The following is a 72,089-nucleotide window of genomic DNA, read 5'->3' on the forward strand; positions in this document are numbered from 1 at the left end:
AACATCATTTTACAAAAAAAACCTTCATCTTATAACATTGTTGTAAAATGTGTTTTGTGTATATCATTACTCAGTAAGGAATACTCATTATTTTTTAATTATAAAAATTTTATAAAAGTAAATTTTTTTAGATATTATAAAAGTAATTTTATATGAGTGGTGCTATTCTACTGCTCATATTCTGCTGCAAGTTACTGCTAGGTCAAAATCAACCTTTTATTTTTTTTAATTTTTTATTCATATTTTTTTATCATTTTAAAATATTTTTAAAAATATAAAAAAAAATCAATACACTAATAGTCACTTCTTTAACTATTAAATAAAGAAAAAAATTAAAATATATGAGTTGTGTAGCATTATTCATTTTATATATTGATGTATCAGTCAATTTTCTTTTTGAGTTTATTTTGAATTAACTTTTGTTTGAATTAAGATTTAAGAAATCATCACGTAACTCATCTTCTATGAAATGCTTATGCGGGCATAGTATTTCTCTTAGAAATATACTTGTAAATGCCACGCAGCTTATTGTAAGAATTAAATTAGTCATAAATTTTTTTAAAATATTAATATTTATTTATGCTAATTGATCTAGTAGATCTTCACATTAGTAGTAGTGTGATTAGTCTTAAAAAATAAAATTAGATCTTCATATTTATTTTTACAAAGGTTTGTATGGAGTTTGTCTACTTGGAAATTGTACAAATCATTTCTCTTTTCAAAACGAGTAGAAATATAACTTTTTTTTTTTTTTTGTCCCATAGAAAAACAATTTCATTTTAACCATAAACAGCTTACAAAAATTGTTTATTGTACAAATATAACTTTAAATGTACTTTTGAAAACACTTCATATGTAACTTTTTTTACTCTTTTTAAAATGGAGGATTTTATTTCTAATATTTAAAATTAAATACAAGATTTTTAATTTTCTTGATGAAATGATATTATTATATTAGTTGGTTGTAAAATAAGCTATAAAAAATATTATAAATATCATTTTTCTCTTTTTTAAATTGGTGATCTTAATCCCTAGTCCATTTATTTTTTATTTTTCCTGCCAAAATGAGAAATATATTACTCATGGAGTTAGAAATTAATTACTCTAAAAATTGATGTGGCTTTAGGTCGATCATTAAATATAGATTATAATAAAAATAATTTTATAATTAGATTTATCACATAAAATAACGTTAATTTATGACAGTCTTTTGTACAATAATTTTCCACAGGCCTAATGGTACTATTAATTACTCCTTGTGATTTTTTTTAAGTAAGTTAATTTCATTAAACTAGAAAATTGATACATGAGAAGGGGTGGATTCCCCAACAGTCGTCCTAAAAAGTAATAGAAAACAATATTGAAAAGTTGTGAATGGGTTTAATTGTGATCAATTTCTTGGTCTCTACCCTGTTCTACGAAAGGACGCCGTCTTATAAAAAGATCAAAATATTTTTACAAAAAAGTGAACGTTAAAACCACTGCTAGAGATGGTGGAACCTTTGCTGGAAGTGGTGAAAGTGGCAGGTGCATTGTCACATACTGTTTGGAGATGATTTTTGGAGAGGTCTACGATCCCTCTTACAAGGGTTAAAGAAAGCGGTAATATAGGGTAGTAGCTGGAATCTAAGTCGAGTCGTTAGCGACAGACGAGCAGATCTGAAGGATTTGAGGCCTTTGAAGCCAATGGGGCCGTGCGTGACCACCAATGCCGCTCTAAGACGTGGCTGCGATTGGAAAACCCGTACGGTAAGGGCCATGCATGCATCGAATGCGCAAGCAGAAACGTGTTTTTCTTCTGTGAAAATGAAGATTGACAACTAGAGAGGTTGAACCAGCGTCGCGTGTTGGTAGGGGGTTGCCGGAAAGCAATAGATCGGCGATGATCGATGCTAAGGAGAGAAAACTAAGAAAAAACTTAGGAAAAAAAGTCAAACAAAAAAAGCATAAAAATTAAAAAACCTCTAGATTGGCCAGGGAGGAGGTGGTCGGAGCTTAAATCCCTCTAACCAATGAAAACGAAAGAAAACTCGGTCTGGAATTACTCCTTGTGATTTAACACATCATTGAATTGAATTTTCTATTATATAATCATTTAAAATTGAGTAGTACTGCACTTACCGAAAAAACATCCCGAATTTACTTCCCGAACAGCATATTTTCTTTTCTTTTATTTTCTTTTTTTTTTCATATATATTTTTAATCACCATAAACATTTTTAAAAAAATAAAAAAATTCACAATATCATTAAAAAATACTTTCTTAATCATTAAAAAAAAAAAAAAAAAAAAAAAACAACCTCATTCGAGAGGTTTAGCATTTCTCTTTAAAATTTAAAAGTAATAAAGTTACTGCTCTTACGTCTCAACTTTTATACAACTATATAATATATATATATATATATATTTTAATTTCTTTGACTTTTACTGTGTTTAATATAAAATATTATTATTTTATAATTATGAAATTGTAAATAAGTTATAAGTGTATCACTTTCTAAATTTTACCAAGGGCCTCCGCCACATGAACATAAACTAACTAAAACTTGTTTAAAGAAAAAAAAAACTAACGTAAAACTCTATATTTTTGTCATGGGTATGTTTTTATGCCAGCACCTCGTTTCTCATAGCCAAAAGTCCATAAATTGATTTTAGAATGGAAAATGCTAAATAAACGATACTTTATAAAATGATTTTTTTTTAATTTTTTTAATGTTCAAAGAAGTGACTATTAGTAAATTTGTATATTTAAAAAAAAAACTTCAAAGATGTTTAAAAAATATTTAAAATAAAATAAAATAAATTACAAATATAGTGATCGATCTATTCTAGGACTGTAAATGAGCCAAGTCTGTTTGATAGCCCGCACAGTACTCGCTCGGTTAAACTTGAATCGAACTCTTGACTCCTGAAAAATAAAACTCACTCGTGAAAACAGATACTCGCTCGATTAGTAAATGACATATACCTGACAAAACTCAACTCGACTCAATTAAGGCTCGTTAAGGCCTACTCGTTTATGCCCGAGTCGACTCGTAACTCAACTCGATTAATGCTTATTCATATATTGATAAATATATACATACACCTATATATATGTATTAGCTAATAATATATGCATCACACTTTTATAATTAAAAATATAATATGTAACCTAATTAATTACTTATGTCTCTATAGATTGAATATACTTCATAGCTATATTTTATAATTTGTACAATAATTAGTTGATAAGATTTAATAATTTCATATACTAATATATAACCATATATGAAATAGATATATGCTATCATATTATGTGTGTGTGTTAATAATTTTTGTAAGCATATAATATATTGTTATTATAGATAAATATCAACTAGTTAGATATTAATTATTTATAAAGTTTTAAAATCTTATAATTCAATAGAGGTTCTACTTGTTAGTTGTACAAATTCAATATTAGATTTTTTATTTATCTAATTTATTAATTATTAAATCTTATTAAAAAATAAAAAAATAAAAAATTCAAACCGAGCTCGAGCTCAAGTTAGAAATTTAACTTACCAAGTTGAGCTCAAACAAAGAATAAATAAAAATCTCGAACTCAGATTTAAGATTGAATTCGAGTATTTTGAATTGAGCCGAACTCAATAAATCAAAGACTAGCTCGACTCGGTTGAATTATGGCCCTAATCTATTCCATGGGTTGGAACCATCGGTCCAGTTGCATGATCCTTCTAGAATTATTACAACTTTTATGTGACTGGCAAAGCTGAAATTTCAACAATTTTTGTCTCTTGGCAAACTGAAATTTCAACTTGATTGGAATATGGATTGATAAACTTGAATAAAAGAAAAAGCAGTACAGAAAGTTGAATAATCTAACTTGGTGTCTTGTCTCGACTAGTGTCATTTGAAAGTTTTTACACCATACACCATCTATATAATTCAATTTGTAAAATTCAGATTTTAAAATTTATCTATAATTAAATTATGTCACGTGAATATTGTGTAGTATAAAAACTTTCAAATAAAATTATTCTTCTCTCAAAAAGTAAAATTTCATGAGAGAAAAAGTTGGGCTAGTTCAAAATAATTTGTCAAACAAAAGAGCTATTTGCACTCGGGCGGCGTACCCCCGCATACATGTCTAACCACGTGTAAAAATAAAATGGTGCATTTCGTTTAAATTCAACTACCTCTCATGTTCTTCTTTGCATCTTCTTCGCATTTTCTTCTCATGGAATGCAACACTTCCTTTCGTATATTCACAGAACAGATTCAGCTTTGGGAGCAAGCTTCCCCACAGAAGACGACGAAGACGAAACACGAAGACAGGTTCTTCATGGGTACTGGTTCTCATCTTCTTCGCCTTCGCTATTTTCTGACCAAGCCATTCCCCATTGGTAGTACTTCTTCAACCAACGATTGGTAGGAAGGTTCTTCAATGAGATTAGGAGATTGAGATGTGGTATTACTAGATCTAGAGGTACTGTTTTGTGGAGGAGAAGAAAAGTTATCAACTTGCTGTTGTGTGGATGAATTGTCGGGGAAGAAGCTTGAGAAAATAGAAGAGAATTGAGATCTGTGAGAGTCACTTGCTGAAACCCGTACTACTATTGGTACTACTACCATCGAAAATATTGATGAACTAAGGAGAGATAGAGTTGGATGAGGGACTGAAGGCTAAAAAAAAGTGAAAGCAACAAAAGCAAACACGAACGTGTTGTAAAAATGAAAGAATAAGGCAACCGATTTGGGTTTTATCTGGGATGGGTTTTAGATTTGCTTTTGAGAGACTGAGACAGATTTGGGTGCTGGCTGGGATGGGGTTTAATTTCCTTTGAAATCTTTTTTGGTTTTTTTTAATTAATTTATTTAAATAATATCGGCTGCTGATTTTGCAACAGACACCCAACACTGGGTACCTGTAACAGAATTGTTTGTCAAAATACCATGAAGATAAATCTTAATCTTGAAATGTCATTAGTCCATATCTTAGAGGATATAACCAGGAAGGTTATAAGAGTTATTTTTTCAATTATTAATAGAGTGATGATGGTAAGTGCAATTCATGAACAGTATGCATGAACAATAATTCGTTTCGTTTTGCCTGTTCGTGGCCTTGTGTTTGTAAAAACTGCCATGTCTCGAGCATCTTCCTTATTAATAATGTACGTACCTAGTAGATTACTACCAAGATGTAACTAGTTTAGTGCATGTTATGAACGTGTTTTACCGCCATCACTTTACGGTCACCTGCAACCAAAGTATAGAGAGCACGGGGGTTTGAGAAAATGTCTCCGATGCTTAAGTCAATAATTTGAGGATAATAATAATAACAATAATTCGATCACTTTACTTACTTGAGTTTTCCCTTTATATAGAGCTCCATGATTTATTTTTGTTATCTCGTTGGATAGTGGTTATCCTTTATTTGAATTCAAATTTAGAGATGAAGATTCATCTTTTAGCAAATTTGAATAATAACCTTCTTTATCTTTTGTCATTGACTGGATAGTTATCTAGTCAGTATTGACTTATCTAGTCGGCATTGGCCATGGGCTTGATTCCCTTTGTACTAGGTTGGACCTCTCGGTTATTATATGGGCTTTAGTCATTAATAAGGGCCCAGGTCCATCTTAGGGGCTAACCGGTCGGGATGTCCCCTCCAGTGCAAAATGAAAGAGACAGGGATTCTCTTAATTTCAAGCTAAATAGATCATATTCTGTTAGTGTAAAATATTAGGAAAATTCTATTTATACTTGAAATTTTTATCCGCGTAACAATACATGTTGGCATGTCAGTTATTAATGTACTGAAGATGATGAAATTTGAAATTCAAAATTGGAATTAAGAAAGAAAAAGCTGATAAAATTAGTCTATTACTCAATATGTATAATATTGTGCTTAAAATTATAAATACATATACAACTACTCAAAATATTATATATCTTAGCCACTCCTCATAAAGTCAATCATTAACATTAATAAAAAAATCTATTTGCAATACCGAACATACAACCAAAAATACTTCCACAATGATAATTAAAATCAATAAAAAGAGAAAAAAAAAAAGGACCAACAAACAAAATGCACATTTTGAATTGATGACCATTGCTAAAAAAAAATAGCAATTGAAGAATTCTTCTTTCAAAAATGATATTGCAAATCTACAAATTGACACAATTTTATATGATTGGTTAGATGTACTTTACAATAAAAATAGTTTTATAATTTAATATATCACATTAAGTTACGTTAATTTGTAGATTTACTTTTACAGAATCTTTTTATAACTAAAGTATTTATATTTTTCTTTTGTTCACCATATTAGCAAAACTTAAGGTTAGTGGAAAAAATAAATTAGATACTAGAAATGGACCTGTCATATTAAAAAAAGTATATCCTTTAAAAGAAAATCAAAGGGAGGCATATGCGGGCATTGTGCTTGCCATCCTTTAACCAGTAGTATTTTTACACGGCTATATACCTATAGATGGTTCAAAAAGGAAAAAGAAAAAGAAAATTAATTTTTCTTTAAAGCCATTGCATAATTCCTAAGACCATGTAGACACATGGATAGTTAATGTGGCTAGTAATTTTTAATTATTGTTAATTGGGCACAAACTTGATTGTCTATATGAGTAGGTAATATTAATTCATTACAATACTATCTCCTATTATCTTTTTTAACAATAAATTATTTAAAATATTAAAATATCTATAAAATGTGACGGTAATGTAATGTCTAACATTGTTATATACATGTTTTTGCTGCCCCGATTTGCATATATCTCTCTCTCTTTAAACCTCTAAAACCTTCAGATCGAACGAAATGGGGTGGGAGCTTCGGCTCCTCCCCCCTCTTTCTCCTTCCCCTCCCCCCTTTTCGTCTGTCCTTGGTATTTTCTGTGTAGTATTTTTTTTTTTTGTTTTTCAGGCCGAAGAAGGGAGGATCGCCGTTCGGGTCTTTGCAGGCGTCGCTATCCTACATGCGCCCCACCGGGATGAAGCCCAGCCGCCGATCTTCAAGACCATCAAATATGGCGTTCATTAGAGTGGAGTGTAGCCCGCACGCGCGGGACAAAGCTCCGAATCTCGTCGACACGTGCCCATCATGCGCCACCTCGGAGCCCTTTACCGATGCCACGCTCGGCTTCTCTAGACTCCTTGACTCTGGAGCTTCCAAGATCGACCGTCAGTTTTTCCTCCTCGAGTGACTAGGACCCTGCACGCGCCACTGCCGTCGCGTCGTGCACTGTTCATTCGCTTTGGTTTTCTGTTTCTTTGTTGTTCTCTTCCAGTATTTTGTTGCATTTGTTTTTGTGTTCTTCTGTTCTTTTGTTGACCCAAGTGAGGTGTTATGCCTTTGGATCGTACGCAATCTGGGGCAAGAGCTATTCGAGAGTGGGGGCAATGTTATGGTCGGTGATATGTACGACCAGTGCTCGAGCGTAGGTGCTTCCTGCGTAGTGGAGGTTGTTGTGTCTGTGCGTGAGCTGGGTGCTCGTGCCGTCAGGGTTCGAGATGCCGATGCTTGCAGTGGGCGTGACGTCCGGGTCACACCGAGGCTTGTGGTTATGCAGTTTAGTTGTTAGTTAGTAGTTGTTAGGTAGTAGTTGTTATTTTAGTTTTTAATAAAATAGAAATAGGCTATTGGATTTAGTGTCCATAGCAGTGTCCCGTACTCTTCCTCCCTAGGAGGATAGAGGAGCCTTCAAGTTCTGTCTACATAACGCTTTTTCTGTTAGGAGAGAGTTTATTGAGAAGTTAAGACAATCTCCACCATAAAAATTTGTGTGTAGGGAAGTCCCAGAGCTTATGCGTAGTTGGCTTATAGTCTGGATTTTTCTATGTATTGATAAGTCACAGTTGTAACTTCAGTTCTTTAATGAAATGAGACTATTTTCATAAAAAAAAAAAAAAAAAACATTGTTATATACATTATTATGGACATTTAAGAGATATATTTTATTAGCATTTTTTCTAAACTAAAGACAGCATAAAATATCTAAAAAAATTAATTACAATGATGTCTTATATTCAATCCTATAATATGTTTAAATATAACAAGACTAAGGTTTCCTTTGGAACTTAAACTCATCTTAACTTATTATTATAATTTTTTTAAATTTCAACATAAAATATAATAAATAATTCAACTTTTTCAAATTTTAAAATAATAATAATATTAAAAAAATAATATTCTAACAATATTTTATCATCTCAATTCAACTCAACTCAACTTAACTTAGTTCAACATCTAAACGCAGCCTAAGAGAAATGTTTGATTTATAAAAGTAAATTTATAGTTGACGTAACTTTACGTAATACATTGAGTTATAAAAATATTTTTATTGTAAAGTAAATCTAATATATCGAATAATATCACATTAGTATGTGAGTTTGTTTTTATGAAATCTATTTAAAATTATAACAGTTCTTTTAAATAGATTTTATATATCAGTTTAAGTGAATGTGTAACCTTTTCCTTTTATGATCTATCACTCTCTAACATTAATATAAACTTTACTTATATTTATTTTTCGATAGATCATATAAAGTGATATGCCATGGTCTTAAAAGACGCTTTTGGGGAAAGAGATGGCAACAATACGGAGGCACATTGGCTACTTGAAAACAACTTATGGTCTTCCTAGACCACGTCTTTTATATCGTAGAGGTTTAAGACTAGCAGTCTCCTCACTAAGATCTTCGGAAAATCCGAAAGCGACTTCGCCACCATCCAGAAGCCACAACCAACTCGTCGCCTCGGGCGTGTCCTGTGTCCGCCAGACTTTTCCATCTCAGTCATTAACACAAACACTACGTCTGCGACTAAAAGCACACTCGCATTCAACAGCAGACACCCAGGGTAAGAGAGCGGAAATGAAGTACGTATTGGTGACCGGAGGAGTGGTGAGTGGGCTGGGCAAAGGCGTCACGGCCAGCAGCATAGGCGTCGTCCTCAAAGCCTGTGGCCTTCGCGTCACCTCCATCAAAATTGGTACTTTAAATTCACCCATATCTGATACAAAGTTGATTAATTTTAGGTATGCTTTCCAGGCTTGTATGATTTATTCTTCTTATTTATCATTATCCATAATAGCCAAGGAATGAATTAAACTGTTTGGCAGTGTAGTTCTGAATTTTGGAGTGGTTGGTTTTATGACTTTTTATATGTTCTGTTGACTGGGATATGATTGGATTAAACTTAATTAAGGGTCTCTTCGTTACTTATTGCAACTTCATAGTTAGTTTACTTTGGTTCATTGCCTTTTAATTATTTCAAATGGTTGGCTTTTAGGCTGTGACTTATTTTTTCTTTATGTGTCTGCATGTGTATAACTTTTCTGTTTATAAACGAACTCATAGAAGCATATGTGTGTTGGTATTCTCTCTCTCTCTCTCTCTCTCTCTCTCTCTCTCTATATATATATATATATATACACACACACTTATAAATATATATATATATATATATATATATATTCATTTGTTGTTTCGAATTTTATGGAACGTAATGGAAAAAAAATGTTAGAAATTTTTGGAGCAATTTTAAAATCTCTTTTGCATCTAAATTTCGATAATTGTTTGGTTGCAGATCCATACTTGAACACTGATGCTGGTACCATGTCTCCCTTTGAACATGGGGAGGTTTTTGTTCTTGACGATGGTGGAGAGGTCGACTTTTTTTCTTTAAAATCTTTATGCCTATTAGTTCATAAAGTATATAAAGTACGAGATAGAATGATTGAATAATATAGGTGGCAGAAAATTAATTTAGTCATGGAATAATAAGTTCGTTATTTGGTCATCTCTTAAAAGGTTGATTTGGACCTGGGTAACTATGAGCGATTCCTAGATTTGACACTTACAAGAGACAACAACATTACCACGGGAAAGATATACCAGGTCTTAATTTAATACTAGATCTTTTAACTTTATAAAGTCTGTGTGCATCTTACAATAACCGTGTTTGTCCATTTCCAATCAGTCTGTCCTTGAGAAGGAACGGAGAGGTGATTATCTTGGGAAGACTGTCCAGGTGGGCTATGTTGAGTTAATGAAGTAGGCCTCTTAATTTACTAGCATGGAGAGATCACAATGGGCTAAACGTTTCCGTGTTTTTGAGTGGATTCCAGGTGGTCCCACACATCACAGATGCCATTAAGAATTGGATTGAAGCGGTTGCTGTCATTCCTGTTGATGGAAAAGAAGGTCCAGCAGATGTTTGTGTGATAGAGTTGGGAGGGACAGTAGGTATGAGCTATTCAAAACCAAGAGCATCTATTGTGCTGAATCTGAACTCTCTGTTGTTTAATTTACCTGCAATAGATAATTTTATATCTTTTGAATAGGTGACATCGAATCAATGCCATTCATTGAGGCTCTGCGACAACTGTCCTTTTCAGTTGGTAAGGCCGATTTTGTTTACGGGTTCAACTAATGAAAAATCTGCCCTGATACATTATGAGCACAACAGTAATAGGTCAAATACAATCAGCTTTTATCTAGTGTGCAATGCTGTTCATTATGTCCATTCAATTGGCGCTCACAATTTGTTATGACAATTGGCTTAACAAATTGTTCCCAGTATTCACCTCATTGTCCACTCATGTTGTGAGTTTTCCTCATGTTCAGAAGGAGTCGTGCTAATTTGATTTGCATGCTCAGGTCAAGATAACTTCTGCCTCATTCATGTGAGCCTGATACCAGTACTGGGCGTTGTTGGAGAGCAAGTAATACTCCATAGCCTGTATATGAGATTTGCAAAGTTTTAGTTGTTTCACATATTTGATTGTAAATGTGGAGATCATAGTTGATTATATTCCCCGAACATAGGATTTTGTGTTCTCTTGCATCCTTCCCCCTTTCCCTCTCCCTTTCTCTTCCCCTGAAGTTAAATGTGATGTGTTTTGTGGTGCAGAAAACGAAACCTACACAACATAGTGTTCGTGAACTGAGAGCGCTAGGCTTGACTCCTCATCTGTTAGCATGTCGCTCTGCTCAGGTATGTCTTTTCATCTCTCTTGAAATTTCATGCAGATGAGGGCATGCATTATTGGAACATATATAGCCCCAGAATCATCTAATAGGAGAGAAGGAAAACGGGACTTTAGCTTGAAAATCTTTTTAGTCAACCTATTTAAAAATTACTTGCACACTTCATCCTAGTCGGGTGGGTGCAGGCAGCTGACTCGCTTATCATTATAGTTTGGGAAGGCTTAGTGTGAGAATGAGTTGTGAATTTCATTTTTGGGATATGACTTTCTTGATAGCTATATAATTTATCAGTTTTCTGTGGGATCAAAGTTTTATATCATCCTGGATCTTTTCAATTCTGATTTTGTACCTTGCTTGTGTGTGATGTATACATTAAGCTATTCTTAAAAAACATTGAAGGTCTCAGCAACAGTTATTTTGAATTTCCTAATCCATTTCTTCATTTGTGCTTGCAGTCATTGATCTGAATTACAATTAGTAATTCCTCTTTGTACTTTTTTTGATAAGTAATTCTTCATTCATACTTCAGCAGTCATTGATCTGATTTGTGATTTTTTATTTACGTGCTTATTTTTTATTTTTCACTTTAAACGAAAGTTTGACGATATTGAAAGTAGATTATTTTTAACTATATTGTAGCCTCTGTTGGGAAGTACCAAGGAGAAACTTTCGCAGTTTTGCCATGTTCCAGTAAGTTGCTGAAGTTTGCTCAGTGGATTTTTCAAAAGAACTCTGTTTTTGTTTACACTCTCCTAATGGTCTCTTGCAGGCTGGTAATATTCTCAATATCCATGATGTTCCAAACATTTGGCACGTTCCTCTTTTACTTAGGGTGGGTTCGATATAGTTCTTTGATTCTGCCGAGTCACTGTTACTTCTCGTATATTGCATCTAATACTGTCTTTTTGGGATGTTTGAAATTTATTGCTGTTTCAGAACCAAAATGCTCATCACTCAATTCTAAAGCAGCTAAACTTAGAGTAAGCTTCCATTCTAATTCCTCACAACCCACTCTCTCCTCCAGAGGTATGGTCACTGCGTTGTAGTGTTAATCAACCTCAGCATATAAAAAGTTTTTCAAGCGTGTAATGAAATGAAGGGAACCTACACATGTTTGATTTCAATCAACTCAAGCTTTTGTATACTTGGGCTAAGGCATAGATTGTAGCTACTTCAATAATTAATATTATTCCACTCCATGAAACTAAACACGCCACTGATTTGGAAGAAATATACTTAATGCGTGAAGGTTGATTTACTTTAACTTGTTATTAAAGTTTCGTTTCAGCCTGGCTATACCTCCTGCTTTAGAAGACTGGACCAGGATGGCCGAGACATTTGACAATCTTACTAAATCTGTTAGTATTCTTACAGCCAGATGTAATGCTTTCTTTGAATGGTTCTCTTGTTCATTGAAAATCATAACCTGCTGATGATTGCAGGTGAGGATTGCATTGGTTGGAAAGTACGTTGGCCTATCAGATTCATATCTGTCTGTTTTGAAGGTCTGATATTCGCTTTACTTCCATGCTTGATTTTAGTTGCTGGACGGACGTATCATATGCAGAGCCTGCAAAGTTATCAGTAAAAATTTGTAACAGTAATCATGTACAGTGTGCTCATACAGAGAAGAACTACTTGGTCATGTTGGTTTGGTTTTCCCTGCATTTTTCCACTGCTTGTTAACTATAGAGTGGATTATATCATAGCACAAGAATGGTGCATCATTCACATAGTAATTCCTTTATGATGGTTTATCTGATCAAATAGATACTAAACTGCTCCGATGTTTTGGTTTTATTATTATTGTTATTGTTGTATGGGTTCCTGTTTTGTCATATTTGAGTTGATTAATACAATTATAGCTCTATAGTGGCCCATACATGAATTTTTGTTAATTGTTCTAAATGTTACTCTGGAGAATGAATGCCTAATTGTTCTTTTGTAATTGCATTATGAAGGTCAATCTGATTAAAAAACTAGACGTATACTCTTAATGACTTCCCAATTTAAAATTAATCTCAAAGTAATATTTCCATCATGTTGAATTCCCTTATTTTTGTGCCTGATTTGGCTTGCAGGCCCTTCTTCATGCCTGCATTGCATGTTCTTTGAAGCCATCAATTGATTGGATTGCAGCTTCTGACCTTGAAGAGGATAGTGCTAAATTGGTACTCATCCATTAGAAGTTGCATTTGTACAATATTTTATTTTCTATGTGAAAACTTGGTATTACTTGAAAATTTGTGTTCCTCATACAGACACCAGAGGCACATACTGCTGCGTGGGAGACTTTGAGGGTATGCTCTGCTTTGAATTGTTGTTGCTGTTGGTATTATTGTTATTATTATTATTATTATTCTTTATTTTCACATTCTTTGGCTTCCTTCCAGCATGGAACATCTCTCTCTGAATTCAAGAATGTGGTTTTGTTCACCACTTTTAAAATAGGAAGATTGAAATGTGCAAATCTGGCCATGGAGTGTCATGCCCTGGTTTGGATATTACCTAAACCAGTCATGTAAGGGGAAGGTGGGTCTTGGTCTGGATATTAGGCAAAGTCGCTCTACCAAGTGTAGGGTTTCACGACAGAAATCCTTGTCTGGTAGTTCCATCTGTCCACAATTAGCCAGTTCTGGAAAGACATGTCAGAATAGCAATGGGGGTTTCCAGTATGCCTCGTCTCACGGGGCTGGCTTCGCCCTGCTTCTTGGCTAAGTCTATGATAAAGGGTCAATTCAAATGATCAAATGTGATATGGGATGAGTAGATCCCACAACGTGATCTGGGCTAACTTGACTGTAACATGATACATCAATGGCTACTTTTCTTAGTCTTTTTAAAACATAATTTGCTTGTGAGCGTTTTAGGGCTGTAACATTGCAACAAAACTGTCTCAAGTATATTGGATATGTAAAAGATGTGGAAAGGTGGGTGTGTTTAACACTGAATATATAGTTAGAATTGGTTTTGACAAAACTTGCACTTTCAGAATGCAGCATGTGTCTTGGTTCCTGGTGGATTTGGAGATCGAGGTGTGAGAGGTATGATATTGGCTGCAAAGTATGCTAGGGAGAATCATGTTCCTTATCTTGGGATTTGCTTGGGCATGCAGATCTCTGTCATTGAGTTTGCTAGATCTGTAAGTGACATTTCTTTCAGTATCTTTCCTGTCATTTTATGGTTTATATGATCCCTTCTTTAATTACATGGTTCTAGGTTTTGGATTTGGAAAGCGCAAACAGCACAGAGTTTGACGATCAGACACCAAATCCTGTTGTAATTTTCATGCCTGAGGTATACATTTATCATGAGGTTGTTTCAGTACCTTTTGTGATGCATACTGCATTTAGTTTGCAATTGTTATCATTTCATTTAGGGCTCAAGAACTCATATGGGAAGCACGATGAGACTGGGATCTCGAAGAACGCTATTCCAGACGCCTGATTGTATTACTTCAAAACTGTATGTGATTTTCTTAAATTTTCATTTCTGAAATTACCCAAAAGTAGCTGCCTGTCTCTGTAAATTTAAATTGATAGCTCAATTACCTCTATGAAAATACACGGTTTCTTTACAGATGACACTTCCATTTTATGTCAATGCTTGGACAATTAGATTATGTAAAATCAGGTAATTTGGTATGACAAATAGTCATATGAGGCTGGCCTGTCCAGTAGTCATATGCTAGTGCTAGTGGTTGAAAGGTATCAATTTATGAACTAATAAACTTACCAGCGATTTTGTGGACAAGTATGGACTGCTAGAAAATAATGAAGGATAAATTTATCTGGAACATTTAGCTGAGTTGGGCTGTTGCTGTGGCTGATAGTTCTTAATAACCTCCTGGTGGGCTACTCTGCTACTACACATATTTGGCTGTGACACGAGGGCTCATTTTGTACAAATATGCATTTTAGGACCCATTTTCTGTAGCTTTTCTAACCAATCAGTTAGCTATCTCTTGGAACTAGGACTGCTTATAAGAAAACCGATTCCAATGCGAGTCATATATTCTGTCTGTAGAACTGGTTTGTTATTAGCGTCCACAGTCATGCACACCTGCATTTATGTTCCTTCCTGATTGCCAGGTACCACAATTCAGAGTATGTGGATGAACGGCATCGGCACAGATATGAGGTTAGTTTTTAAATATGGCTGCAGCAGGAAACATCTTGTTAGGCTTTTCCCCTAAATAAATAGTATATTTTAGCAATCGCCTGATGCAGGTGAATCCTGAAGTTATTGGAAATTTAGAAGAGGCTGGCCTCAAATTTGTTGGGAAAGATGATAGTGGAAAGCGGATGGAGGTGCGTTTTCTTGCTAAGTGATAGCTAGATGAGCTTAATCTCATATGAAATGGAGAATTTCTCATTATTGATTTAAATTAGACAATTTTATCCTGTTGTTTAAAATAATTTTATTTTGTTTTTGTTGTGGTCATTTACTTTTGGCATGAATTGGAGCTCATGGGGTTGTGCCTCTCCCCCCTCCTTTTATGAAGCTTAAGCTTATCAAATTGATTGTGTTTCTGCAGAGAAGTCAACTTCTCTGATTCCATATGATACTGAGTATTAAACTTCAAAGTTTTTTTCGTGTTTCGCAGATTTTAGAGCTTCCAGATCATCCCTTCTATGTAGGAGTGCAATTTCATCCAGAATTCAAATCACGGCCTGGGAGGCCCTCAGCTCTATTTTTAGGTATTAAATGGCCAACAAAGCCTTGCACATCTTATTAACTGCCATTACTGAGAGCCATGTGTATATACCCTGATATGCTGGATGTCATTATGTTGTAATTGACATTTTTCATGTGTTTATTCTGTCAATATTCATCGAAGTCCACTGGAAAAATTACTTGATGGTGTATGATTTAAGGAAAGAAATGATCATAGATAGTGGAACAGCTGCAAAAAATTTGTATGAATGACCTTTAATTATTAGTTGGTAAGGCTTTTTGGCGTATACATTAGCACATTGCTTTTAGTTTATTTTACTCAAAGATCTATTATGGGATAGTGTGTTTCGCATCGATTTGTGTAGTGGGCACTCATTTGGTTCTATACCCAAATATAGTTTTGGTATTATTCTTTTATTGGCTCCATTGGTCATAAGTCACACTGAACGTTGTACATGAGCTCACATTTGGTGATCTGATATGGAGACATGTCCCTTCTGACCAAAAAAGAAAACTACAATTATTCCTTGATAAAATAAACAGGTGGAATCGCATAGATGCCATCTTACAATGTGCTCCTGGCATTTGCCATCTAATATGAATACATTTTTTGCATTTCCATCTGCGGACTTTCGTTAGCAAATGCCTATGGGCTTTTCTGATATCTTACTTCAAGCTAACTTTTTATGACTCTTCAATGTAGGCCTCATATTGGCGGCGACAGGACAGTTGGAATCATATCTTGCCAGACATCAAAATGGAAGCTGATATGCAGGTTGCCCCAGTCTTCATATCTCCCAAATCATTCTTTCAAGGTAGTCTATAGTTCAAGATACTGAAAGTTTGGGATTGGTTTGTGAAATTTAGTCACTTTGCAAGTGGTGGGCCCAAACAATGCTCCATAAGGAGCACGCTGGGTTAAGACTTTGTCTCTGGGTTTTTTTTGGGCACTTCATTTGCATGCATATATGCGTGTGATCTTGTGATATAGTGTATGATGTTAAACATATATCCAGCCGATGGGGTCAGTCTGATAATCATCGGACTGGTCTGTCTGGGAATCTGGTTACTTCACTTACATTTTTGTATAGACATGACGTGCCTACTCTTAAACTGGCCTTGATGGTCTCTAGCAGGTCAGTCTGTATATCGGGCTCAGATTAGCACCTAGCCATCATGGGGTTTGCCGAGTTCCATATTTAAGCTTGCCTTGTCATTTGGTAATTATATTCTTGATAATGGTTCCATAAGACACTTTCAACACCTATAATTTGTGGTTATGCGTGCTGCGTTGCCTATGAATCTGAATGTGGTGTAATGCCACCTGAATTTCAGATATGCTTCATATATGCCATTTTGATCTCTGGCGGATGAATGCGCGTGAAGGTTTCCTGAGGCGGACCCCTAGTGAGAGGATTTCCTCTACATTTTGAGGATTCGATTCTCAGTTCAAAGCTAATGTCGAGTTTTGATTGAAGAAGTTATGTTTTTGGTTCCCTCCTTGGATTCGTAGACGTTCTTGGTCCAATCCTTGGGACATGTACGCACACAACAAAAAATGTGGAACTTTTTAGCTGTACCATGGCAGTGATAATTGCCTGTTGATTTTGAGCTTTTACCAATTCTAAACATGATTATCGTATAATTTCTTGTTCTAGACTATTATACTGCCTAGTATTGGTTTCTCAGATAAAACCATCTCATCTCATCTCATCTAATCATTATAAATTTTTCAAATTTTCACACAAAATATAATAAATAATATAACTTTTTTAGATTGTAAAATAAAAATAATATTAAAAAATAATATTTTAATAATATTTATTCAATTTTTAACTTTTATCTTATCTCATCTGTGTAATTAAATGAGGCTTACTCATCTCATCTATTACTCACTGTTTAATGGATGGTATTAGGGGGCCTTAAAAGCTCGTTTGTTTTCACAATCATTTTCATCTCATTTTATTATTATAATTTTTTGAAATTTTTACACAAAATAAAATAAATAATTTAACTTTTTCAAATCTCAAAACAAAATTAATAGTAAAAAAATATATTATAACAATATTTTATTCAACTTTTACCTCTTATCTTTTACATCTTATCTCAACAAACAAGGCTAAAGGCCTGTTTAATTCAAAACGATGGGGCTTGTTTGGGTAATTTCGAAAAACTATTCTGTGCATTAATTAGGGTTCTCTCATATATGAAATTTGTTTCTGACAGAAGCGTGCTGGAATTTTGTTTCATTTGGGCTCACTTCCCGTCTGATTTTCGTTGCTTAACTCCTCTCGAAGATTAGAAAAATCATCAAAAGCAAACTTGGTCTATGATTAATTGAAATCTGCTGCTTATTTATAAATTCGTAAACATTCAATCCCTGATGAAAGCTTGCTGATACTTGGTTACAAAACGGCCGCAATGTGATGATGAATATCATTAAAAAACAACTGTAAATTTCGGTAGCAAGAATGGAAGTAAAACTTTATTCTGCACAAATGAAGTAAATTCTTCATGATGAACGGTGTGATTAATTTGTGATTAATTTTTTTTTTTTTTTTGTTGATTAACTATTTTGCATCTCTTTGTACTGCAAATACGAAATCTGTCTCTGCAGTTTCATCTGCTCATGGAATTTAGCGATGAACTCTTCGGCTCTCAAATCAATCCCATCTTCCTCTTCTTCTTCTTCACAAATCCCATAGCTACGCTCTTGATCTTGATCTTGATCTTGATCTTGATCTTCCTCTTCAGCTCCACCCATAAGAAAACTCTTCCTCCCACCATGATCATAGCCATAAACATCATCATGATCATCACTACCAGCAAAATCGTAGTCGAAATCAACTTGTGGGGTAATGCATGGAATGTTAGGCAGGTGGAACCGCAAGCGGCCTGGTCGGTGCATTTTGACGTGGAAAATGGGGGTCTCGTCGAAAGAGAGCTCGCGCTCTGTATAATGGATTCGATCATCGCGGCGAGAGCTGTGAGCAAGGCTTCGAATAAACTTGGGCAGAAGGCGTAGCTCTACCATTATGCGGCGTTTGAAGACTCCTCCCTTTCGTGCCCATAACAATGCTAAACGCAAGATATTTAATGCCCTACGAGCCACATCAAACTTCTTCTCCTGCATTTTCAGCCTGCTAGCTATATATTATACGGAAGAAAAAAAAAAAAAAGCAGCAGCAGCAGCAAGCTAGTTAGATACTTGTCTGTGGAAAAAGGATATGAATTTTGAAGAGAGAATGCTGTTTTGCTTTGTTGGAAGATTTGGAAGCCGAATCAAAGCTAACTTTTTTGTGTTGGAGGTTTCTGAGGTGCTGATGGAGGAAGTAATTTATCATATTTATATGTGTATGACGAATTTGTACGCGGTCTGAGAGCGAGACTCGAGGGAGACAGAGCGAGCGCTATAAACAGTGGGTGGTGGGGACTCGTGGAGGACACAGGACGCGGCTCTAGCTGTACACGTAACACTCTTTCCCAAATGTCATGTGCGCCCTTGAAATACTTTTAAGTCACATCAGCAATCTAAAAATTTGACGTTCGTTGGTTGATGTAAAATTTTAAAATTATTTTTATTATAAAATAAATTTAATAAATCAGATAAAATTACGTTATGATATTATTTTATATAATTTTATTGAAATGTGTATATAATAAAAAGAATGATAGTAAAATTAAAGTGGCTTTATGCCTCCCATCAAATATAAAAATATTTTTATTATAAAATAAATTTAACATGTTATTATTTTTTTTATGGAAATTTAATATATTATTCATGTCGAGGCATACCAGTCAACGGAGATGTTATACATGAATATAATAAGTTGAAAACATGAAAATTGAAAAAAAATAAATAAATTATGCATAACAGTAATAAAATAAAGAGTAAAGAGGGATAAAAAATCATTTTTATTATGAAATTGGCTATATATTAAATTAAGGGATTCACACATGATGCTTCCTTTCTAAGTTTCAATTTGAGGGTAATGTTCTAAGAAAGCACAACAAATCAACCCTCTCTCTAAGCATCATTTTCTTTAGCTTGCAAGAAAGGGACACTCTTAAAACAAAGCTGTACGTTTTGTTTCTGCTTTCAAATTCAAACAAACTTGACAGAATCTGGGGATTACTAGTAATTAATTTTATTTTATTTTATTTTTTATTTTATAATGACTCAAGTCCTCTATCGATCCCTAAGAATAATACTAAAGGAGTCATTCATGTTCTGCATTAACTTGTGAGAGTTTTGAAACATTAATTGAAGAATGTTATGTATCAGTCACCAGTCACTATTCACTTTCACACTCCATACTTGTAACTTTTTTATAAGGTATGAGGATATTTTTCATAGAATGTAGAGTAATAAATAATAATTGATGAGAATAATTTTTCGTTCTAGCTATATTAATCTAGCCTCCTGGTATTTGGTATATATTCTAAGCTACATTATTAAAACCATTGCTCTTTGTTCATATAAAGGCCGAAATCTTAATATAATTATAACAGTTGCGTCCTATAATATTTTTAATTTTAAGTGATATCACTTTTATAATTTTTTTATAAAAAGATCTCTTATTTAAAATAAAGTCATATAAAAATTATAAAAAAAATATCGTACATATATCATTTTTCTATATCAACACATGATCATGAATTTTAGCTGGAATATACTTAATTGAGAAAAATTTCTATGTCCTCTACATTTGACCGCCTTATTTGATTGTTGGTTAAAATTTTTATTTAGTTTTATTTAATGATTAAGGAATTGATTTTAAATATATTTGTGTATTTTTTTATTTTTTTAAAATATTGAAATATATTAAAAAAATATCAAAAGAAAAGAAAAAAAAAAAAGCTAAAAACTCCCGAGCGGCACAGTTGCTTTATCTTACTTATTTTATTTTTTTAATTATTCCATATTAATTATAATCCTAACTAAAGACAAGAGAAAGACAAAATTAGAATATTGGGAATTGAAAAAAGTTCAACGAGTTACTGTCATTTCCAAATAAATTAGCAGGAATCCAAAGAGCTCAAATATATATAGAGAGAGAGAGAGAGAGAGAGACTCATGTCAGCTGGTTGGTTCATGGTTGGCTGGATCTCTCCAAAACCGTGTCTGGTTGGAAGAGTTGCTATTAATATGATTTTACTTTTTGAAATTAATCATCATAATTAATAATGCCAACATATAAATGAATTAATTAATGAAATAAAGCTAGCTGAAGCTGAAGCTGAAGCTGAAGCAGTATTCCTTAGCCCATAAGCAATGATGAATTAATTAATGTATTTGAATTCACATGGCTTGCTTTGAATTCACTGAAGGAGATCATTATGATCCATTAGTCTTAACACTTCAAGAAATATGAAAGCATTTGTTTTCTTAGAAGTTTTATTTTCTTACAAGTTAAAAAGCCTCCCTCCCTTTCTAATTTGGAACAAACATTAACAATTATTTTGAAGAAGACACTAAATTTAGAGAAATTTTATTTGTAGTCCTCACTTAAAGATTGTATATACAGGCATTTTATTAAATGAAAAAAAAAAACATCATTTTAGGATTAATACTTTTATAATTTTAAAAAATTTTAAAAATAAAATTATCCAGACTTGTATTACAATCCCCAATTAGAGATTGTACCTACCATTGCTCATAAATTAATTTAAGTACAGGGTCGGGCAAACTTGCATATAATGCAGTGACACCTGATTTTAAATACGAGAAATGTCTTTAGTCACAAAGAGATTCTATAAAATTAAATTAACAAATTGACGTTATTTAATGTGATACGTTAAATTATAAAATTATTTTTATTATAAAATAAATTTAATATATTATATAAAATTATGTCTAACTTATTTTTATAATTCTCTTTTTATCTGGTTTCAAATATACGCCCACATAATTACGAACTTGCTGTACTCTTCATTGATGCCAGAAGGAATTCTAATGATTGACAGCAAAAGTTCCCCAAGTTTAAACTTACATCTGTAGCTGGCAGTTGATCACGTTCGTCATAGCCTCCGGGAAACATCCATTGCGTACGCCAATTGATAAAGCTGTAACCAAACTGCACGAAAGGAAAGTTGATTGCTTGACTTTTTGAAATTATTTTTTAATAATAAAATTGATATGTCTTGATATTATATATTAAATTGTAATTTTATTTATTTATTATTATTTTATAAAATAATCACTTATCTATATATATAAAAAAAAACTCTAGCAAAAGTCACATGACACGCATTTTTATTTTATAAATGAATTCTACATGATCTATTGAAAATCAATAGTGTGTGGGTAAAATGCATCAGGTCTAAAATAGTTTTCAAGGTCCAATTCATCAAGGAGTCATCATTAGAAGACAAATGGATATCTTTCACCACTAACAAGGTGCACGCATGAAGAGAGTCAGATAAAAGGGTCAGAGTGCCTACAGTTTTAAAGATTTTTTGAATTTCTTCTTTGACCTGAAAACTCTAGAGAGAATTTCTTCTCCAATAAATAGATTTACAACTCTCATTGCATGGTAAAAAATAAGAGGTTATAAGAGACTGTAAACAAACTTATTATAGTGTAATCTCTCCTCCCAAATTCCTGTAGACGTAAGTTTAGTGTCGAATAACGTAAATTTATATGTTCATCTCTTCTTATTTTTTTTATATTTAAATACTATTCACTGTCATGGATATACGCACTAATATTATACAGTCATGTCGAATCACTATCCGGGACTCTAAACAATATCGATCGAGACCCTTCCTATCTCATGGCGTCCTGAAAATAGATTTTCTTTCCTTTTAAACTGCACATTTTTGGGCGTCAACAAATAGGATACCGAAGAGTGAGACGAGGAGGTCCCAACAGCCACCCCCAAAATAACAGGAAAGTGAGTGCAACCAAAAAGAAGATAGAAAGGAGAGGAAATTAATTGAACCACAGGCGTAATGGTTCTAATCCTTGGTTTCTTGACTTTGTGCTACCGAGTGTATGCACGATTGCTTCTACAAAATTCATTTGTATTACAAGAAAAATAAATATTTATGACAAATTATTTATAATAAAAAATGATTATTTATGACAAGAATAAACTTATTTTTTTGACAAAAAATAATTATTTTCATAAAAAATAACTAACAAAAAATAAACAATTTTCTTTTAATGGCTTGGCATTTCAAGTGCAGTCCTCTAGATTGAGACAATTGACAAAGATATTATTTGCTCCATGTTTTGATCTAGAAAAAAAGGCAGATCTGATCTCCAGAATGTCATCAGCATGGAAGATGACTTATAATTAGATTCAAGAGCTATCATATGAGTAGAAACACTTTGCTTAAAAATCAAAGTGCTTAAGAAACAGTTTGATTTATATACATATATATATATATATAATTATTATCTTTGTTTTTTTCCCTTTTTGTCAAAACAACTCATCCATGGCCAAAACAATATGTTTCTATTAATTTTCGATTAAAAAAACTATGTTTCAATTTGCGAACATCAAATCATCCATTTCAAATATACATTGATTAGGCCATGTTTGGATAATTAATTTCAATTTAAAAAAAAAACGTAAAAACTATTTTAATCTCAAACAAGACATCTTTCAATTTAGGAAATAAATATTATTTCAACTTTTCATCCGATCATTTGTCTATATCTTATTGAAAAGTTAAATATACAAAAACCAAAAAAAGAAAAAAGAAAACCAGAACTAATAATCCTACAAAAATTATATTTAAACAACTTTTTAACTCTTCTCATCCGTCTTTACAAATCTCAATATAAAGCAAATTTTTTCAAAAAAGCATTATTAAAAAATTCTCTTATCTATTTTCAAGAAACCCAATAAAAAACACATCTCTTGATTTTTCCAAACCATTCTTAAAATTTCATTTGTCAAATATGCCTTTATTGCCCAAGTCATTCTCAAAACAATGTGTTTTTGAAATCTTAGGCCATGTTTGGTCAACTCCTTTTTATAAACTATATTAAAAAAATCTTGAACTTTAATATAAGCTTATTTCATTTTTTTAAATTTTATTTCAACTTTTCATCTAGTCATTTGCAGTTTCAGTAAAAAGTAAGAAACATAAAAAAAACAATTTTTACAAAAACATAAACAAAAATACTCTTAAAAGTCATGTATAAACTACTTTTTAACTCTATTTGCACCTTCACAAATCTTAAATTAAAATATATTTAAAAAAATATTTAAACTCATATCTACTTTCACAAACACCAATAATTAATATATATATATATATATTTAAAAAAATTATCAAAACCTCTTGTAACCAAACATACCCTTAATATTATTCAAACAATAACTAATCATGGTACTTGAACTACTACGTACGTAATTGTTCGAATGATATTATGATAACAATTTGCAACACATCTTGTGAACCATGCATTAAGTCTATTACAAACGTTCGAATGCTGAAAATACAGATACTGTTCAAACCAATGTTGCATGATTTTCTATCATGAATATTTTTGTTGGATTAACATTTTTTGATTTTTTTTTTTAGAAAGGTCTATGTTCGAACTTGCATGTCTTTCTCGAATAATTACAAAAATTCTTATAAGACATTAGTAGGGGTCAAATGATTAGCGGCCTATAATTTAGTCTGGAGATAAAGTCGAAAATTAAGTTAAGAAATAAGACTAAGAAGAGATAATGAAAGAGATTCAGACTCTTAAAATGAAAGAAATTTAGACTCCTAAAAGGAAAAAGATTCAGACTCCTAAAAGGAAAAAGATTCAGACTCCTAAAAAGAAAGGGATTCATAAGATAAGTTGGACTCAATCACTCCAAAGAAATAGAACTCGATCTATATAAGGAGGAGATCTCCATAAATCTATAGAAGCTCTCTATGTACAAACTTCTCCACACACTAGAGACTCCAAGGGATCTTCTCTCAAAGGAGGCATTATCTTCAACCTCCCGAATCCTTAAATTTCTCCATTGTATTGAGAGATATGTGAGGTCATGAGAGATTGTAAAATCTCCCATTATAGTGGATTTCATCCTCAAACAATCTTTGGATGTAGGCTTTTATGCTGAACTATATAACTCTTTGTGTCTATTTTTATTTATTTATTTGCTATTTATAGCCTAAATCACCATCGTGGGCTGAGAATAATTCTTCACTCCCTTCTGGTCTATTGTACAATTTAAGGCATGTAAAAAATAAGTTTTAGCATCAATTTCTGTATAGACGAAAATGAATTCGTCGCAAAAACTCAACATTCTTGTAGTAGCATTAACAACATTAATGAACTATAAATGTTGTACCAAAAAGGAACTTGTAGAAATATGATTTATTTTTTGTCCCAACAATTAATTAATCAAACAACCTCTTCCCAGAAGAAGGAACTTGTTATTAAGGGTGTAACTGGTCTGGTTTTGGATAAAATTTAAGACCGAATCGGTATGTACCAGTTTTACATTTTTTAAAACCAATTACGCACCGGTTACCCTCCTAAACCGGTATATTTGATTTTACCGATTTCCGATCTGGTCTGGTCTGATTTTTTGATTTTTTACTAAAAAAATCCATACATACAAACTATCAAATGCACATATAAAATACAATCTGATTTACAATGCAATCCATATACACAAACTATCAAACACACACACACACACACAGACATATACACTGACACACACAAACACACATATAAATTCAAATCTTCAGTTATCTTCGAAAGTTTCAAATGTTCCAATACACTGACACATAGACACACACAGACATATACATATAAACAAACACATACAGACACATAGGGGTGTAACCGATCCGGTCCGGTCAGATTTTGGATAAAATTTAGGACCGAACTGGTATGTACCGGTTTTACATTTTTCAAAACCGATTACGCCCCGGTTACCCTCCTAAACCGGTATCTCCAGTTTTACAGGTTTCCGGTCCGGTTTTCCGGTCCAGTTTTCCAGTTTTTTTAAAATATAAAAATATATAATAAAGTGTTACCTCTTATGATAAAATGTTATTAATAATTTAATATATATTTTTTATGTTTAAAGCATATGATCAATTAAATTTTCATCTTTAAGATTAAACTTTTATTTTTTAAATTATAATAACATTATCGTATATATAATTATATTAATAACATATAATCAAACAAATTACAAATGTTTATATTTAAGATTAACATTTCATGTTATAATTTATAAATTATAATATGAAATTATTTCATATATGATCTATAATTATATATATATTATATATAAAAATTTAATATATAATTATATATTATGTATAAAACTTATATATATAATATTTTGTATAATATATAAAATTAATTTATATATTTTTTTTTCAATCGGTCCGGTTCGGTCCGGTCCGGTCCCGGAAACTACAGAACCGAAATCGGACCGATTCCGGCCGGTTTTCAAAATATAGGAAACAGTTCCGGACCGGATCGGTTCAAAAACCGAACCAGTTCGGTCCGATCCGGTCCGGTCCGATTTGTCGGTTTAAATTTACACTCTTACAGACACACAAAAACACATATAAATTCAAAAAAGTTAATCTATATATACAAACATAGACTTCTAGTTCACGCATATGGAGAGGGGGGATTACAGAAGCTTCCCATCAACAATAAACTGCACTTTCAGGTAATTTCACAATCACAATCACAAAATCCTAATAACACAAACACAATCACAAAACCCTAATGATTCATATAACTTGAATTAATTTCAAATAACTTAAATAAGTGAAATGAAAAAAATAATGAAAAAAGATTACCGTGAGGAATTGAAGAAACAGAGACGTGAGGTGAGGCCGTAAGTCCGTGCGTGGGTGGGGGGGGGGGGTTCGATGACGATAGTGATTCCGTGAGCTCATGGTATGTGCGACGGCCGGTGATGGGAAGTAGAGAGAGGGAGACGAGAGGGCAAAGTAGAGGCAGAGACTAGAGAGGTAGAGACGAGAGACGAGAGTGAGGAGAGGCCGTAAGTCTATGAGGGGAGGTTTGATGACGACGATAGTGATGCCATGAGCTCACGGTATGTGCGACGGTCGTTGAGTGGAGGTAGAGAGACGGAGACGAGAGGGAGACTAGAGAGGCAGAGACGAGAGACGAGAGTGAGGAGAGAGGCGTCGTTTGAAATTGTTTTTGGGTTTATGCCTTATGGTATAAACGGGAATTGTGAGAGGAAACGGCACCGTTTCCTTTAATTTTTACTTTCAATTGTTTTTTTCTTTTTTTTTTAAATGATAATTAAAATTTTTTTTGATGGTTTGGGAAATTGATAATTATAATTTATATATATTTGTAATACCTTTAATACATAGTTAATAGTTATAGACTATAGTGATTTGGTTATAGTGATTAATATTGATTTAGTTATAGTGATTATTGATTAGTATAACTATAGTCTATATTAGGCTATTATTATTAGCTATATATTAGTATAGCTATATAATATATTAGACTATTTGATAGTATTAATATTAGACTATTAGTATAACTATAACTATAGTCTACATTAGACTATTAGTATTAGTTAAATAGTTATAGACTTATATATTAGTATAGCTATATAATATATTAGACTATATAATAGTATTAATATCAGACTATTAGTATAGTTATATATTAGTATCAGTTATAGTGATTTAGTATAACTATATTAGTATAAGTATAACTATAGTTTACATTAGACTATTAGTGTTAGTTAAATAGTTATAGACTTATATATTAGTATGGTTATATAATATATTAGACTATATAATAGTATTAATATTAGACTATTAGTATAGTTATATATTAGTATTAGTTATAGTGATTTAGTATAACTATATTAATATAAGTATAACTATTATATTAGTATAACTATAACTATAGTCTATATTAAACTATTAGTATTAGTTAAATAGTTATAGACTTATATATTAATATAGCTATATAATATATTAGACTATATAATAATATTAATATTAGACTATTAGTATAGTTATATATTAGTATTAGTTATAAACTATATATTAGTATTAGTTATAAACTTATATATTAGCATAGCTATATAAATTATTAGACTATATAATAGTATTAATATTAGACTATTAGTATATCTATCTATTAGTATTAGTTATAAACTATATATTAGTATAGCTATATAATATATGATCAATTAAATTTTCATTTTTAAAATTAAACTTTTATTTTATAATAACATTATCTTATATATAATTATATTAATAGCATATGATCAAACAAATTACAGATATTCATATTTAAGATGAACATTTTATGTTATAATTTATAAATTATAATATGAAATTATTTCATATATGATATTTAATTATATATATTATATATAAAAATTTCACATATAATTATATATTATATATAAAACTTATATATATATATATAATATTAATTTATATTTTTTTTATCAACCGGTCCGGTCTAGAAAATCCTAAAACCTGAACTGGTCCGATTCCGGCAAGTTTGCACATTACAAGAACTGGTCCCGGACCGGACCGGACCGATTCAAAACCGGTCCAATCCAGTCCAATCCGGACAGGCTTTTCGATTTAAATTTACACCCCTACTTATTACAGTGAATTGGAAATTCTACCATGAAAGAAAATGAATTATGTTGCAAGCACGTGTTCATAACCTCGTGATCGTTACAAAAAGGGTAGCCTCATACGACATTATTTTATATTGGAGTCATTCATTCTCTATTTTATTTATTTATTTTAATATTGGAGTAGTCATATATACCTAACCATATATACCTAACTACAAATTAATAAACTCTATTTTAGCCCAAGTAATCTTGGCAGTACTGAAAAGATCCTTCACTCTAACCACCCTGGATTAATGTACGTTGAATCTTCCTTCTTATTGAATAATACAACTTCAGAATTTTCCAAGTTATTGTTTTCATAAACTGTTTTTCAGGCATAAAATTCATCTTTAAATTTATCTGATACTTCAAATTACTCTTTAAAATTGTCTGAGGTCTTTTTATTTATTGCATATTTGAAAATCGTGCGTGTATAAGTTACTCTCATTATAACAATTTTGATTTTTAGAGACGAAATTATTTAGGGATGAATTAAATTTCGTCCCTAAAAGTATTTTGGACAAAATTTAAATTTTATCTCAAAACATGGATGAGGTTCTCAATGTGTTCGAACGGATAAATATCCGTTCAAACTAGATCTTTTGTGACGAAATATATCGTCTCAAAAATTGAAAATAGTTCGAACGGGATAACCTATGTTCGAACAGTGAGTTAACGGCTGTTCGAATGGTTTAGTCTTTATTCGAATAATAATCTTGGCAGGAAAGTACATATAATTTTACTAGGGAAAGTTCAAAACTGTTCGAATGAGAGTTTTTTGGTGGGAAAATTTGGGGGGATGAGGTCAAGACAATTCGAACACAAAAACTTGGTTCGAACAAAATTGAACACCACATTCATTCATTCAAACGACGTGTTTGGTGGGAAATTATATAAAAATTGGCGGAGATTTGTTGCAACACTGTTTGATCGAAAGTATTATGTTAGAACGGTATATGATTTGTTCGAATGCTTAAATAAGCGTTTGAACAACGTCGTTTAATTATATAATTTATTGAAAGGCATCAAAATACCTTAAAATTAATTTTTTTTTTTAACTTATTAGTTATCATTTTTAAAATATTAAAAATATAGACGTATTATATAGTATTATTTATGGTGCGCTAAAATATTTCATATTTATAAATGAATTTTATGTAATTAATTTAAAAATATTTTAATGAGTTCTTTTATGTTAAATAAGATTTTTAATTAACTAAATATTACTTTATAGATAGTCATTTTTTATATTATCATGAACTATAATTTATTTAAGAAAAAATATTCCAAACAATAAACAAGTTAGCATACACCAAAAATACAAACCATAAACTAATTAAATCCCAAAAATATAATGTTCGATGTATACAACATAAAAAATTGAAGTAAAAAATAAAACTATTTATCTGGTAAGTAGTTCAAAATCGTCTTGTAGGAAAGATAGACATCCCTCCATCTCCTGAAACTTCTCCATGACGAACTCAACGATCTCCTTGACCAAAAGTCGGCGACACTCTTCGAGCAAGGATAGCATCTCATCCAATGTAGCCCCAGTAGGTTGCCTCTGAGCACTGGCGGAAGTAGAAGCTGGATCACTCAGCATCCCACTATCTTGTGCTGTTGGAATATTAGTTTGAGTCTTCCTTAAGTGGTCCTCGCTCTTACTAAATGTGATCTTGTTAAGGGACTCGATCTGTGGGTGGCTTCGCTCAGTCATTTCCACATTAACCCCCAATTGGATTAGGAGGTTAGAGATCATCAGTACAAATAGTAAACTACCTCTACTCGAGTAGCGAGACTCAGATCGAGTGTGGATGAAGAAATATAATGGCAGATTGATCGGATCTCCTCGTGCTATTAATACCATAAATCAAGCTCGATCGATGCTAAAATCTGTCTTGTGTTTCCTCGGATTGACGTTGTGGGAAACAATTAAATTTAGCATTCTAAAAAATGTTGTACAATCTACCTGTTTGATGACATTGATGCCATCATACGGAGCAGCCGAAGCATCCATCATCAACTAACGAACCTTATCATCTGCTACAGCCTGGTCCTCACTGTCATCCTCACTATCTGATCCAGCATCATGTGCAGGTGGGGTTTGTGCGGCCAGTGTACGGTATGCACCAATCATGTGTGGGATCCCAATGAAATCAGAAATAACGGAAGGTGAGATAGTAATACTCACATCTCGATACAGTAAAGGTGAAGGTCTCCACATCAGCCTCCAATATGTGACTCATGGCATGGTAAAACTCACCGACCATGTTTGGATATGCAACCCCTGCTAACAGATTGGTGCCCATCCTCTGTCGGTGATGATGGAGAATATGCTCCGTCCATCCCAAGAAATATCGCGGAAGTCATCTAGAATGATCTCCTGCTCGACTAGTATAGATCTCGGTGTTTGAACACTAGCTTCTCCACTAAGTTAGCCGGTCTCACTCCCACATTTTCTTCCACTAGTTGCCATTAATTCACTGTTCATAAGACCACAATGAATATAAATAATAATTAAATAAAGATGTAATTATAATATATTATCTACATATATAATATAATTGCTTAATCTGTTAGAATTGTAACAACAACGTTCGAACGGAAGCTAACGGCATGTACCCCAGTTCGAATCATCACACAATAGTTCGAACAACAAGAGTAAGAGTTCGAACAGATAATACTTCTTCAAACCAATAATTAATGTGTTCGAATGCTGAGAGTGTCTGTTTGGAAAATAAAAGTTCGAATAGGGTTGTAACCATTTGAACGCTGAATGTGTCTGTTTGGCAAATAAGAGTTCGAATAGGTTCATAATAGTTTGAACGCGACCTTGCCAAACAGACCATGGCTGAGTCGATTCAGCACCGAACCTAAAACCCAACATTTCATCATTTTAATCAGTCCAAATCACGATGGAGTGGCTTCACTCCATCATTTATACAGCTAAAAGCTGTTTGTGGAGGCTGGAAAACACCATAATGAGGTCGGATCCGACCCCCTTCATTGTTCACCATATTATTTCAAAAAACAATCAAATGATGAGTAGATTAGGGGCATACCTCTTAGAAAATAGAAAGTGGGCTTTCTACGGCGGAGTTGGTGGTGAAGTTGGTGGCAAAAATATGTAGATGACGGTTGTGTCATGTTCGAACGTTTCTCTAATATCACAGTATAATACTAATATGATACTAGTATTATACATAATACTATAATACATGTATTATAATACTAATATAATACTAGTATACTAGTACTAGTACTAGTACTATATATACTATATAATACTAATATATTATATACTAGCATATATATACGCGCACACACACACTATAATACACCATATATAATATATTAGTATATTAGTATATAGTATATATATCAGTATATATTATATAATATATATATATAGTATATTTTATAATATTTATAGAAGATTCTTAATATTCTTAATATACTATATAGTATACTTATATATTATACTAGTATAGTATATTTAGTATATACTATAATATAATATACTATACTAGTATGCTAGTATACTATTATAGTTTATTTAGTATTACTATACTATATATAATATAGTATACCATATATTATATATAATACTATACACTAGTATATATAATATACTATACAATATATAATATACTATATATTATATAATATATTTGTATATTTAGAGGAAATAATTAATGTGTTCGTACAGATAGGGTATGTTTTCGAACAGACTAGTATGGTATTCGAACGTTTAGTGTAGTGCATCTGACTCTGATCAAATGGAAAATTCTTGTAGAATGTGTTTGGAGGGAAACGTGGCGTCAAATTCATGGAATATACACCCATTCGAACAGATAATATGTAGGGAAATATTCTCTGTTTTGCGTTTGAACTCTTGTCTTAAGCATTCGAACGGGTAAAGGCTGAACAAAAACGCGCTAAATTTAGGCGCAATTGTGAAATTCCCCGTTCAAATGGGAAGTTATAGACTTGGAACGCTATACCTCCAGTCATATTTCACACGGATCATCACGGTTTTGTTTCTTCAAGCCGTGGAGTGCAAAGAGAGAGAGAGAGAGGGATGGCGAGCTTGATAGCGAGTGTTGGAGAGAGAGAGGAGAGGTTATAGAGAGAGAAACACCTTTGTAGTTTAGGTAAGTATTTTTTTTTTGTGGATTTTTTTTGTATTTCGAATTATATATAGTTGTTTTTGAGATTTGATTTATGGTTTTTCTCATAAAGATTTATCTACATGTAGGTATCGGTGATTTGTGGAGATTTATTGGATTGCACAAATTTGAGGTAAGGTCTCTAAAATATTTTGGGATGAATAATATAGTGATTTGTTAATGTTTGTGAAGTTAATGTTAATGTTTGTCAAATTAATGTTAATTGTTTTAGTATGTTAGTGTGATTTGAGGATGAATAGCAAACATTGTCCAACAGCTGTCCTTATGATGTCCGCCAACGTGATTTTGCTTTCTTTTTCCCATGGTAATAAAGAATCATCCCATGTTTACTTTCTTTTTCTTTTTAAAAAATTATATAGCTATGATTGATGGCATTTTGATGGCATTTTTGTACATAAACTTAATTATATTGCTGTTTTTTTTTAAGTAAATATCATTTGGATGGAGAAGAACATTGGGTATTTCCAAATAATATTTGGGTATTTCCATAAAATAGCTAAATTAATATAATATAAACAAACAAACCAATTACCTATAAATTAAACACCCATATAATATTTGGATATTTCCATAAAATACCCTAATTAAAATAATATAAACCAACAAACCAATTACCTATGAATTAAACGTATTATTTAGACATATTTGAATGTATAATAGTTTGAATTATTTCTAAGTTTATGTTTTATATAAACTAGTGGCTTGGTTTACTAGTTAGGAGTCGAATGTCAGTATTATTTTGATATGTAATTGAACCTTAGACCTGTTCTAAAGTTGTGGCCAAACATTCGTAAAAAATATTTAGGTACAACTCTTAAATTATCGGAAGTGAACAGTTTGAGATTCTATCATCTATATGGCAGATATATTCAGTCTAAACTTTTGTGTTAGTTATGAAAATTTTGGTTCAGTATTTCCTTTCATTCTTCAGGTGTGTGATCCATAAGTTGCTCGGGCCATGGATAGGGTCGAGGACTTTTCGCGACTAGCATACTTGGAGAACTGTAGGAAAATATTGATGAAATTTCAACTAATATGGGAGTTTTGGACTGATATATATGCGATATATATTATAGTCTCTCGAATGAGATAAAACCAACTACCTTATCAAAATAGAAGCGGTGAATGTGAAAAGACCTTTGCTGTGTTTACCCATGAATTACGTTTTTTTGAGACACAGTCGACGAGTAATGAAAATACAATGAATAAGAGTTAGGTATTGTTGGGAGATAGACTTGGTCAAGACTATAAGGAGTATGCACAAATGGTGAAGTTTTTTTTTATAAATTGCTCGTGGGAGTGTTGATAGTCGGAGATTTATAAGATTTCCATGCAAGAAGTGAAAAAAACCTTAATTTTTACAACTTAGTGGTTGTGAAGGAACATTTATATGTAAATTGAATCGATCCTAAATACTCACATTGAGTCTTACATGGTGAACCATTTCCTAAATGAGTTAGATTTGGCAGTCAGTCCAATCAAATGGAGGAAGATAACGGCATCGACATAGATGACATAAATGTGGATGTTTTTTATGATAGTGATGATAATAGAGAGGATATAATAGAGATGTTAGGAGATCTTGGTGCATAAATGTTTGGGATTAGGGATGAGAAGAAACATCTACACATTCATTTGAAGGAAATGAAAACTTTGGAAGACTGTGGAAGGATGCACAACGAGAACTATATGAGGGGTGCACCCGTCATAGTAAGTTATCTTTCACGATGAGGTTGCTTCATATTAAATTTATATGTCGTATTTCTGCAAAGGCCATTGACATATTGCTCAAATTATTTAAAGAGGCTCTCTCATAGGATAATATAGTACATCGCAATTTTTATGAAGTGAATTAATTGAAATTGAAGCAAGGGTTAGGATTTGATTATAATATCATCCACACATGTAAGAATGACCGTGTTCTCTTCTGACAGCAATATGCAAAATTTGATGCATGTCTAGTGTGTCATGAGACAAGATGGACATCCGATAAGCGTGGTGTATCCCTAAAGAGTGTTAAGAAATTTTTCGTTGATTACTTGATTGCAAAGATTGTTTACATCCCGGTTGACTGCGAAAGATATGCCTTGGCATCATACATAAAGAGGTACGTCAAAATCCATTCCAAGCAATGTCACCAAATGAATGAAAGAAGGTTTGTGATATTTTTAAAGATCTTGCTTATCAGGTAATTTTTCTGCTATTTTTTTATAGTATATGATAGATGTATTAAACATATAGACATATTGTTTTTTTAGCAATAGAGTACTGTGAACAAAGCAAACAAATCAAATTTGATGATACACCATCATGCGGGTTCTCAATCTTTTTCATCGTTTATTTAAAAAAAGGGTAATGTTATATTAGTCTCTATTAAATATTAACATATATATTTTTTCTGATTTAAGTTCTAATATAAATTTTCCTTTTCAGTAAGAAGAAAGTCCTACTGATTATAATCTGACTCAATTGTATGCAAAAGTACATAAAAATCATGATGATGTTTGGACTAGTTTTGAAGCAGAATAAATTATGTAAGTTTTAAGTATTTTTAATTCAATTGTTTAATAATATTTTTGTTACTTATACTAGTTTTAATTTTTTTTTGTAGGACAAGATGATGTCATTTAAGGAAACTGCTACGGATCCATCTGATGAGTTATCTATCAACGATGCTCAGATCGTTTTTCAAGTTCCTAGACCATATTCTGGATATTTGAGGGGCTTAGGACAATGCGTTAAGCCATTCTCAACATTATCATCATCTTCTCAAGTCAGATCGAATGAGAAAACTCATGAATTAGAGGAAGCAATGCTTGAAATAGAACATTTGAGGTCCAAGGAAAAAGATTTGCTGACCCGATTAGATCAAGCAGTTGATTTAGAGGCGATATTAGAAGAAAATATGCAGAAGATGCAGAAGAAGCTGGAGATTCTATCCCAAAAATTGTTTGAACAATGGCAATAAATGATGTCCCAAAACTCTATGCCACCACCACAATTCTAGAACTTATTTTTCTTTAATTGTCATTTTATTATTATGTCCCAAAACATTTGAACAATTGTGATATTTAAATTACATTATTTAATATTAGTATCTTATTTTTAATTTAAATTAGTTATGTATCATGAGTACTACCGTTCGAACGGACGATACCCAGTTTGAATAGTAAATTGCAATTTATAAATCTTCGATAGCTTTTTACATTGCGTTTGAACCGAACAAAACCCATTCGAATGATTAGAGAGAAATCCAGATCTTCGAACAACCATACATAGCGTTTGAATAGTATCACGTTCAAACAGTCGTTTTATTTTCGATCTGACAGTAATCGTTCATATTAATTGTGTTCGAAGAACAATTTTGCTTTTTGTTCGAACACTCTATCCTTTTGAACAAGATCAAATATATTCGATAGTTCGAATCAAGTTTATGTACGGTTCGAATGTATTTGTGTTTGTTTGAACTAATTTCTTTCCATTCGAAAGGTTTTTTGGGAAAAAAAATTTTAGTCTTCAAAAAAATGTCCATTCAAATGCCTACGACTGGTTTTGCCCAATTTTGTCCCCAAATTTTTTTTGAGATGAAAATCTAATTTCGTCTGAAAAAATCTTTTGAGACAAGCTTCTTGAAACGACTAAATTTCCTCTCAAAAAAGTTTTTGAGATGAAAATGAGATTTTTTGGGACAAAATGATTCGTCCCAAAAACCCAATTCTCATTTCATCCCAAAAGACCAATTCTCTTGTAATGTTACTGTGAAATATTTAATTAAAAAGAATATAGTATAAAATTAGGGTTTGAGCTCAGAATTTATACTTATATTATATGTAAAATTACTAATTATCATAAAAATTTAAGCAGATGAAAAATGATAGATTTTTATTATTTATTTTATATTTTAACATTATCAATGATTTTGAAGGAAGATATGGGATCCATTTTAGAATGGACGTTCTAACATGTGCTGCTGCTAGCTGCATGCATGCACTTGTTATATATAATTAGCTGTCAACTGAGGCCGTATAGGCTGACTTCTTGGTGCACAAATATGTTTGACCGAGTTCTTGGTCACCGAATAATTCTCCTCGACACAATTGTTCAGTATTTTACTATTTTTCCACCATGCATATATATATATATATATATATATATTTGTCATTCTGCCAAATGCCAATATGTAACAATTTATTTTATTATTAATTTCTTTATTTGCCCAACCTGTAAATGAAGTCTCTTCTACAAGTCCGTACGTAGTTGTCCCTCTCAAACATTAGTGGAAGACCCTGAACCTCATACAACCAATGCTGCCTACATATAATATTACACTTCCCAACAAATGGTCCATATATTAGCTCATTTTTCTGACTTTCCCAGGAATGGTTGCCTGTCTCTTCCCTTTGTACCCTAAACAACCGTCACAGTGAAGAGGGTTCTGATCTTCAACCGGCTTCTAAAATGGAAACAAAATCAGACACCATCATCATCTTCGACATTCAAACGAATAAGGATTCCATCCCTGACAACATCAAGAGGGCTCCTGCAAACGCGGGAGATGTGAAAAAGAAGCGCGGTCCAATGAACCTCCTCAGAGCAGCATCATTTATTTTCCGCAGGTCTAAGAAACCGAAACCCAGTCATGTGGATGTAGCCTCCAATGGGTCATCGAAGCTCCAGTCGCACGTTGATCAGGTAGCCCTGCCAGAGTTGGTCTCGTCCCCGATGGTCGAACTCTTCAAGGTATCATGTGGGTTCTCGTCACCCATGTCTCGATCCTGCTACGGCTCGGCCTCTTCGTGTTCTGAAGCCAGTACGAGCCGGCATGCATCCGCGGTTAACCTCCAGGAGCTCGACAGGAGCGAGGATATTGATCATGATGGTGCTGCTTACGCCAATTGCATTGGGGATGAGATGATCGACGCTAAGGCAGAGGTGTTCATTGCTCAATTCTACCAACAAATGAGGCTCCAACGCATGGACTCCATCGATCGTCGTTACCACGAGAGGACTCAGAGGTCAATAGGTTGAAGGGTGGAGAGAAAGAAACGCTTGGATGAGAAAGTTTGCTATTAATTGGCAGATCGAGTTCGCATGCATAATTTTCATCCTTCTTTGTTTTTCATCATAGAAGACTGAAAGTTCATGGGGCTGCCAACAATTATCAACATTATTCTTAATTATTAACATGATTTTGTACTGCTTGTAGTTTATTTTTTTTTCTCGGCATGCTTGTAGGTGCATGCTAATTTTATCGAAAAAAAAATACCGAGGGAGCAAAAAATACTGAAAATAGTCTAGGAAGAGCTAGCTGGCCTGGGGTTGATTTGAATTGGCTTCATGTGTCCAATATTCCAGCTTCCATTTACAGATTTTTGTATTTGTGAGTTTCTGGGATATTGTTGTTTTTTTGTTGGTTCTAACTTCTTTCTACAGAATCCTTTTGATTGGTTATAACGAATCGGAAATTCATTAAAAAGATGGGGATCATGATCGTTCTGATTTTCTTTTTCTTTTTCTTTTTTTTTTTTTTTTGGGGGGGGGGGGGGGGGGGGGGGTTATTGTGCATAGACATCACTACAAATTAAAAAAAAAAAAAAAAAAAAAAAGATCATATGACGTTGTTGCAACTACGACCACTAGCTAGTTGCGGAATCCCAAGTGCTCGAAGTGGAAGCCCGTTCAACCCTCATTGCGACATCGATCATTTAACCGTATCTTCTCTCCTTTCAATTACGTACTACTCTAAACAGGCTTTATTGATTAATTCTTTAATTCTATGCGAAGTTTTGGGCCCAGACGCCTGTGCCTGCCCACTTAGACGCTCTGCAAGGTAGACACCAGCCGTAGATTATGGTGTCAAGTTCCGGGATCAACTCCCCCGGAAGAACCCATGCCAAAGCTGGATTCCGCCATTCATCTAGCTAGCAACTAATTATATCTGATGATCAACAACGAAAAAGGGCACCACTCGACAAGAGCTGATGTGGGCGGCGAAGAATATCGATGCAAATATATGGTGCAAAATGCTCACGGCCTCGGCCACCATATTTATAAACCCAAAACCATCCATTTTTCACACTGGAAAGATCATTTTTTATTTTTATTTTTTAAATGCGCTCGCAGATGATCATCAGCTGGGATCAGGGTTTTTATATATAATGAGCGACCCAAAACCACAAATTCATCGATCTAGTGATTGATAAATTTGGACTAAATTAAACTTTAAACGATACTACAAGTGGACACACTTAATTTTTCTTATTATTTATTCTAAGTTTTCTATAAATTAATGTTCTCCGCTGCTAAATATACAAATTAATCAGGTTAATCGATCTGTGAATGTTTCCAACCTTTTCCGCGGTTGTGATCTTTCTAATCTATCTAACATGTTCCTATCATATATATTGTTTTATATTAGACTATCTATGGTACCAGATACTGGTCGCCTATTTTAATGATTCTCCTGATGATCTAAATGACATTCTGCTTCTACTACTCATAAAGCTGCACCATATATATATATATAAAATAGGCCATTTTATTGGAGCTTGTCAACCAGCTTAAACCTTCAAATTCAAACTCTAAATTAATAATGCATATATATAAATATATAGGACAAAGATTTTTTCGAAAAGGGGTCTGGTTTCATGCCTTAGGGTTCATCTAATCTAACTATTAACCAGACCCAGAGGGAGACAACTTTAGATGGAGATCGGCACCTAACTCCCCCTCTGGCAACTTACCAGCTGAGAATTCAGCCAACGACTGTGCATTAGAAGCAAACTGCACTGGGGTCGCCTCCAAAAATCGAGGAGGAAAAGATGAAATCAAAGGCGGCCGGAATGGATAAAAACTTGCATGTGCCGCCTGTGATCGTGACTCCAAGCTGCTAGCGGCAGCGCTGCTAGTGCTAACGAGTCCTCTTGAATAAATGGGCAGTACTGATGCTGATCTCACGGCGTGCGCTATTAGAATTGGCGCGCGCGCAGCTGCTATGAGGTACTGCCCATGATGACCACTGTGAAACTGGGAAGTACTACGCCTGGCTCTTTGGCGCTCTCGCTTGTGTGCATTTTGGTGGCCCCCTAATGCTTGGGAGTTGGAAAAAGCTCGACGGCAGTATTGACACATGAATTTTCTTTGCTCCTGATCTTCAAAGTTCTCTCTCTTGACTGCAAATTCTTGGCGTTCCATCAATGGAAATCCGAATAATCTAAGTCTCGAATTGGGATTTTCATCGGCCATGCTAGTGGATGACAAATTGGCCTGATGGAGTCGAGTTTTCAGCTGGCATGCAATTAGAGAGACTTTATCTGACATGCATTTTTTAAAAACCAAATGCCCTATTTTTATAGGAAATGGATTAATTTGTTTTTGGATTAAGAAACTTAAAACAAAAAACCAATTAAATTAAACTTTTGGACTCATCGTTAACAAACAATGCACAGCAGGCAAGATAGGTCATTTCCTTAAGATAGGATTACATGTGGGAAGAGATTCTATCTGAAGTACTGATCTTTCTTCCCCTCAGGTTATGTCAGAAACGTTTGGTAAGTTGTAAACTTTTTAAGGAAAAATTTTGTGTCATCTCTAGCTAGCACTATTGCAAGATATGTCATTTCCTTAAAGATAGTTATTTTACTACAGTGCGTACTGAGCTCGCTGGTAGTACGTATGCTAGCTTCACGTGGAGGTAGGCAGATCCTGACAACAGTGATGGTGAGATTTCATTAAAAAGAGCCCGAGAAGAACGGGAACTTATATAGTGTCATTGTCCATTGCATGTTCTAAGAATTCTAGATCTACTGTTCATGTTATAAAAGGTTGGTCTAGCTAGATATATATGTGAAAGTATTTAATAATTCATGTATGGATTATTATTATTCTTTTTAATAGAATTGCGTTGATTATGATATATCCTTTTCAATCTATTGTTATTTGAAAAATGTTATAGTTATAAAAAGATCTCATAAAAATAAATCTATAAATTGAGATGGTTCCATATGATACGTAAGATTTATTGTAACACCCCGTATTTTTTTAGTATATATATATATATATTTTTTATTGAATGATTATTTGTTATTAATTTAAAAATTTATTCTCTTGTTTTAAAATTGTTGGATTTTTAGTGGGTTTATTTTTATGATTTTTAATTTTGTGAAATTTATTTTTTAAGTGCTTTCTTTAAATTAATTATTGTCATGTGTTTAAATTTCTTCTCGAATTAAATTAACTTGTTGTTGGATTTAATTATTTATTTTCATTTTAATTACTGCGTTTGAATTATTTTATTTCACTTGCTGTTTTAAACCGTTTCCATTGAATCATTTTTTTTGTGACCCAAGTTGTGAATTTTGGACCTCATTTTTTTTCCCTCTATTTTCTTTTTTTTCCTTTTCTTTTTTCTTTTCTTTTTTTTTTTTCTTTCTCCCCTGGGTTCCCTTCCCGCGCAGACGCCTCTCTCTCTCTCTCTCTCTCTCTCTCTCTCTCGCCGTGCAACCGTCCCTCACCCAGCCCGCCGCCGTCGCGCCGCCGTGCGCGACACCGCCCACCCCATCGTGCTCCCCACCGGCCGTCGACCTCACCCCTTCAATTTCAGCCCTCCTCGCGCCGCTGTTAGCCCCCACGCACCACACCAAGCCGCGGCACTCCTTGCGCCGTCGCGCCTCCTCTGGCCACCATCTTCTCACCACATCATCCTCGACCTCTTGCCAACCCATTGGACCCAACCCCACCTCCGATCCGTCACCGGTGAAGCACATTCATCAACATTTCCGATTTGGGTATTTTGGTCTTCTACCGCCTATTGCGCCGCCACCCACGGCCAACCACCACCACCGCTAGCTTCACCGACATCCCTAAGCCCTACCCTATCAATCTCGGGTCTTCGTTTACACCCGTTCAAAATTGAGTTTTTGAGACCCACGGCCACAGTGCTTTTGGCACTGTTTTGTTGCTGCGTTGCCGCTTCTAGCACCTCCGTGATCTTTCAAAAATTATATTATAGCATTGTAAGTACTTTTCTCGAAGAACTTTTGAGATTTAAATGTATTTTTACGCTAATTTATATTTACTGTGAATTGGTTGGTTGTACCGGACTGAGTCCGAAGAGTAAAGGGGTCGGATGGATTGGATGATGGAGTTGTTTGTGTGATTGGTTTATGCTATGAAATTTGTTGGCTGTTTCGGATTTAAATATTGGTGTTTTGAGTTTGACGTTGGTCATGGTGGATATTGGTGATTTTTTTTAGGAAGTGGTGATATATTTTGGGATTGAGGGTTTTAAGTTTTGAGAAATTAAGATAGATTATTTTAGAAGCTTAGGCTTAAATATGGAAATCCGTGATTGGTTGAAAACTTACGGAAAGTGTGTGATTATTTTTTGATAGGTGACGATTGTTAATTATCGACATTTTGAGGAAATTTCTGAAAAGCTAAGAAGTCCAGGTAAGTGGGTTTCATATACTAGTTTTGCATAAAACAAATAAAATGAGGTTGACTTTGAGAATAAATGTGTTTACTTTTTTTTGAAAAGAGATGATCTGAAAACAACCTCAGATGTTTATTCTGCATATGCATAAATTCTACATAAGAGAAAGTGTTTTTCTGTCATGACTGGTGTAGACATGAGCTAGTTTTGTGCACTTTGTTTCTGAACTATGTAAAAGAGCAAATAAGGAATTCTAAAATTTTTGTTATGAACAAATGAGAATATTTTGTTTATGTTTATCTCGAACATGTGAAATGATCTGAAGCTTTTCAATGTTTTGTTTTGATGTGATGTGTCATATGAAATCCTTGGCATGAAGTTCTGATTCTGTATATGATTGTAATCGGATTTTCGATGAAATCCGTTCTGTTTCTGTTAAGGCCCAGCCACGGGTATAATGGTGGTTTATAACCCTACCACGGGGGTGAAACATGGAAAATGGCCCAGCCACGGGTATAATAGTGGTTTATAACCCTACCACGGGGGTTAAACATGGTATTGTCCCGATGTGATATTAAACGATGATAAGATTATAATGTTTCAGTTTAGAAATACCAACGGATTCTCTTTTTTGGAATAAGTATATTTTTCTGAAAATTTCGCTCTAATGTTTTTGTACAAGTTTTGTTTTTGCATTCTGAAAGTAAATGTTTTGTTTGGCTTATCTAATGTTATAAATGCTCATGTTTACATGCTAGTATATGCTCTCTGCTTACTGAGTTGTTGATAACTCACCCCCTTATCTCCATAATATTTCAGTTGACGTTGATGGTTCAGCTGAGGATCAGTATTAGAGTTTATGGAGAAGATTAACAGTGAATGGTTGTTGGGTATCTCGTGGTATTAGTGTTGAGGTTGGAAGTTATTTATATTTCTTAAGTTTGCTTCAATGGTTTTAGACGGTTTTTGGAGACTTATGTTAATGTTTCATTATTTCTAGTTTGATATTTGAGACATGAAGATGAGTTGTTTTTATTTGAGTTGCTGGATTGAAAATTGGATAGATGAGTTTTTATGATTTATTTAATTGGAGTATTTACGTTTGATTTGAGGTTTAGGAAAATATATATTCTTGAATTTGGAAGTACTCTAGCCTTGTAGAGTTGATTATCAGGGTATATGAGTTAACTCTCCGAACCCTCGGGGACGGGGCGTTACATTTATTTTACAAATATGAAAATAGTTTTATAATCTAACGTAAGATTGCATCTGTTGATATTGTAAAAATCGCACAACAGGCCGTAAGTAGAGAAAGAGTCATTCCCGGTCTACTGAGTCAGATTGGGCTTTGAGTGGTATTGTTTGGAGCCCCCGTCAGTGTTCCGGTGCGGCTGTATAGTAGAGATGCGTACGTCCATGGCGGTGAATGGAAAACAAGTGCGGAGAAAATAAAGAGAGATGAATACAAAGATTTACGTCGTCGACACTAGGCCTACGTACACGGGGGTTTGGAGAGGAGAGTTTTCACTATAATGTATTTATTTACAGTCACTCGTGGTCCCTCATATCTCATTGTACAAAGAAAGCTAGATATCCATTTATTGGAAAAGAAAATCCCTCTGGAGTGCTCTTCTCCGGGGTTGAAGAAGAAGATGAAGAAGTAGAAGTCGAAAGCCCACTGTCGCAGAAGAAGAAGATCATTTTAAAGCTGTCTGGTCCTTCCCCTTTCCCTAATCCCCCTGCCATGAGGTGACTTAACCCTTGACATGTTTGACTTGCTCTCCCGGGCCTCTGACCCCTCTTGACACTTGCATGCTCTCATGTCCCTCCTGACTCTTGCATGTTTCCATGTCCCTCCTTACACTTGCATGTTTCCCCCTTGTACCTAGTGATGGCTGTGATATTTTAATTATTTTATGGTTATCTAACCTATTGCAGGCGGTCGGGTCAATTCAATTAGTGAAATCACCATAAACATGCAGCAGCCAGGATTTGACAAATCCTCCTATACACTATCGTAAAATAGTGAACAGAAGGCTAGGCATGTATACATAATGTATGTATGTGTACATGTCTTCAAACAACTATTGTAGTGTATTTATATAAAGAATTAGGAATCGGAAAGAGAAGACCGCATCTGGAAAGGGCTAATCATTCAAACAAGCTTAGTGTTGATAAAAATCTTGGTTATAATTTCATGAATAGATTGGTACTTGAATATATATACGATCTATAGCTTGGACGTACGTATATTTTTTGAAAGGTTATTCCAACAACGACAAACATAAATTTAAATTTATAAACTAGAAATAAATAATTTAATTTTAATGCAATACTACAAATTTATTTTATAATATAAATAATTAAATCAATAATATAATGTATCATATTAATTAGTTACACACTTGCACTAATATATATACAAGATTGAGAATATGAGAAATGTAATTATTCATCCTATATATTTTATCATCTCTGTGAATGGGATAAAAATAACAGGCTCATATATACCAGACCTAACCCATTAAAGGGCAAGAGGCAAGTGGAAAAATAAAAGAAGGGGACAAGATAAAAAGGAAGAGCAAGTTTCAAAGAATAAGAGAGAACTGACGGAAAAAGGAGAAATGAGAGGAAGGGAGTAAGACATAAAAATAATAGTAGGCTCATATATACCAGACCTAACCCATTAAAGGGTAAGAGGCAAGTGGAAAAAAAAAAGAAGTAGACAAGATAAAAAAGAAGAGCAAGTTTCAGAAAAAAAGAGAGAACTAACGAAAAAAGGAGAAATGAGAGGAAGTGAGTCAGACATAAAAAGTAGATGGTGATGTGATATAAGATTGGTATTCTCCACTCCCAAAGGCTATATTAACGAGATCTGAGAAATGAGAAATGACGATTTCAGGTCAAGACGAAAGCAACTTCTTTTTCTGCAACCTCACGAGGCAAGACACCATTTTTTTTATCTTCTTTAAGCTAAAGAGATCCCAACCCCCACTGTATTGTGAGATATGGCAGATCATGGGAGACTTTAAGATACTTCTATAATAGTGGATTTGCCTTCCAAACAACTCGTGGACATAGGTCCTGTGCCGAATCACATAAATCTGTATGTGAACTCTCTTCTATATTTATTTTCTATTCACTACCATGGATGTATGTACGAGTACCGTACCACCGTTCTGAACTGTCATCATGGGCTACGGACAACACCGATCGAGGCCCGAGCCGCCATCGTGGGCCGGGATGACTCTTTCTCTCATTTCGGTCTATGGGGAGATTTTATGCATTAACAATTGGCGCCATATGTGAGATTGGATTTGTTTTCTAAACCAGAAGTGGGGGAAAGAGGATTTACATGCTTCTGAATGAGCATATTAGATTCCCTTATCTTTTCATCTATCATTAATTTTATCTCATTACCTTGAATAACATTGCTGCAAAAAAAAAAAAAAAAAAGTAGCAAGAAAGAGAAAGGGCGAGAACCGAGTTCATGCATGCCATTGTGAACTAGGTGAGAACCAGGTACATGGGCAAGCATTGTCTACTTAAAGTACATTGGATGACACTGTGCACTTAAGTAAATGGCACGATACTATGTAATTAAGTACATGACATGATACTGTGCATTTAACACATAAAACAACCCTGACTATGCATGGTGTGCACAATGTGTGATGGTTGCACGTTGCTCTGCACCTTGGAGGCTCACGGTGGCAGGTGCTACCCACTGCCCATCAAGAGTGACTACGTTTGTGTCCGGCAACTCCTTCGAGCACCAGAAAGAGACAGTAAAGGTCATTCAACCTAGCTCACTCCTTACAACATCTTGGGACTAACCCTTATCCACCTCCAAGGCTAGGCATGGTCAAGGACCGTCGGCACTTTCTATTAGCTGCCAATGTGGTCCCCGACCACAGGGGTTGTGCACACCTTTCACAGTGCGTGTAGCAGGTGAATGTTGTTGTGTACCTAGAAGAGACGAGCACTTAGCGCTCGTCGTGAGTCGGCAGGATTGTTACCGGCCACCACCAGAATCGCCAACAATATTTGTCCCTTGCATGGAACTTACATTCCCTGGACACCTATAACAAGCACCACCTTGCTAGGCCACCCAAGGCAGGCAGCACATCGCCACACCTTACTCGACCACCACCTCCCTCGGGCACGATTTCCTTGGACACAGAAGATAGCTCAGTTGGGTGAAACTCATAGTGGAGGGTAATGAACCCTCCGCCCAAGGGAGGCTGCGACAAGTGCTAGGCTAGCCCAATCCCTATGGAGAGCAGTCCAGTCAAAACACATGACACGACAGGCTGCCCCAACGACACACCAAAAAGACATCACTAGACCATAGAGAACTCCCTCGCCCACAGATAAGTTCCTCTCACATAAGTGCTTCTCGCCCATGACCAAGTTAAGCTGCCAGTGTCAATAGTTTAGACCGCTAGCATTTTCTATTGCCGACATGGAGCCTCACGACGTGAAGGCTGACCACTACCTTAGGCAGTCAACTGCTAGGAAGCTTCGTGGCAGTGAACACTGTAAGTGCCTAACTTGCACCACGAGCCTGCTCAAGCACCACGTACACTATAGTCGTGCACATGAGCTGAAACACCACCTTCATGGCAGCAAACATATCGCCAATCTCACACCAGGTAGCAACTAGCCGTCTCTATGGTGGGTAACAACCTTTACTCAGCCCTACACAGCTGCTTGGTTACCTAAGCTAGGCCAGCAAGCTACTCACACTATGGAGATTTGGTGCCACAAAGTTACATTACACGTAAAATGGGCCATGCAACGTGCACCTCTAAACACGATTCCTCACAATTGCCACACTTGTAGGAACGAAAATCAGAGAAGCATTGGATAGCCTACTACAACCAAAGTCGCGTGTTTGTGTGTGGACCCCAAACATGGAGATAGAAATAAAGCCATTTTATTGCCAGTCGTAATCGACTAGGAGTCTCAATTCAAGCAAACAAAGTGAAAAGAATACACAAACCACAAAAACCAACCAGCAACGGATGATCTCATTCGAGCAAAAATTGGAAACAACGGCTAAATTGCTTTGGTTTGTCTCTCTCAAGCTAGCATTTTGAATTTCATTTTTACTAAAAGATTTGATCTTTTCAGCGTTTTTTCCCACAAAAAAACAAAAACAAAATAAAACTAAACTCCTTAAGGTTCCACAAAAATACCAGTGTCGGCACACCCTAGATCTTCATCATTGTCCAGGCAAGGCTACCCACAGGCCTCACCTGTGCACCTCAAACCTCCACCACACTAGTGAAATGACTCATTTGCAAATCTCAAACTTGTAATTTGGATTATCTACACTAACTTGTTTGCTTTTTCGAATGGTCAAAATCTGTCACCCACCATAGATGTTTGATCGAGCCATCTCTCACAATAACAACAAAGTCAATGCTCCACGCTCACACCAGTGAACAACGAAGGGAACACCTCCCTAAGTGTCCTATTTTTCTTAGCCTTAAAGTGGTTGAGCACATCTCCTGCTAAAGTAACAAAGTTGATGCTTTACACTCGCATCGGCGAACAACAGAGGGAACACCTTTCATAAGTGTTCCATCTCTCCTCGCCTCAACGCGAATGAGCACATCTCTTGCCAAAGCAGCAAATTCGATGCTCCGCACTCGCACCTGGTGAACAAAGGTGGGAACGTGTCCCATTTATCCTCGCCACCTAGCGTGACTCTCCCGCCTAGTGATCTAAGCCGATGCTCCGCACTCACACCTAACAATTAAAGGAGAGAACACCTCTCCTAAGTGTCTCATCTCTCCTAACTACCTAGTGAGGTCGAGCACATCTCCCACCTATTTATATAAGCCGATGCACTACACTCGTACTCAGCGAACAAAGGAAGGAACACATCTCCTAAGTATCTCATCTCTCCTCCCCACCTAATGTGGTCGAGCACATGTCTCGCATGGTTATTTAAGTCGATGCTCCACACTAGCATCGGTGAACAATGTTGGGAACACCTCTCCTAAGTGTCATGTCTCTTCTCGCCTCAACACGGTTGAGCACATGTCCTACCTAGCGTCTTCTCTAGCCAAAGTGTTGACACTCATGCCAAAGTCATCTTTAGCGAGTTTCCTTTGGGATTGAGGTTTTGAGCTCTACAACCGCTTCACGCGGGTTACCTTCAAGAATGAGTCGACGAGCTTGGCAACTGCTTGAGATGGACCTAGGGGGTCGACGGGCTCCCTGACCACTTAGTGTGGGCTACTATAAACAAACTTTAGCCCCAACACCAACAGAAAATCATGTCAAGGGTAAAAAACTCCACTACTACCAACAATAGAAAAAATGATAGAGAGATTGACACTCTTTGCTAATGACAAACGTTCAGATGGTTGCACCCTCGAACACCCCTACCAGGAATTTCCCAGGTCTTCTTAAGCTTCGCTCTCGCCACTAATGCGGTTGAATCCATCTTCTGCCTGTGTCTGTAAGCCTGAGTCCATCTCCTGCCTATCTCTCCAAGCCAAGGTCCGCGGTCGAGCCATCTCTTGCCTAGCTCTCCAAGCCAAGCTTCATGCTCGTACCTTACACGATCGACTCATCTCCTGCCTAGTTCCCCAACCCGAGTTTCGTGCTCAAATTTCTTCACTACTTAGCACAAATAAACAGAAAACTAGGGACCAGTTCTCAAAATTTATTTTTCTACAGTGTTTCACAGACTATCTCTATCGTTGCTTGACTTGAAGATTCTTAAGACCTTTTTATTGAGCAAATTGACCTTAAAAATCGCGAGCATATTGAAGGAGATAAAAATAACAGGCTCATATATACCAGGCCTAACCCATCAAAGGGGCATCATCAGGAGATAAGTGGGAAAATGAAGAAAGGGGACAAGACAAAAAGGAAAAGCAGGATGTCAGAGAAAAAGAGAGAACTGGAGGGAAAAAGGAGAAAGGAAATGAAGGAGGTTAGACATGAAAATCATAAGGTGGGGTGACATAAGGATGGTGTTCTCCACTCCCAAGGGCTATATAATGGGGATTTGAGATCTGCAAAATGGGGACTTCGGGCCAAGACGAAACAGTTTCTTCTTCTTCAATCTCACGAGGAGAGATATAATTTTTTATCTTCTCTCGGTTAAGGGGTCCAAACTCTTGCTGTATTGTGAGATATGAGAGATTGCAAAACACTTCTATAATAGTTGATTTGCCCTCCAAACAACCTGTGAACGTAGGCCCTACGTCGAACCTTGTAAATCTATATGTGTCCCTCCTTATTTATAACTTCTATATTTATTTTCTATTCACTGTTATGGATGTACATATGGGTACTGTACCACCGCTCCGGATCGCCATCATAGGCCGTTGATGACTATTTCTCCCGTTTCGATCTGTGAGGAGATTGTATGCATTAACATCCCGTTTTCTTTTTTGATGTAAAACATTTTAGGCGATAGTATATTTAAGCGCTAGACACACAACATTATCTAAAACATATGATATCAATAGATTATAATTAAAATGACACAATTTTAACTCAAATGTAATGTAGTATGAGAGCAAAAGAAGGTATTTACAAAAACAGTATCTGAGTTTTGGCATTATTATAAGAGAAATGTTATTTAGAGTTCTAGGTTATTCAAGACTCGCGTACTTTCATTGAAAAAAGTCAGTACATCTAGGATCTATATGAAAAAATTATTTTTTTAATTGTAGATCTCATTTTTTTTTTTTCAAAATAACTACATGATGCTTGCACATCTTAAAATTTTATCTAGCATTACTCTACCGTCACTCTTATGTATGTTAGTAAGATTGTAATTTGGAAAATGATAGGGATCCCACTGAGGGATCCCGTTCATTTATCCTATTCCAAATTTTTTTTATTTCTTAGTTTTTCTTTTATGTAGTGATTAAGAAAATATTGTTTAATAATATTGTGAATTTTTTTCTTTTTTAAAAAAATATTTAAATGTGTTAAAAAAATGACCGACTGACATGTCACGTTAAGGTTACATGTCAACCAATTAAAGATTTGTCCTAGGGCAGAATATGCTATATGACAATCTCCCTTTAATTTTAAAAAGAATGGTTAACGAATGTATCTAATTAAGAATTTTTTAAAATTGAAGGATTAATATTATAAAAGTTAAAAATTGTATCCTTAAATTATAACTATAAGCGAAAAAATTTAAATACTAATGCTTGCAATTAAACAAAACAAAAACATTATGGACAGGAGAAGGTGTACATAAAAAAATAGATAAATTTAAGATTTAAAAAAAAAATTAATTTTTTAAATCTGCCGTTTTAAAGAGAAATGAACGCTTACATAAGAGAAATGATGAACGCTAGTTACATAATTCTTTTCACCTTTTTTTTTATATATATAATTATACTGTAAATAAAAAATATTTTTATAAAAGAATTTATAAAAATAATATCATCTTATAAAAATATATTTATTTTAAAATATGATTACAAAAATACAACTAATATTATATATTATCTTAGGATGGGTTTGGATAAATAGTTCAGATAAGATGAAATGAGATGTTTTGTTAAAAGTTGAATAAAATATTGCTAGAATATAACTTTTTTAATATTATTTTTATTTTAGAATTTGAAAAAGTTGAATTATTTATTATATTTTTATATGAGAATTTAGAAAAATTACAATGATAAGAAGAGATGAGATGTTTTGCTTATCCAAACTAACCCTTAGTGTACGCAAGTAATTGCGTGTACTCAATTTGATAAAAAAAAGTAAGATTTATTATTAAAAAATTAATTTTTTTAATTCTTAGATTCATCTATTTTTTTAAGAAATTTATCCTCTCTTAAACTATAAAACTCATTTCTCGATTACTATATTGTTAATTGCACAATCATAAAAAGATCCATTGAAAATATTGTCGATGATATATATCTAAGTGATATTGGTGGACCCGTGTTTTTCAGATAACTTGTCCTGGGGAAAGAAAACGATAGTACAGAAAGCCCAAGACAGACGGAAAAAAATTCAGAGATGATGAGAGGAGAGAAATTAAAATCTCTGAAATATTTTTTTAAAATTGTCCTTGGTAACCAGTACTTAAACGAGATATTTTCCTCTTTCTTTTTCCTCCTAATTCCATTTTTCGAGGATTACAGATTCTGGGCTTGGATTGAGGATATATATTGGGAGCCCTGAAATATTCCATTCTTTAATTTCTAGTTCACTTTTATGTCTTATTCTTTCGTCTATTCTCTTTCATTCTCTCATTTCTAGTCTCAGACGGAGACGAGAGAAGATAAAGGCGTCTATAGATCATGAAAATCATGTGCATGCATGGTTCATGTAAATTAGATAGCTTTTGGTGAAGAAGTACTACTGCCTCAAAAAAAGAACATGGAGTCGCGAATCTTCGACCTTCAGTACCTATGTCTAGATGTTAGGGTTCATGATCCATCTGTCTAATTAGCAAGTATTACCGTGCTTTGAAAATTAAATCATAGTGATAAAACTGTCCAATTAAATTGGAAAATGCAGTAATTAAATTAATGTTGGGACACACTAAAAATCAAGGTCATCTAGCTAGTCAAATTCTTAATTATATGTCTAAAGTAGAGGACCTCAAATAAAAGAGATAAATTATACAAAAAATAAGTCATACAATATTTATTGCTCATTTAATGTTATCTTATTTTCACAAGAAGTGTATTTCTTTCTTTAAACTTCCAAATTCAAACAAGAATTTGAAATGATTTTTTTTTTTTTTTAGTAATGATACCTTTACACACCTTTACTATTACTTTACTAACTAGTTATTTTTTTTCCTTTTACTATTTGAATTTGAATTAAAAATTACAGAATATGACATTATTGCATAATATAGAAGAAAATAAATTCAATCAACGTAGTCATGTAATTTAATTCAAAATAAATTCAATTTTATAAAAATTGACTCAAAAAGTAAAAGGTCAACTTTTATAAAATTGAATTTATTTTTTATTAAATTACGTGATTATATTAGTTGATTAAATTTATTTTCTTTTAGATTATATAAGAAGATCATGTTATGAGATTTTTAATCCAGATTCAAAGAGGAAAAGAAAAAAAAAAATAGTTGAATAGTAAAAGAGAAATAAAGGAGAAGTAAAGACATTATTATCTTTCTTTTTTTCTTTTTTTTAGCAGTGTGCCCATGTGCTCGCTTTGGCGAACTTCATCATAATTCTTTGAAGGAAACCGGCCACTTTGGCGAACTTCAGACGGTGAGTAGCTAGCTAGCTTCTTCCCTCATCCATCAGATCTGTTACGTTCGCATCATTAATTAATGTACGATGGCAAGGCATGCATGCATGCATGCATTTCTAGTACGCTAGGCCCGTTTGTTTTCAGAGATGAGATGAGATGAGATGATATTAAAGTTAAAAAGTTGAATAAAATAATGTTAGAATATATTTTTTAATATTATTTTTGTTTTGGGATTTGAAAAAGTTAAATTTTTTATTTTATTTTTTGTGAAGATTTGAGAAAGTTGTAATGATGAGGTGAGATGAGATGAGATGAGATGAGATGTTTTTCGAAAACAAACAAGGCCATAATTTGTCTGGTACGGTAGACATATGCATGCAGCTCGTTTTCTGTAGATTTAGATATATGCAACGTCTATGTCGAGATTAATGCAGAATCCTTCGCTACAAAAATTTGAAATTTTGGAACGAAATTATTTAGAGACGAAATTTTTTTCATCTCTAAAAGTCATTTTTTGAGACGAAATTTAAATTTCATCCCAAAAAATCGATGAATTTAGAAAATTGTTCGAACGTCAAAATAACCGTTCGAACAGTATTTTCTGTGACGAATTAAATCGTCTCAAAAAATTTTTCCCGTTCGAAAGTGAAAAAATACGTTCGAACAGTAAAATTTGGCAGATAATTATTTTATTATGGCGGGGAAAGTTAAAAAACGTTCGAACGAGAATTTGTTGTGTTCGAACGGAAAATATTTGGTGGCAAATCCTGGCGGGAAGGTTTCTAAACCGTTCGAACGGAATATATTTAGTTAGAACATATTCAAGCACCACATTTATACATTCGAAGGTATAATATTAATCTCGGTACGAAACTCAAAATATAAAAAATATCTATCATATATACAAATTCATTAATTAATTTTATGTAATTAATTTTAAAATATTTTAATAATTTCTTTTATGTTAAATAAGATTTTTAGTTAAATAAATATTATCAACCACATATATATTAATCAACCAAATAAAGCAAATTATCAAAATGCCATATATATTGTTCATAATTACAACAAAAGAAAATATAAATAAAAGATAAAAACTATTGTGATGCGAGGTCTCTACACACATCCTCGACTGCAGCTAATTGTGTCTCTACCTGTGTCAGTCGAGTACTAACTGTGACCTGAGTTGCATTATTGCCATTAATCGCTGTACGTAACTCATTAACCTCTGTACGTAACCCAGAGACGGTAGCCATAATCTCTGTACGCAACTCAGACATGGCAGTATGCACTGCAGTATGCACTGCATCAATCACTGCTGATGTGTGTACGCTGATCTCAGCACGCAATATGTCAGCCATCTCTTCGCGAATATATGTGCGTGATGTCTCACCAGCCGATACTCCAGTATCTCCCGGCTGCGCATCTCTCTAAATCTCAGCCCTGTCAGGAACAGCCCCGCGAAAACGAAATCTAGAGTGTCCCGTGCTCCGTGATAGGGTGGTGCTGTTGATCGGTGCTATCGGAAATCAGGAACGCTCGGCAGGTCGGACACAACCCCAGCATGTAGCAAAAATCGAGTGATGAGGATCCCAAACGGAAGTATATCTGTCGTAATGAACCGTGCCTCTGATCGGATTCTCTCAAATATATAACCAACGAGGTCGATCGGGATGCCACGAGCCACCCGTATCATAAATCTCGCTCGATCCATGCCGACCTCGGTCTTGTGCTACCGTGGGTCAATATTATTGGCAATGATCAAATTCATAATATTGAAGAAAGAAAATAAATCTGTCTGCCTAATACTCTTGGAGCCATCGTACACTGGAGCATCTGGACCAACAATCAAGTCTCTGACCTCGTGATCAGCAAGTGTATCAATCTCATCTGTGTAATCTAGTCCCTCGTCTTGAGACATAGCTGCATCACCTAAAGGACCAGACTCTCTAGGCGGCAGGTTTGGATAGGCATCAAGAAGCCTAGGATTACCCAGATATGCAACGAGTCCGTCCGCTGAAAATATAACAGGAGCTCCTCGGACACAGATCCTATATGCTCCTCGAACGGTTTCCTTCAATTTCGTCCCAAAAGAAATTTTTTGGGACGAAATGGTGATTTTCATCCCAAAATACCTTTTGGCACAGTGATATTGGAACGACTTTGGGATGAAAATTTTCCGTTTCTGTTGTAGTGCTTGGAGCTGTTCCGTATATATAAGATACCTGTCCTAATTATATATGAGAAGGGACGACTTAGGTCGGCCTGTGTCATACACAATAATTAATATAAATGACAAAAGGATTAACATGCATGACCATATATCGATCATGACTGGCTACAAATGTCATGTGGAGTACTTCTCTATCATGGTACGTATAGGTGAACCCATACACACCATTAATGGCATGTTCAAGTTGGTGCACATCTCATCGATCACCAGCTTGTAATTAACACTTCCATGCTAATTAAGAATATTTTTTAAGAGCAATGCTAATCTTTTTACCTTCAATTTTATGATTTCAATTACATGATTTGTTATTTAAAATATGTTAACAACATTTCTTTTAAAACATGTGAACCCCATAATATTTAAGAATAATATTATTATGCCGTCCCATTTTGCCTGTCCCTCATTTTGACTACTCATGAATTTATTTATTTATTTTTTATTTATTGTTTTATTTACTAATTAAAGAAGTGACTATTAATATATTGATATTAGAAAAAAAAAATTAAAAACGAGAATGTGGCCTAGGGGCTGTTAGACTCAATATTTAATGCTAGAATCTAAAATGTTCACGCGCAACATTTAACATCGTACGTGTATATATATACGATCTACATATTACATCTATCGGCCTTCTCTAAAATTTAGAAAGAGTAAATGCTATAAAATATATATAAATATATATATATATATATATATATATATATATCACCTGATCATTATATATAAAATAGTAGGATAAGAGTGAGATCGTTTAGACTGTTTAGTATATAAAATTTTTCTTTATTATTTGATTTATGCAAAAAAGCAAAACGATGCATCAACATGCAGGATTCTTTGCGAATTACAGCTAATATTGGCTCTCTAATTAATATAGGTCAGCATTATTATTTCCTACCTGTAACTCATCATAAGATCTTGTACGTACGTACATTATGTATTCTTGATGTCCGACAGAGTCCCCACATTTCATGTGACCTGTGTTCACGTCGTTAGTACAATACATGGTACTAAGACAGTCATGGGGCCCAGCTTGTTTTTGCACTATTGAATAAGGGTCTGTATGTAGCTAAAGCATGTTAATTCGTAACTCTTAACTGTGCATTATATCATCCTCACGTATTGGCAAAGCTTTGGACTATTCTGCTTATCATCAGGCTGTACTGGCTATACAGGGGAGAGAGTAAATACTATTTAAAAGCCTTTATACCCTACATTATTTATATTGTATAATTTGATGTTTGCCGCGTGATAATAGCATGTGGTGTAAATGCTTTTAAATTTAATTATTTATATGAGAAATGTCAAGCTTATTAAAAGAGTAAAAAAAAAAAATGATACTTTCACGTGGCAATATATAGTTAATTTTTTGTAAAATTTGGTAATCATATATTTGTGATTATAGTTTCTAAACAATCACAAATCAATCGTATATCGAAAATAAAGATCAAAATGGCATAACTAGACATACCATTTGCTCATCTTTGAGAATTATAAAGATCTCCGAACTCCAAAACATAAGAGTGAGAGAGAGATAGTACTTATATTGGTGGGTTATTATGTTGGAAACCTTGAAAGTGAGGTTATACAAAGTTTGCAGCAAAAATGTCACGATATGGGTCCATTAATTTAAGAGAAGTACTATAGTTATAAAGAGATTTTATAAAAATAAACTCACAAATTGACATGATTTTATATAATATATTAGAACTACTTTACAATAAAAGTAGCTTTACAATCTAAGATATAATATCAAGTCATATCATTTTGTTAATTTATTTTTATAAAATTTGTTTGTGATTAAAATATTTGTGATTCTTTAATCACACACGAGAGATACAAGAAACCTATGGGTTCATCAAAATCTGAACTTTATGGGTCCTCAATCTTCACCAGAAGTTCAAGCCCAATACATCATACATTTCAGACCAACAACTTATTAGTTCCATGTAGCACTCGGGGCTGGTCTTGTTCTCTTTTTGCCTGTCTAGATCATAGGAAGATGCCTGCAATGTTATGGGCCAAATATTTTTAATGTACAGCTAAAAGCTTTTCTGGAGCAGAGAAGGCCCATCAAACCTTGTTCCTAGCTTCTCAAAGGAAACCCATATCATTTGAAACTAGTACTAAAAAGAAATAATGAGAAAATCTTTTGTGTGTATTGACTGCTCAAAGTATTATTTTGCATGGATCCTCTTCTTTGTTTTAATTTAATGTATTCTTGATTAAAAAAAATGTTTATTGAGGATCCAGATTGAAAATGACTATTGAGGACAACTGCCAAAATTAAGTTAAAACAAATTAGCTTAATAACCTTCCTACATTGGAATACCCTAAGGAGTAAGGAAAACCTTGTCCCTTCTTAGCTATCGTTTGTTTTCACATATGAGAAAAAATGAATTGAGATAAAATTTAAAAGTTGAATAAAATATTGTTAGAATATATATTTTTAATATTGTTTATGTTTTGAAATTTGAAAAAATTGAATTGTTTATTTTATTTTGTATGAAAATGTGAAAAATTTATAATGATTAGGTGAGATAAAAAGAAATTTTTTATAAAAGTGAACGAATTAGCTTCAGTTAGAGCCTTAAGGTGTTATCAGTTTTGCACTCCTACATTGGAAGTTAATGGGAGGAGGGATATAAATTAAATAATTAAAGTTATATATTATTGACTCCATATTTTACCTTTATTTAATTAAATATTATTCATCTGGAACATTTATTAATGAAAGAGATGCTTTTAGAAACCTCCCTCCACCGCTCTCCAGGCTATAAAAACCTCCCTCCACCACTCAAGTATATCTTTCCGTTCACTGGCCAGAGCGGGGTTGGAGCTTCAGCTCCACCCACCCTCTCTCTGTCCATCATTCGCCGAACCTATTTTATGGTTGTTTTCTTTGTTTTTCTTTAGTTTTCTGTCTATAACACCGAAATATGTCGATATGCTGTCTTCCAACCTCGTTCGATAGACACGTGCCCCACCACCAAATTCTCCAGCCGTCGATCTACCAAAAGGTAGAAGAAAACATTTCAAAAGTACAGTGTGTACGTCTCATGCGCGGCATATTTACATAAGTTCAAAACAAAATAGACATATGCATGACAAAGAAAGTAGAAATAAAAATTAAGCCTAAACATATTAATCATCAAGAAGCTCCAATTTTCATATATTCAGACCCAATATTTACATCTAAAATATAAATACATTTTTATTGTTTCTCAGTTAAATATGAATTTCTCTATGCTTTCATCAAATACTTCATAGGCATATGCATGTTAAAAAATCTAGAAATTACAGATAAAAAAAAAGAATTGTAACTAAGCAAAATTGCCAAAAAATTTAGAGTTTGATACTTTGAGACCCAATAATTACATGTAAAAAATAATTACATAAATTGATAAGAGGATAGGCATATGCATCACAAAGAAAGTAGAAATTATAAATAAGCAAAAGAATATTAGGCCTAAACAGATTACTCACCAATATTTACACACAATTAAAGTAAATAACCATGAAAAATGTAAAACATTTATATCGACAAATCTAAATCTTAGGAAATTGTAGAATTGTAAATAATAGAGTAAAAATAATATTTAGCCATGTACATCGATGGGTTTAAATTTCAGATCTAAATTAAAACTTCTCAAATGTAATCTAAAATTAAAACTTCTCAGATGTAAACTAAAATGTGTACATGTCTTGAAGTTTCTAAAGATTAAAAAAAAAAAAAAAAATCTATCAAAAGAATTTGCAAGACATGTAGAAGTAAAGAGGGAAACTTCTAAAAAATTGAAGATTTCTCAAGAATCATATCTGTCTTCATAGCTAAAACCGAGAACTTTTTCTAGAAAATATTTTTTTTTAAAAAAAAACTAGAAGGTAAAAATCTTAGATGTGAACAATACACAAGAAAAAATAGATCTAGGTAAATAGATCGACACATCTAAAGTAGAACCTCTCGGATATAGACTAAAACGTCTAGATCTGTCAAAGTTTGCAAAGAACAAAAAAAATTTTTCCCCAAAAATAAAAGGTGATAACCGTAGATCTCAGCAATACATAACAATAAATAGATCTTCAAACTTCTCGGACCTACACTAAAACATGTTCATCTGTTCAAGTTTACAAACAACAACAATTTTTTTAAAAAAAAAAAACTAGAAAATAAAAATCTTAGATGTAAAAAATACACGAGAAAAAAATAGATCGACAGATATAAGGTACAACCTCTCAGATTTAGACTAAAACGTCTACATCTGTCGAAGTTTGCAAAGAACAATTTTTTTTTTCCTTCAAAACTAAAAGGTCAAAATCATAGATCTAAAAAATATATAAAAATAAATAGATCTTCAAACTTCTCGGATCTAGACTAGAAAGTGTCGATCTATTGAACTTTAGACAAACAAGGAAGAAAGATTTATCTATACACAACGAAACCCAACGGATCCCATCTTTCTCTTGCTTGTTCAAGGACCAAAACCATGGAGCTTAAAGAATGAGCTTTCAAGAAAACCAGAGACAGGAAGAGAGAAAAAAATGGAAAATATAAAAATATCATGCGGCTGAGAGGAAAGCGAAACCATTGTGTGTGCCGTGGTGGTGAGGATGTGAGACGGAAAGAGGAAGAGAAATAATGGAGAAATCAGAAAACCATGAGAATGAAGAAGCCTCTGGAATGTGCTTCTTAGGGGGGGGGGAGTGAGAGAGAGAGAGAGAGAGAGAGATGAGGGAAATGAAAGTGTTGGTGTCAAGGGAAGAAGAAATATAGGAGGGTAGGGTTATTTTTCCCTTAAACGGTGCCGTATAGAGGTATGGGGGTTTGGAAATGGGCTGGGCAGTTTTGGGTACACATAAATTAGGCCCAACTTTTTTTTTGGGCTTGAAATGTGAAAAAGCCCCATTGTTAGGTGTTTGTGGACTTATTTATTTTCATAGTTTGTTTAAATTTTTTCACTTAATATACGAATTGCTTATAAAATTGTATTAAAAATTAAAAATATAATTTAATAATAATCACAACATTTAAGTGGTTATACATTTTGTAATATCTTATGGTTTGTTTATATTCTTAAAATTTAGATAAACTCACCTATCTATTGAATTACTTAATGCGTTTGATATAGTTTGATATAATATGATTTATTGATAAACAAGTTTGATAATTAAAAAAACTATTATTCATATTGATTAATATAAGAAAACAATATATAAAGACATAAAGAAGAAAACAATAGAATTTTCGAACCTAAAAAAAAAATCAGATCATTTTCTGCAGTATTATATTGTATTTAACTTTAAATTTTATAAATATCCATTTCATTTATTGTATTTATCATTATTGTTAATGTGCGATTATAGTGTCATTTGATAAATTTAACTTTAACTTTATTATATTCTGTTGTTTTTATATTCTCTTCCAGATAAATCTACTGGTTGTACTTTTTTTGACTCCAAGTGACCTCGCTTGCTGTTGATTTTCTGCATTTATACTATTCTTTTATTTGTCCTCTACTTTCTAGTATTTTCTTATCTTTCTCATATGAAAGATGTTTGTGCTATTTATTTTCTAACGACTACTCTACTTTTTCATATGTTTTATTTGACAAGCATATTAATTTCTAATTACTAATTATAATTAATGAACGCCTGTTATATGTAAAATTAAACTTTTACATGGAAATTATGCTGAAACTAAATGTTTCTCTATTCTGCTTTAAATATAAATACTACCGATGATAGTATATTCTCATTCCTTGTAAATAAATTTCTACTTTTTGTTTGCAATTATTTTATTGTTATATCCAAATATTAATGACCTATGTAAATATATATTGTTAAATTGTTATATGATATGCTTATCCATTTTCGTCTTAATTAAGAGACCAACTTTTATGATTAAAGGAAGATTTTTCTTGGTTGATCTAGATCAGCACTCCTATTAGAGCATTGGCATTATCAAGTCTAAAGTTTGACTAGAATTCTAAATTTTGACTGTAGCATTAAACTTTAGCTAGATGAATTCACATTAGACTAGCTATCTTAAAGTCAAAATAATAATATAATATTATATATTTTAATAATATTTTACATTTTTTTATATTTTACAAATATACTTCATATATTAATTAATTAATAATTTAATTTTTATTTAAACTTATTTAAATGGTCAGGTTGGCTATTTTCAATACCAAAACCACAATTAGTTTCAAAGACTGAACCAACACCAAATCAAGAACTTCTAGAAAATGAACCAATCAGAATCAAAACTAAACAATATAATGAAAAGTTACATGCATGCACACATTTCATTGGACTCGACGAATGCATCCTAAATTATAAATCAGAAGGTATTAGTTTCCTTCAAATGGAAAGGGGATAGACTTTACTTGATCAAAAGAAGACATCACAATATGCAGCAGTGAAACAACAATAGAGGTGGCCTTTTATAATAAAAAGGGAAGGGACAACTCTCTATTTTTTTCCAATGTTCCACATCCATTCAATGTTTGTTCATTGTCTTGGAAAGAGTTACTAATAATTATAATAACAACATGCTAATAACGTTGTACTCAGTATCAACAATGCCATCCAAACATCATGGTCACTTGAATCTTCAAGTTTTATGTTGCTCAAAGTTAGAGAAGTCTTCCAAAATTTCAAGATACCTCCACTATTTGGCATATGTGAAGGAGAGTACATCTCAAGATCACTATCGTCAATGAAGTCTTCCTCATAATCATCTTCAGAATCAAAGTCAGATGAATCCTTTGTCTGTGTTTCACCAATATCCTCACCGAGTCACCAATATCTTTAGGATTGTAAACAACTACAATTAACAGATGAGAAAATATCATCTAAGGAAATGCAAGAATGCTATGTTGGAAAAACTAATGTCCAAGAATGCTATGTTGCAATGCTCTGTTTCTATAATTTTTCGATTGAATCGAATAACTGAATTGAATTGAATTAAGAAGGGCATGTACAAACTTTCTGAAAAAGTGAAATTGTTCAACCACCCTAACAAAATAAAATTAAAAACTGGCAATCCAGCATCTTTCTTCATCATTATCCCTTTAACTATCAATCTCGTAACAGTAAGAGTGTGAAGAGAATCATAAAAAACCTAATGTTCCATTGGAAAAGTAAACGAAGAAAATATACTTCAGCCATCTCTTTAGCCTTGGCCAAGCACCACCTTCTGAGATCACTTTTATTCTCGACAACTAAATATGAGCATGAAAACAAGACAAATTCAAATATTATGCTTATACACATAAGAAGTTTTCAACAACCATTGGCTGTTAACAAATAGGTGTAAAAATATGACCCTCGTTCTTTCAGCCATTCACCCAAACATTAAATCTATTTAGATTGTTGGAGACTTGGAAGGAAACCATTCCCCAACAAATCAAAACCAGAATCGACATGAAATCAAAACTAGAATCAAGAAAGTCATAGAAATCGACAAATCTCCAACAAACCAGAATGCATATAGAAAGAAAAGAAGAACCCGTGGACTATGAGTAATCAAAGTTTTACGGCCAAATATATATATATTTTTTAATTACAAGAAAGATAAGGCAAGACCATCTAGCCCATCCCTTTACTAATTTGGATTTGGAAAGCACCACGAAACTTCACTATTTTTTTGTGTTTTCTTAACAAACCAAGCAGAAGCAGTATTTCCAACAAAACGCATACAATCAAAACAAAACCCACAAATCAAAAGCACAAAACAAGAAGAAGAAACAGAGAGAAGGGCAAAAAATGGGAAAGAAATAAGAGAGAAGAGGGCGAGAAGAGCGAGGAAGAGGGACTTATCGTTTGGCCTGAAAGAAAATCGGGAAGAAGACGACCGAGGGAGAGAAGAGGGATGACTGAGGGAGAGAAGAGGCGAGGAAGCTTTCGGGTATGAAGAGAGAGAAAAGAACGAGGGAAAGAGAGAGGGGGAGGTTGATGAAAATTATAAAATAATCTGATGACTTGTGAACAGTAACTCGCCAATGTTGGCTAGCTTTCTTGATTTACTGTAGCTCAAGTCTTGAGTTTTGAACTTTTAGCTAATCCAATGTAAATGTTTTTTCTTATATATAGCTAAATTATGGACTTACATTGACATTTGGCTAGTCCAGTACTAATGCTCTTACATGTCTTGCACAAACTCTAACAAAGCAACCGGGTATGACTACAATGAGAATTTTCAATGTTACAATTGCAAGAGCATGACTGTGTCGCGGCCATGGTAAAAATTTTCTTTCATATTTTGATATTATAGATTTTTACATCAAAATTACAACGTACTAAATGTACTAACAAATAATAATCTCCTTGTTAGTTTTAGATGTCGAGTATAAATAGAGGTATATGATGATAACGAATCCACAGCAGTCGTAACGCTCAGAACAACAACTGAACAAATCATCAATTGCACCACAATGGATCTCTTAGAACATGAAAACGAGATAAAATGTGTATTTATAAATCTATTTTAAAAATTTGATACATTACTTATTTATATGTTTTCATCATTACAGGATCGCCTTTTATATTTTCAGAATATAGCAGCTCAAATTTCAACTAAAGAATAGATGATCCTTTTGGACGCACAGATAAATGAATACTGCCAATTGTGCTAAAAAAGTTGAATGTACTCTTTTGTTAATGTTGTTGCCGAGACAGTAAGTTAAATATTTTAAATATCTCATTTCAAACTTATCGCTCTTGTAATATATACTTTAAAAATATCTATACATATATAGTTGTGACTTGGTTCTTGTAAATCGTTATATTATAGTTATAAATATTATGCAAATCTTGTGTATAATGTGTTGTAAACAGGAAAAAAAATCTAAAAATATAGACAAATTTCTGTCCATTTATAGTTAAAAATTTGAAGCATAACAAAATTGGTCAACTGGGCAAACGCTTACTAATATATATATATATATATATATATCCGTATGCATTATTGGAAATATTCATATCATGTGCTTTATTTTGATTTTGCCTCCAACACAATGGATTGAGTAAAATATTTAATATTAATCTTGCAGCTCCAATTATAATTTTGTTATTTTTTTTTTTCTTAGGCTTAGATTTTATAATTTTGCCCATTGGCATATTGTTTCCGTGCAAAAGCTGACTCCTAGGCTGCAGCAACTATTTGATGTGGGATGATTTTTATTTTTTATTTTCCATTATTTTTATTTCTTAGTCTTATTATATAAATTAGTCTTCTTTCAATCGCTACATGCACCTGAGCCGAAGGCTCTCTGACCTTTCATTAACCATTTATATAAATCTAATAAGTGCATGGGGTAATTAGTATGTCTCCTCCTCCCAAAACACCTATATTATATATAGCTAGCTTGAAGAGGAAGAAAAAATATAAATTTGCAACGGATTATTTGTAATGATTATTTACGATGATATCGATTACTTGTAATAAAAATAGACTATTTTTAATGTTTGTACTATTTTTTCAGGTCATTATCAGCCCTCTGAAATGTGTGGATGTAAAGAAATTAAATTGGCTTTTGCATGCCACGAGTGGTGGAAGGCTCTTGCCGCAGAATGTACCGTGGATAAACACATGTATTTTTCACGAGTTAGAGTTTTTATGGGATATAATACTTTTTGCGACAACTTATATATATCCCACAAACAGAAATTTGTGAGAACAACGTTTTTCTCACAAAAAAGATGTTTTTTTTTTTTTTTTTTTCCACCAATCTCATTCTTGAGAAAACACGATATTTCTTGTAATGGTGTACGTACGTAAGGTTGTCATTTTCAAAATAAGTAGACTTGGAATATCTCATGGGGGCTGGAAAATTGATTGATTCAATTGGCTTAATATTAAACGCAAAAGATAATGTTTTCTAATGGAAGGTTGTATATAAAAAAAATATATATATATATATTATTTGATCAGTTGCTCAAGTTCTGGTAAATACACAAAATCACAAGTACTTTATACAATGACGCGATCAAGAATTGTATGACACGTGCATTTATATCTTGAGGTGTAACAAATGATCATATTCGATCATCTAGGTCAATTTCGAGCCCGAGGGACTGATTTTGAATTTAAAGATATCTATTCTAAAATCACGAGTCTATTTTTTCATAATTTGACTGAAGATGGTTTACTGTGCGTGCGTGCGTAATATAATAAGATGCATGGCCTTCGTGAATGCATGCATGTGTACCATATACAAATGATATGTTCCAACACGGTAACCTAGGACCATTCGTATTATATATACATCTATAAACCCACGTTACCCACCAGATAACGATATAACCCTTCCCCCATTCCTCTTACATGCACGTACATACGAGGAAATAATTATGGTAACGAGGAAATTACATGCAGCTAATTGCCAAAACGAAAACTTGCATGAACGCGACCTAGCTAATTATGATAAACACGGTTTTTTCTTATTTCCTTAAGAAAAGGAGAGGCGGCGAGCCAGTCAGTACAGTGTGCACCCTCAAAATATCTAGCTGGTCCAAAGCCCATCTCATAGCCCAAAAATTAAGTTTTACTATCATAAGTGGTTTTAATTTATATTCTGACTCGAACTCCTGTCTTCAAAGACATGAAATACCAGTTTGTACTAATTAGACTATCAAGGTTTTAGTGCACACGACCTGTCAAGCTATCCTAATTCAAGTAATTTTTCTTATAATTAACAAAATGTTGTAGGAAAATAAACACAAAAGTAAAATCCTACATGGAGCATATATATATATATCTATATATATATATATATATATATATATTCAAGAGCGCCTAATAGCGTCACCGATTCTCCAAATAAAAAAATGTGCATTTGAAACCCACCTCTCATATATTGCACAAAATAGGCAGTAGGCAATTATTATGTAGTGAGTTTTGTTATTTATCATTTTCATACATCACATATTATTTTTTTAAAAAAGTTTTTTTTAATTATTTTTTAGTTTTATTTTTCTTAAACTTATTAAATTCTTTTACTCATTATCTATATACCATATATTTTGTAAGAGAAAAAAAAATATAATATATAATGTGTAAAAATAAGGAATAGAATTTTTATTATGCAGTCGCATACAAGATCTTCGTAACTCGGAAATTAACAGAGGCTTGGATATTGAGGTTGACTTTGAAATAAATATGGCGGTCATCTTGTCTAGATCAACGTATAAGATAAGGATCACCGATTCACCATGTTTGATTTGTTCCAGCGATTGACTATTAGTATTGTGGAAAAAGAGTACTGAGCCACAGCTGGTAGCTTGATATGATCAGTACAAAACGATATGCATAAATTAATTCTTAACTTGTACTCTTAAAACTCTCCAATCCTTTATAAAAGGCCAAAGGGTGTGTCTCTTTCCTCGCAATCTTGAAAGCAGATTACTCCAAGCCTTCACCCTCTCCATTTTCCAAAGGAGAACATATCCTACGCGTGAAAAGCAATGGAACCACCAAAAGTTACCCATGACCATGAATGGGTCATACATATAAGTAGAGCCCTAGAAGAAGCCCTCGAAGAGGACGATGAAACAGTTCCCACTAGCATTTTCAGCGTACCCAAAACCCTAATGTCTATCAAACCAGAAACATACACGCCACAGCTTGTAGCCCTCGGCCCATACCACCACCAGCGGCTTGAACTCTTGGAAATGGAGCACTCCAAGCTTGCTTCAGCTATGAGAGTGCAAAAGCACATCAAAGAAATCAAATTTCGTGAATTGGTGAACCGCATTGCGGAAAGTGATTGCATCATTCGAGCTTGCTACCATCGATTCTTGGTGTTTGACCCAGAAACACTCGCATGGATATTTGCCATTGATGCTGCCTTCATATTGGAGTGCCTCCAAACCTATTCTTCCATAACAAACCGAGGCTCACTTTTGCGAATATCTTCTAAAATGGCCCAGTTGATCGACTACGCTAGGAAGAAAACCACACATGACCATGCAATACTCAGGGATATCATCATGCTGGAAAATCAGATCCCTCTCTTTTTGCTTAAAGAAGTCCACCACGCATTTTATTATTACGAAGATCGTGACGAAGTATTAGCCGATATGTTGTTGGGTTTTTGCAAAGATCTATCACCCATCAAGTACGTTAATGATCAACAAAATTTCAGGGAAGAATGTTTCGCGAGAGCCCATTTGCTAGATCTTCTATACTACATGGTAATTGCACCAACCTTGCAACTTTCAACTGATTGTGAGCAGGAAAAGCCAGAAGATGATAAAGAGATTGGTTGGTCTAGAAAAGCCTGGAAATTAATCTTGAAATCGCTATGGTATATTTATTTTACCCCGCTCCTCCTTCTTAGCAGAATTTTCAAGTCGAAAGTAGTCACACTCATACTCACAATACCATTCACAATAATCTCGACTTTTGCAAATCGAGGAAGCAAGAGTGCTACTGCTATAACCTATCTAATATCGACTGCAGAGAACGTGGCTGAGAATTTGGAAATCCCATCTAGTCTTGACGACGGGAAAGACGAAAGTCCTTTAATCGAAGAGATTGCAATCCCAAGTGTGACTGAGCTTCATAAAATTGGTGTAAAATTTCGTCCAGCAAAGGGTGGATTGAGAAGCATAAAATTTGACAAGTCTTCTGGCTCATTTTACCTTCCAGTTATTCACTTAGATGATAACTCCGAGGTGGTGCTAAGGAACCTCGTGGCCTACGAGGCATGTATTACCCCTGAGGTGATGGCTTTTACACGTTATACAGAGTTGATGAATGGAATAATTGATACAGAGGAGGATGTGAGGATTCTTCGTAACGCAGGGATCATCTTGAACCGTCTCAAAAGTGATGTAGAAGTGGCAACACTTTGGAATGGGATGACGAAATCTGTGAGGGTAACGAAAGTTCCAGTTCTTGACAAGGCCATTGAAGGCGCGAATACTTACTATTCGAAGAGTTGGAAAGTGAGCATGAACCTAAACATGAAGAATTATATCGTTTCTTGGTGGCCATGTCTTACCTTTCTGGCAGCGAATATTCTAATATTGCTATCCATGGTGCAAACAGCCTGTTCTATATACACTTGCTCTAAATGGATGCAAGCCCTGTGAACATTCGCACTTTTTCTTGCCTTACAATTTTATAATTTATTGACCGATCGATATGTCGACAGCACTTATATATATACGTTAATCAATTGTGTAAGTATATTCTTTGATACATAATTCTTTAATATTGTAATCAATGTCAACGCATTCTTAATTTAATATATAAATACTTTCGTGTCATATTTCATTTTGAAAATTCAATTTATCAAATATATATTTAACCCCTGAAAGCATTCTGCATGGCGGCGTACGTGAAATTTCCTGTAAAATAGAATATGGGGAACTTGGGCATATAAAATTTCGGAGGAAATTCCTTTCCTCGTTCGAGCACTCAATAAGTGCGAGGAGACTAGGAATTTCTTTATATAACAAACAAGATGGTGTTTTAAACTAAAAACGAAGAAAAGAGAACATGATCGTGTGCATCCTAGCTAGCTAGATTTGGATAATGATATTGATTCTCCTGAACTCATGGCAACCGTAAGAAAAAGTTCAAAATAGTACGAGAGCGTGCGATCGTTTGTTTTCAGAAAATATTTCATTTCATCTCACCTCATCTCATCATTATAATTTTTTTAATCTACATACAAAATAAAATAAACAATTCAACTTTTTCAAATCTCAAAATAAAAATAATATTAAAAAATATATTCTAACAATATTTTATTCAACTTTTTAACTTTAATCTCAACTCATCTCATTTCTAAAAACAAACGAGCCCTATGAGTATGTGGGTCCCTTGCATTTACATTCGAGTGCCTTTTTTTTTTTTCGAAGCGAGGAGACTATTTAAAGGTTACGAGGAATTCTTCCACCAAATAGTATTTTTATTTAATTAATATGTAATTTTTTTATTTTTGTCATTCTATTTAAACATACACATATTTAAGTATTTAGAAATAAAAATAATAATAAATCACATATTAATTAGATGAAATTATATAGTGAAAAGATTTTATTTAGAATTCTTTTAAGGAATATTATCGCGCCATCTTATGATGGATGATCAATGGGTTGGAGGATTACGATTATTGATTTGTCCTTCTAAGGAGGTTTTTATTTTAAAAGAAATGCTTTGACTACATATAAATTTGATAAAATAAACTCACAAATATATGTGGTTTGACATAATATATTATATTATAAAACTATTTATATTATAAAGGACGAAGTCATGTCAAGTTATAAATTTATATATTTATGAATTTTGTTTTTATAGTGTAACACTAATATTATTTTTTCGATCAAAGTATTTGCTCTTTTGGGCATCCAGATCATCAAGGTTCCAATTTGTGCAATGTCTGACCCGGGGCAATTTGGGTCTTTTGATCAGGAGAACGAGAAGTGATCCTTCTGCAATCTTACTGAGAATGCATTTGGTAAGCTCAGGCCTTCTCCAGTTGATTGTGGACTTTTGTCTTGGATTCACTAAATAGGTCCTTTTTATTGGGCTTGGGCTAGATCATTATTATTTAATATATGGATCTTTTAAAATCAAGCTATTTTCTGTGCCAGAATATCATCCCGAGTTTATTTTTATTTTATTTTTTGTAGTGTTTGGAGCAATGTTTTGAATACCGTACCGGACAGCGTACCGGTTAAGGCACTGGAACGAAATATTTCGATATCGGTACCGTTTCGAGATAGCGTTTCGGGATAACGTTTCGGGATAGTCGATTTATAAATAAATTATATATATAAATATATATAAAAATTATATTCTAAAAATAATAGTCTATATATAAATAAATTATATACAAATACATATATATATAAATTATAAATAGTCTAGTCTGAATTGAGGGTTAAAAAATAAGTTTGTAGTTTGAAAAAATGAAAAAAAAAAAAAAAAAAACACAGGCTGAAATATCGGCCGGTATGACGGGTATCGGCCGGTACGGAACAGGTATAGTACCTGTACCGGCCGGACGGCCGAAACGAAAAATTTCGACCGTACCAACCGGTACAGTACGAAATTTAAAACTTTGGTTTGGAGCCTCCAATTTAACAATTCATATTTATTAAATGATTGTGGTAATGTAAACTCACTGCCGCCACGTCATCAACAAACAAAAAAAGTTATTGGATCAATTTTGATTATAAAGTAAATGAGCTCCCGAACATATTTCTTTTAATATATATATATATATATATATATATATATATATATATATATATATAAGTAAGGGTAATGTGCGATCAGTTGACCAATTTTATTATGTTTCAAATTTTTAACTATAAATGGACAGAAATTTGTCTATATTTTTAAAAAAATTTCCTGTTTATAACACATTATATACACGATCTGCATAATATTTATAAGTATAATACAATCATTTACAAGAACTAAGTCATAACTATGTACATATATTTTTAAAATATATATTACAAGAGCGATAAATTTGAAATGAGATATTTAAAATATTCAACTTATTGTCTCGAGAACGGCATCAACAAATAGTACATTCAGCTTGTTTTGGCACAATTGGCTATATTCATTTATCTGTGCGTCCAACAAGATCATCCATTCTTTAGTTGAAATTTGACCTGCTATATTTTAAAAATATGGAAGTCGATCCTGTTATGATGGAAACATATAAATAAGTAATGTATAAAATTTCTAAAATAGATTTATAAATACATATCTTACCTCGTTTTCATGTTTTAAGAGATTCATTGTGGTGCAATTGATGATCTGTTCTGCTGTTTATCTGAACGTTACGACTGCCGTAGATTCGCTATCATCGTATACCTCTAAATATGCACAACATCTAAAATTAACAAGAAGATTATTATTTGTTAGTATTTACATTTAGTACGTTCTATTTTTTATGTTACACGCGTGTGCCACCATGCCTTGGAGAGCCTAATGCCGCCACGTGCAGTAGCCTTGGGAACAGTGGCATCGGATCTTCTAGATCTGACCTATAATTTCACTCTTAGTGTGGTGCATGAGTTGCATACACTGCCACAGCCAGTGACGATCTTTTGCCGGTGATTCGACACAGTTCCAGGTTGCTACTATCATATCTTCCCGTTTTTTCTAACCAATGTTCAAGTTAAAATAGTCATGAAAGTCTCATTCAGCCAGTCCAGGCCAACAAAATGCAGCACATAACTCTTCATTGCGACTTCTAGCCGTAGTTTTATAGTCTGTTTATCAAATTATGTAAAAACCGTTTCAAACAGCTTCCCCTTATAGAAAATGGGTGGAGCCAAATTTTTTCCTCTCTCTCTCTCTCTCTCTCTCTCTCTCTCTCTCTCTCTCTCTCTCTCTCTCTCTCTCTCTCTCTCTCTCTCTCTCTCTCTCTCTCTCTCGTGTTGTATCTGTTTGCTTTGTAAAGATTATAGGGGCTTCCACCCCATCAAACCTTGTATCCTGTAATTCTTTAATTCATATATGATATGCTTACTTAGAAAAAAAAATGAATAAAAAAAGAAAGAGAAATGCTTTTTTGTCTTAAATTTTTTCATCCCAAATTATTCTTACTAGGTGGAATATTTAAGTGGTGACTATTCAAGTAGTTAATATATAAACACATTTAGGGCTAGTTTGAATAGAGAGTTGAGATGAGATGAGATTTGTGAATAGTAGTGAGATGGTTTGTAAATAATAATGAAATGGTTTTAGTTAAAATGTTATGTGAAGTTTTGGAAAAAGAGAAAAAAAAAATTGAATAAAAATATTATAAAGTTCGAATATTGTTAGAATATAAATTTTTAATATTATTTTTGTTTTGGATTTGAAAATGTTGAATTATTTTTTGTATTTTGTTTGGAAGTTTGAAAAATTTATAATTACTAGATAATGACTAGATAAAAAAGTTAAAAATTTAAAATTAAAAAATATTTGTATTTATATTTATGGTTTTGGATATTAAGATGAAATAAGATAAGATTAAAATATCTCAAAAAATTGGGGTTAGGATTGGGGTTAATAAGATCTAGATGATGATTAGCATTTTCTTTTAATGAGAATCAGTTGTGACAGACAGTTTTGAAAGAGATTGAGATTTTCTTTAATTTTATTATTCAAATATAATTTAGATAGAGATATAGACACAATATGGGACTCTTATCTTAGCATGCGGTGGGATTTGCATGGAATATTTAATACAGTGAGATGCAATGATACTTGTGTTTTTTTTTTTTCAAATTGTAAAAACTATTTAGATCAAAAGAAAGAATAGTAAGAAATTTCGTCAATTTCTGCTTTGTTATTTATTATTTCTACACACTACTTATTATATTTATTTAATATTTAATATTTAATATTTATTTTGTTTTATTCTTCTTAATCTTATTTAATTCTTTTACTCATCATTTATATACTATATATTTAATAAAAGAAAAAATAAAAATAAAAAATTATATATTATATGTAGTATGTAAGAATGATGAGTTTCTTTCTACAATTAGACTAAGTAAAAGTGGCAGGTGTAGTTCCAAGAAATGGACTAGGGCCTCAAAAGATTCGAAATCTGTACTTTTGGTAGTGGTTTATGCTTAGGGTAATGCTACAGTCACCGTTGTTAGACATGTTGTTGAGTTTCGCTTGACGTGTGCACTCTACTAAAGCATTTCTTTTCTTTTTTTATTTATTTGCTTCCCGCGCC

The 72,089-nt window shown here is 33.4% G+C and overlaps 5 protein-coding genes across 8 annotated transcripts; 3 read left to right on the forward strand and 2 right to left on the reverse strand.

Moving 5' to 3' along the window:
* Positions 1-8,556: 8,556 nt before the first annotated feature.
* On the forward strand, positions 8,557-17,007 carry LOC121263415 (CTP synthase-like). Of its 2 annotated transcripts, none has more exons than XM_041166286.1 (22): positions 8,557-8,992; positions 9,590-9,669; positions 9,814-9,900; positions 9,983-10,033; positions 10,131-10,248; positions 10,347-10,403; positions 10,663-10,727; positions 10,916-10,999; positions 11,632-11,682; positions 11,762-11,824; positions 11,929-11,972; positions 12,281-12,350; positions 12,435-12,497; positions 13,074-13,163; positions 13,254-13,292; positions 13,985-14,134; positions 14,212-14,289; positions 14,372-14,457; positions 15,084-15,132; positions 15,222-15,302; positions 15,599-15,764; positions 16,373-17,007. In XM_041166286.1, exons 1-21 carry the CDS (start codon positions 8,590-8,592, stop codon positions 15,728-15,730), a joined length of 1,941 nt encoding a protein of 646 aa, XP_041022220.1. In that variant the 5' UTR covers positions 8,557-8,589; the 3' UTR covers positions 15,731-15,764; positions 16,373-17,007. The 2 variants fall into 2 exon arrangements, with proteins under 2 accessions (XP_041022220.1, XP_041022218.1); XM_041166284.1 differs by having other exon boundaries at positions 8,559-8,992; positions 15,599-15,692.
* A 1,013-nt stretch (positions 17,008-18,020) lies between these two features.
* Positions 18,021-19,000, reverse strand: LOC121263416. 3 transcript variants are annotated; one of them, XM_041166289.1, is made up of 2 exons: positions 18,454-19,000; positions 18,021-18,351 (listed from the first exon to the last, which is right to left on the reverse strand). In XM_041166289.1, the coding sequence occupies exons 1-2, from the start codon at positions 18,800-18,802 to the stop codon at positions 18,236-18,238; spliced, it is 465 nt and encodes a 154-aa protein (XP_041022223.1). In that variant the 5' UTR covers positions 18,803-19,000; the 3' UTR covers positions 18,021-18,235. The 3 variants fall into 3 exon arrangements, with proteins under 3 accessions (XP_041022223.1, XP_041022221.1, XP_041022222.1); XM_041166287.1 differs by having other exon boundaries at positions 18,021-18,420; XM_041166288.1 differs by having other exon boundaries at positions 18,021-18,408; positions 18,454-18,997.
* Positions 19,001-36,715: 17,715 nt separating this feature from the next.
* Positions 36,716-37,749, forward strand: LOC121263417. The gene has a single exon (XM_041166290.1). The coding sequence runs from the start codon at positions 36,941-36,943 to the stop codon at positions 37,508-37,510; it is 570 nt and encodes a 189-aa protein (XP_041022224.1). The 5' UTR covers positions 36,716-36,940; the 3' UTR covers positions 37,511-37,749.
* Positions 37,750-39,055: 1,306 nt separating this feature from the next.
* On the reverse strand, positions 39,056-39,819 carry LOC121263418 (zinc finger protein 6-like). The gene has a single exon (XM_041166291.1). It carries the CDS (start codon positions 39,800-39,802, stop codon positions 39,158-39,160), a length of 645 nt encoding a protein of 214 aa, XP_041022225.1. The 5' UTR covers positions 39,803-39,819; the 3' UTR covers positions 39,056-39,157.
* Positions 39,820-65,844: 26,025 nt separating this feature from the next.
* On the forward strand, positions 65,845-68,821 carry LOC121262021 (putative UPF0481 protein At3g02645). The gene is made up of 2 exons (XM_041164460.1): positions 65,845-67,329; positions 68,747-68,821. Exons 1-2 carry the CDS (start codon positions 65,845-65,847, stop codon positions 68,819-68,821), a joined length of 1,560 nt encoding a protein of 519 aa, XP_041020394.1.
* Positions 68,822-72,089: the final 3,268 nt, after the last annotated feature.

The sequence above is a fragment of the Juglans microcarpa x Juglans regia genome, chromosome 4S (genome assembly GCF_004785595.1).
Source record: "Juglans microcarpa x Juglans regia isolate MS1-56 chromosome 4S, Jm3101_v1.0, whole genome shotgun sequence".
NCBI classification, from domain to species: Eukaryota; Viridiplantae; Streptophyta; class Magnoliopsida; order Fagales; family Juglandaceae; genus Juglans; species Juglans microcarpa x Juglans regia.

Coding starts and splice junctions, on each gene's coding strand:
- LOC121263415 (XM_041166284.1), top strand. CDS start 8,590: ATGGCAACAATACGGAGGCACATTGGCTACTTGAAAACAACTTATGGT. Junction 9,901..9,982: donor CCACGGGAAAGATATACCAG/GTCTTAATTTAA, acceptor ATTTCCAATCAG/TCTGTCCTTGAGAAGGAACG. Junction 15,133..15,221: donor GGCATCGGCACAGATATGAG/GTTAGTTTTTAA, acceptor CGCCTGATGCAG/GTGAATCCTGAAGTTATTGG.
- LOC121263416 (XM_041166287.1), bottom strand. CDS start 18,802: ATGCAGGAGAAGAAGTTTGATGTGGCTCGTAGGGCATTAAATATCTTG. Junction 18,421..18,453: donor TGTTTATGGCTATGATCATG/GTGGGAGGAAGA, acceptor TGGGTGGAGCTG/AAGAGGAAGATCAAGATCAA.
- LOC121263417 (XM_041166290.1), top strand. CDS start 36,941: ATGGAAACAAAATCAGACACCATCATCATCTTCGACATTCAAACGAAT.
- LOC121263418 (XM_041166291.1), bottom strand. CDS start 39,802: ATGTCAGATAAAGTCTCTCTAATTGCATGCCAGCTGAAAACTCGACTC.
- LOC121262021 (XM_041164460.1), top strand. CDS start 65,845: ATGGAACCACCAAAAGTTACCCATGACCATGAATGGGTCATACATATA. Junction 67,330..68,746: donor ACTATTCGAAGAGTTGGAAA/GTGAGCATGAAC, acceptor TTGGGCATCCAG/ATCATCAAGGTTCCAATTTG.